This window comes from Molossus molossus, unplaced genomic scaffold (assembly GCF_014108415.1).
Source record: "Molossus molossus isolate mMolMol1 unplaced genomic scaffold, mMolMol1.p scaffold_m16_p_10, whole genome shotgun sequence".
NCBI classification, from domain to species: domain Eukaryota; kingdom Metazoa; phylum Chordata; class Mammalia; order Chiroptera; family Molossidae; genus Molossus; species Molossus molossus.
Genome location: NW_023425345.1, coordinates 45524866 through 45596954, shown reverse-complemented (window position 1 = coordinate 45596954; position 72089 = coordinate 45524866).

Here is a 72089-nt window from a genome sequence, read left to right as displayed (position 1 = left end):
TTTATCCAGCGTCAGATGTTCTCCAGTGTTCAACTGGAGAGCTTCTTTTTGCATTTTATGGGCTGGGGGCTGGCAAGTGAAATCAGGAGAGGAATCCACGTCCACCGCTGACACCACTAATCAACTTCCCAACCCCTAGCATAGGTTTTTGTCTCTTTTATTTTATTAAAAAAAAATTTTTTTTCTTTATTTAGAGAAAGAGGAAAGGAGAGGGAGAGACGGAAACATCGATGAGCGAGAACGGTCGGCCGCCTCCTGCATGCCCCGCACTGAGGATCGGCCCTGACCGGGAATCGAATGGGTGGCCTCTTGGTGATGGGTCGACGCTCCACCACCGAGCCCCACCGGCTGGGCCCTCATGAAGCTTTAGAATTACTTCTTTCTCTTCCAAGTCACAACTTAGGCTCTAAAAGGTTTGACAGATTGTAATTTTGAAAATACATGCTCTCTCTACTATTTTGGGGGGTCAGAATGGAGATTCTCTAGTCATTCTGTACTGACTCTAAAAGTCAGCAACTCCAGATCTGGTTTGTCTGTATTTTTCCTCTTTTTGTTTGTGCAAGTAAGACTTGAAAAATGCATGTGGGTTTCAAAACTCCTGCTGCGCCAGCCACGACTTCCCATAAAAAAGGGAACATTTATTTGTGTATATGAAGTCCTGGACAGCAGTGCTTGGTCAGACGTGAGACAGATGTATGTGTGCACAGCTGTTTGTGTTTAAGGACAGAATACAGACATAAATAAGGTTAGATATCCTTGGTTTGATGCTAGAATATTTTCATACACCATATTCAAAGGAATATCTGTCATAACTGAAAACAAGGGGAAATTTATCAGAAACAGAGCACAGACTCTTTCCCCAGAGCCAGGATAAACAAAACCAATATGGGCCTATCAAGCCATGGTCTTGTAAAATAAACTGTATTGTACGAAAGAAAACCACCTTATTTATTCATAAAAATATTGTCAGCTATTTCCCCAAAGTCAGATAGTACTGTCTTCTATGAAATTCAAGAGTAGAGGTAAGTTTTTCTGGCTTATCTGTCAGTATCAGAATTGCCATTATGTTTAAAGCTAGGAACACTGGAAAAGAATGCTTTTCATGAATCAGTGTGATTGCTGTCTTGGCCATTACACTCCCTTCCCTGCGTGAGGCATACCTGCAACCATTTCCTTCTCTATGAAAAAAAAGTTCATGTTGAAACAAAACCTCCACTTGTACACTACATTTCAATGGCAAAGTGATTCCCTGAAAGATCTTTTTTTCTGCATGATACCAAAAGCACAGAATAAGAAACGACAAATCTCAGCCCCAAGGTTGCAGAGATTTTCAGAGAGAGTCTCAGTATTTGTTTTATTGCTGTGATGACTCAAAAGTTTGAGAAGTGCCTCAGGAAAAAGGCTAACTGGAAGTTTTGCTAATTCCTTTATTTATTTATTTTTCTTCTAACTCTAGCCAAATCTAGTTAAGAAAAAATCATTTGCATTATGTGCTATCTGGATAGAATAATTGGTTTATAAAGGAAAATTCATTCAAATAAATTTTTCTAATAGATGGTATAAATAATACTCATTTTCACACTATCTCTGCCAAGATATTCACATCTTAAACCCTCCCTTTCTTCTCCCCAGGTCTTCCCTCCAAGAAAATCCCTTTAAAAGTTCAGAGGGGGCCTTCAAAGTAACTACATACTTTGTTTAGAAGGTACTCTTGTTTTGATGAAACTCCTAAAACAACTCCTTTAAAGGGTTTGTTTAAAAGGATTCAAGAAACAGAGATATCCATAAGACTGAAATGCTACACTTTATTTACATAAGTTTGGACTTTGAAGAAGTGTTTTGTTTTGTTTTCTTGTCAACCCAATAAATCATACTGAGAATCATGGGTGACTTACGATGCTCAAGACCTGAAGAAGACAACTTAGAGGAGTCTGTCCTTTTAACCTCTACTCTGGTAACTTGGCCATTATTAGTTTAAATCACATAATGAAAGCAGAGCACTACAAAATAGAATTGCTTGTGGGGATCTTTGCCTGTATAATTAAGTATTCCACACTGGGTCTAAAAGTGGATAGAACTGCTAAGATTATATAGGTCTTTAAAAATTGTAAAATCTCTTTGATAGTGTCTATTTCATGCAGCACTTATTTAACATAATTTTTAGAATTGCATATTTTGTATCATTATGTGTATGGAGAAATATAATAGTAAAAACAATGGAAAGAGAATAAAATTATGGAGTAATGAAAAGTCCTTTATATTATCTCACACATGAAATTAACACATAAAGTAGTGTCACAAAGAATTTTATACTATAAAATAAAATGTGTTTTTCATTGCCATAGATATATATGGTAGCATGATAATTTAGAAGGGGAAAAGTACTCTAAAGAGTTGTATATTTCCAAGAGGAAGCTTTTTAAATTAAATTATATTTTGTATAAACTTCTTCAGACTTTTCTGTTCATTTTCTAATTTGATTATTTTATTCTCAATTTATTTTCACTCAGAGGATTGTGTCAAGAATGAAGGATGAAAGCTGCTAGCAGAGAAGGAAAATTTGCAAATTTACGAGGTAAAACACTGTTGCAAGTCATAGAAAACATCATGCTGTCTAGTGTGATGCAAAGGTCTTCCTGACACCCGCTTAGTGCCATGCCCATGCCCGCCAGCACAACACCTATAACACTGGATGACAAGGGCTTATTTTCTTGTCTTTCCCACCCCACCTGCTTGGACAATGTTAGTTTTGTGAAAGAGCCAGTTGTCCCACATGGAAAAAAAATAACATGTCATGTTCCATCTGTTGGTGTCACCACACCCAAGGGAGTTCCATCTCTAACTCTTAAGCTCAGGCAGCCTCTAATGTTTCTTGGTATCAAGAGCATCATCATTCCGCCTGCTTCCACAAACATGTGTCACAAATAGAGTCTCTTCTTTGGTCCCGCCCCCTATTGCTTCACGCCAGCTCACACACACACACACACACCCCAGAAACTTTAAGGTTTCTAATTCACCGAGAATAACTAGATTAGGCACAGATTTCTCCCTCTGCACCTGAGCAGCCTCTCTGAAGCCCACCCCTTGGTAGAGACGAGGGTCTCTAGACTCCTATCAAGGGTCTGCTTTCCCTGTGGAGGAACTGGCTTGGTTATCCAGTTCCTGGTCAATGAGATGTGAGTCTGGTGGGAGAGGGTGATCAAGAGTTGTGCCCCCCTCATTTTAACGGTAATATTCAAAGCAGACAGAAAATTATAGATAATGATATAATGACTATATGTCTGTAGTGACTATATAGTGACTATATGACTATAGGTAATCACTACCTAGCCCTATTAAATCTCAATATTTTGCCATGTTTGCTTTAGATCTTTTTAAAAATGTAGGCTAGATAGGGTTAAGCTCATTATGTCACCCATTTTGAATCCATCCCACTCCCTTTCCCATGACATATGTGAAGGTCAACACTAATCTACATTGGGTGGGTGTTGTTCCCTTGTTTGGCTTTGTACCTTTGGGGGATCTGGATACATCCATAAACACTGTGTAATAATGACTTGCTTGTTTTACACACATATATTGGTCTTTTATATTTAATTCTATCATCATTTTCTTTCAACATCATCTGGTTGAGGTTCATAGGTATTGATTTTGAGTTACCTCAGTGTTTATACTCAGAAGTGTATAAATAAGTTAGAACCTAAAATGTGGTGTTTTTTTTTATGTTTATACCTTATAGAAGGAATTATTTCAGTATAAAAAAGTAAAATTTTTCCCCAAAATTTCAAAAGCACATCTTGTTGAAAAATTGCAAAATTAAACTCCATGTTTGCCCATTTTGCCAGCAGACAAGCAATTGCACTGTAGAAAATGTCTTCAAGAAACAACCAATTAGTTGACAAATGACCTGCGTGGTATATTTATTCCTACTTGTGAGATGCCTATATTCTGGACATCTGCAAACATTTATCCGAATAATTTATAAACAGAGTTTTTTTTCAATGAAAATAATATTGTTAAGAAAACAAGAAAAAAAAGAAGCTAAAAATAGGTATGCTATTTTATGCTACTAATATTTGGAATGAAAAATATTGACAATATTAATATTCATTATTGAAATGCTATCTGACAGTCACAGAAAAATATAATGAACTTACCTATTTGTGTGAAAGATTATGTCCAATATTATTATTATTTTTTAAAAATAAGGAATAAATTGCTTAGATTTCCTAAATCAATTGCAAAACTTATAACCACAAGAGGGAGCTTTGAGTGAAAAATCTATAGATTCACATGCTTTGCTTCTTAAACTAGTGATACAATGATAGTCAGGAACCAAACATAAGAAGGAAGTGGTGCAGGACTTACATGCATGTATGATTGACCGATGGACATAAACATCAAAGCTGGGGATGAGGCAGGGGAATGGGGAGGAGGGTGTCGATGGAGGAAAAAGGAGAAACATCTGTAACAAAAACAAATTAATAATAAATATAAATAAATACAGTAAGATAATGAAGACCTTTCTACTCAAGTTTACATTAAAAAAAAGAAAAAAGGAAGGAAGTGGTGGATAGAAGGTAGAATATTGAATCAGCGGTTTTATAATCTTCATGAAGGCACTGTCTAAAAATTTAAACATTGTCAGTTTTTCAACCAACAACAATATTTGTTAACTAGGCTCAGAAGCTCCCTTTAACTTGTAATGTATTTATTAGCAATGGCAATAACAATAAAAGCTACATCTTACTGAGCTTTTAATATATGTGAGACACTATACACAGTGTGTGTATAGTGTACTATACATAGGAAGATTACGTTACATACTAAATATTTGTATAATTTTCTTCATAACCCAGTAAGATAGGATTTTGTACTGCTTTTGTTTGTTTGATAGCTTTTTTATTTTGTTTGCTTTTGGTTATAGTTGACTCGATCTTATAATTTGGGAAATTAAAGTTTAGTGAGGTGAAGGAAACTTCCCGAGGTCACTTACCTAATAAGTGGCACATCCATACCCAGACCTACCTGATGCTAAAAAGGGCCGTCAGATTGAATAAATAGATACAGGGCAAAGAGTCATTTTAAGTTTCAGATAAACAACAGATAATTATTTAGTATATGTATGTTTCAAATTCTTGCATATGTATACTAAATAATTACTTGTTTATTAGAAATTCATATTGAGCCCTGGCCGGTTTGGCTCAGCCGTTAGAGCATCGACCTGCGGTCCCAAGAGACCTGGGTTCGGTTCCCGCTAAGGGCACGTACCTCGGTTGCAGTTTGTCCCCAGCCCTGGTTGGTCGTGCGGGTGGCAGCCACTCAATGTGTCCCTTTCACATAGATGTTTCTCTCTCTCTCTCTCTTCCTCTCTCTCCCTCCCACTCTACCTGAACAAAAAAATGGAAAAAATGTCCTCACGTGAGGATAAAAAAGAAATTCATATTGATACAGGCATCTTATGTTTAACTGGCAACCCTGCTCCACAGCTGATCCAGCATCTTACCTTGACGCTATTCTGGCTCTCGAGAGCTATCGAGCCTGCCCCGGGACAGAGAAGGGCACAGCCACCGCTGTGTTTCTGGACTAGTGGGGGCCAGGAATACGCATTTCAATGCCTCTTCGGCATTATCCAAAAGTTAGTTCAGTGGTTCTCATATTTTGCTGGGTATTAATTATCATCAAGGTGCTTACTGGACAGAGATACACATTTTCCACCAGAATCTTTGTATATTTTTAACAAGCACTCCAAATGTTTCTGATGTAGGCAGTCCTTGGCCTATTCTCTGAGAAGTAGTGTAATAGCTACTCACCCAACAAAGATGTAATAACATTGAAAAATACAGTAGAAAAAGTAAAAATTATTTTAGGGGCAATGTGGACTTCCCTATGAAGTCTGACTAAAATTATTAGAAATGCAGTCTGGAAAATATAAGCTGAGAAAAGATCCAGATGAACTTTAGGTTGTCCTGACACCCAGAGGTCAATAATATCATTTTAATGGGGTAACCAATTAAAGCCAATGCACATTTGATAGTCTACTACTGTTATGTTGGATACTGCCATGGGAATTAAGACTGAGTCCTTGAACATGCTATATACATCAAATTAATGTTTTTCTTTATTGATTTTAGAGAAAGAGGAAGGGAGAGGAAGAGATATATAAACATCAATGTGAGAGAACATTAATTGGCTGCCTCCTGCATGCCCCCCACTGGGGATTTGGCCCACAACCTGGGCATGTGCCCTGACCGAGAATTGAACCAGTGACCTCTTAGTGCATGGGTTGATGCTCAAGCACTGAGCCACACCACCGTGCTGCCATATACATGAAATGTTAACATCCCCCTTTCTTCACTGCTAATTACTCACTTCCATGCAAAGGTTACTCTAGGTAGTCAGGGTTGGCCGTTCAGAGAAGAGATGATTTCACCCACTCTGAACTTCTTCCAGATTTTGAAATTACTTACTGATCTTTAGAACCTTCATGCAGACTAAAATTTTAAAATAAAAATCAATTTAAGTAAATTGGTGCAACTACATGTTTTTCTGCTCAGTGTTATAAAGGAGCTCAAATCCCAAGAAATCTTAGAAAGATATAATTAAATTACTTTACATTTCACCTCTCCACATTCTTTTGAATGTTGCCTGTAGGCATTTCAGTGTCCACAATCTTTTTTTTTTTTTTTTTTATCCTCACCCGAGGACATTTTTCCATTTTTTTGTACAGATAGAGTGGGAGGGAGAGAGAGGAAGAGAGAGTGAGAGAAACATCGACGTGAAGGGACACATCGAGTGGTTGCCACCCGCATGACCAACCAGGGCCGGGGACAAACTGCAACCGAGGTACATGCCCTTAGCGGGAACCGAACCCGGGTCTCTCCAGACTGCAGGCGGACGCTCCAACCGCTGAGCCAAACCGGCCAGGGCTCAGTGTCCACATTCTTAACCATTACAATACACTTCCTTACTTAAAAAATACACAGTATTTTTTAAATCTTGTTATTTCAGTTATTTGATAACAAAGTTAATCCAGAATTCAGGAAGTGGTGTTAAACACGGCAAGGATGGAACAAACACCAAACACATTTTGACGGTAGAATCTGTTGCTTATCTAATTTAATCTTCACAAAAACACTATATGCTAATATAATTACCTTATTTTATAGATGAGGAAACTGAGGTTCAGAGAGTTAAAGTTACTGTCATAATGTTACATAGGTAATAAGTTAGAGACGTATAACTTGAACCTTTTGTGTTTGAACTATGAAGACTGAGTTTATGCCCTAACAATAATATTCTCATTAATTTTTCAAAAGCAAGATGAAAGAATAATTTTGCACAGAAACTGATACAGAACTACGCTGTAGAGAACTGAAATAACTTGGCTTACAAAGATATCATCAAGACAGCAGGAAAAATACATAGATTTTGTGAGAGAACCAAAACAAGCTCGTGGGGTATTTGGTAGATTTTATCCATGTATCTCAGATTGCCTTGCTCAATGGATAGATGGTTTAAGGATGCTGGAGGTAAGCATTAAAAGATCAACGTAGAGAAATAAGAATACCGTAGTGCAGACATGCAGTTTGTAGTAATGACATTAAAAATGTATACATTTTTGCCTGGCTGGTGTGGTTCAGTCAACTGAGCATTGTCCTGTGCAACAAGAGGGCACCAGTTCGATTCACGGTCAGGGCATGTGCCCGGGTTGCAGGCTTGATTCCCAGTGAGGGGCATGCAGGAGGTAGCCGATCTATGTTTTTTCTCACATGGATGTTTCTATCTCTCTCTCCCTTCTTCTCCCTCTAAAAAAAAATCAATAAAAACATATATTTTTAAAAAACATATGCATATTCCTTTAGCATTTAGATGCATTATTGAGGACCTTCTACAGTCACGTTATCACCATTAATCCTTACAGCCGTCTAAGGTAGTCATAATTATCACCAATGTTTACAGATGTAAGAAAAATTTAAAAGCTTTATTTTTAATATCTCATCTATTTAAAGTCTCTAGCTTTGTAAGTAGGGCAATAGAACCTATTTCTCAGAAGCTCACCGGAAAAACAAGGATGATAAACATTGGTTCAAATATTCAGAATGGTAATTTGGTAATGTGTATCAAAATGTAAAAGATGAATATCCATTTATGCAACAATTTCACTCTAAGGAATGTCCCTAAGAAGTTAAGTATTACAACAAACAAATGGATATTAGTGTGAAAATTAATTAACCCAAGGGACATAATCATACCAATTTTGAAAGTCATCTCCTATCCTTTAGAAAAGGGAACTGTCTTATAGAAAATACCATAACCATTTGTTCACAATGGGGTGGCTAGGCCACAATGCAAAAGCCATCGCATATGTACATTGGTAATCAACAGCAATTTGGGGATGACAAATCAAGTACAGGAGAACTGAAGGAGTAGCATGATGAGAAACTGGAACTAAGTTAAAGAATAACCAGGGCATTTTTAGCAAAATGAATATATAATGTAAAATGGGAACTTACTTACCTTGCTATGATAGTTTCCTTCATCTCTTCAGATCTTCAGGGACTCACACAAACGATCACTGTGTGTAGCAGATTGTTGGAGGATATTCAGGAAAGTGGAGTTCTGCTCTAAACAGAAGAGGGATAACATACGCAGAGATGAAATGATCATTAAACCAAATTAGTGGAATCAGAAATTCAACTGACCAGTAATGATAAAAATAAGCACCCCCATGAATACATAGAAATCTTTGGAGAGGCACTGCATTTTCTACAATTTGTGGACTGGAAATAGAATCAATTATGTCTAGATCTTAAGATGGAAGGTGATGATCTTATATATTAAAACAAAACATAAAAAATCACAAACAATGTCAAATTTTCATTTACCTGAGAAAACAATATCTGACTTTAAATATTAAATATTGAAATTATGAGAGACAAATTACTTAATATGCTGGAAAAAATAAAGGGAAGTATGAAAGTATGAGTTAGGTAGAAGGACTCAAACAAAAATGCCAAGAATATTTGAAAAGAATATTCTAGAAATCGAGAAAATATAATGGTGAGATAATATAATGTGAATGGCTAAGGAGTTAGTTAAATTTAGAGACAGAGGACTGGAAGTTTGCCTGAAGAAATCATTCATAAGACAAAATAGAAATGAAAATATAGAATTATAAGAGGTTAGGAGTCAAGGATGATAAAATAACAAGGTCAACCATACATCTAATTAAAGATCCAGAAGGAGATGAAAAAAAGAATGAAGAAGCAGCCACATTTAAAGAATGATTGAAGATTTTTCAGAATTCTTGAAAGTCAGCTACTCCTGGACACAAAGCCCAGTGAAGCTTGGGTAATAAAAAATAAAAATAAATTTACACTTAAAAATTATGATAAATCTGAAACAAAGAAAAAGGGAAGATCTTAACAAAATGGCAATTATATGATGACTGACTTCTTAACAGCACCAAAGGAAGCCAAATGAATCTCACTAAAGCAATTCTACACAAGACTTTGAAACACAGGAAAAAATGATCCCAGAATATTGGAAAGCAAAGAAAAGGGATTCTAAGGATATTGGTAAATATGAAGGTAAATCATAAAACTACAGTAATAATGCTTAATTAACAGATAATAAAACAGGATAAAAGATACTTTGGAAGATGGTGATATGAGCTAATTAGTGGGTTTTGCCTGTTAATTTTAAATATACATGGAATTTATTAAATTAATTGTATGCTTAGCCTTTAAGATAGCGTCTCCAAATTTTAAAGGATTAACATCACACAGACCTCATTTGTTAACCTTAATGAAATTCAGAAATCACTGACCACAGAAACAAAAACATAAAATTAGAAAATTCCTATACATTTGAACAAATTTAAAACATACTTATAATCAAGGGAAATTAAAATGCATTAAAACTAAATGAAAATGAAAGTTTTATGTATCAACCCATTAAAAATATTGATAAAAAAGATGTTTCTTTTTTATTTTCACCCACAACACTTAAGCCATTAAAAAAAAAAAAAAAATGACACAAGATGCTTTGTTTTCACCTAGATACACTTCAAAAACAGAAAAAACTAAATGTATATTGTATATATTAACAGGTTTGTACAAGTCTATAAAGAAAAGAAAGAGGATTATTGATACAAGAGTAGTGTATGGTTCCCTCTGTTAAGTATGAAAAAAGGATGCTTCTGGGAAGGGTTTATATGGACTTCTAATTCCTAGTGATTCTCTGTTCCTTAAAGTGGTAGATTTGTGGATATTCATGATACTGTTATTGTTCTTTAAATTATACATATATTTTGCATACTGTATGCAATATTTTACAACAGATTTTATAAACAGAAAAAACTCCATAGTAGTTTTATTTCTCTCTCTCACACACACACACATACACACACAGCCAAAGACACATTCCAAGTATATTAGAATCAGTGTCTATTTCCAGTGGTGCTGAGAATCAGAGACATAGAGAAGGAAACAAAATGAAATTAACCAAGAACAGTAGATGCAAGGACCATTAATGATATTCTGTCACAAAGGGAGGAACATGTATGATTTAATTCTCAATCGTCATGATTCTGAAAAACATAAAGAAATAGAAAATTCCAAAGACGTAAGATAGAAATAAGAACTTAAGAAATTTCCTTCTCAATGAGGCCTTGCTTGACTACCCTATTTACATTGCAATTTAAATCTTTTATTCATTTCATTTTTCATCGTTTTTCTTTTTGTAGGGTAAGAATTTCTGCTAGCTTTTCCCACCTTGTGCCTTCAATAGTGCCTGATACATAGAGAGTAAATAGTATCTGGTACAAAGCAGGTACTCAGTACAAGTATTTTGAGTGAATAAAAAAAAATGCCTTAAAATGTTGGTTATGAAGTAAATTAGGGTTAGAAGAAAATGATGGACCAGGACTGATTTTCAAAAAATAAATGTGCAAAACACTAATTCTTGTTTAAAAGCTCATGGAAAGGATCTTCTAGCAAGGGAGAACAGCAGTGGAGAGAGGTGCCCAAGAAGTCAGAGATGGTGGGATCTCACTCATGGGAAAGAATCGGCCTTGGAATATAAAGGAAACATTTCCTTTAATTTAAGAGAAGAAACACATTGTGTGAATACATATGGGTGTGTAGATTTAACTGGTATGATGATGAGGGTAGGGAAGGGAAGAAACAAATTATCATCCGTGTCCTGAAAATATAAAATTTACATGGCGAAGCTTAGATTTGGTGTCGAATTTTGTTCCTTGAGTGAATTTTGTCAACTGCTACAGGGAAAAAAAATAATAATAATAATATTTTCTTTGTGCAGTCTTTCCAACGGGAGAAAATAAGACACCTTTTCTCTAGAGTTGAGGAAAGAATAGCGTATGGGCTAATTCATGTGCCTGGCACTGAGCATTTGTTCTTTGGGGAACTCAAACTTAATTATATTGGTGCCAACCTAGAGCTGGTCTGGAATTCATTCTTCCCATGGCAGAGATGATGTGTCACACAGAAGCAGCAAGAACGCAGTTATAAATTGTGTAACTCAAATAGCTCAGGCTCAATAAACTCTGGATTTCTTCAATTACCACCCAACAAGACAAAACTCATAATGAATGTTAGAAAAATCTACTTTCATCTTTAATGATATATTTGAATGAGTTTGGAAATTTGAAGATTTTATCATCATAATGATCTTTCCATGCTAATCATTTCAATTTTTTTTTTTTAAAGATGGAATTTAGATTTTACCTGGCTAAAATCCAAGTTACGTCCTTGTTAGGAATTTCAAACATAATCATTTCGTTCTTAAAAAAATAAAAGAGGTAAATGAATGACCCAGTGAAACTCCTGGATTTCTTCTTGAAAAAAGATTACTGAAAGGAGCCCTTCATGAGACAGGTAGTTCCTCATGAATGTGCCTCCACAGCTTAGAGATCTCAGAGCCCCACCCCAACCTAAAAACACGTGGAACAGCCCTAAAAAGAAAGAATGGGAGGAAGGCAAAGAAGAGATGTCTACAAAAGCTTACTCCTAGGGAAAGGAACGATTCAAAGTAAAATCCATCCAAAAAGTCTAAAATTACTCTGTGCTTAATTTTTTTCCATTCCAGAGGTATTAAAACAGAACTCAGCAACATTTTGAAAATCTGTGTGCTGGTGGGCTTGGAGGATGAGTGTGGAACAAAGTTTCAAATGTGCACAAAGTATTTCATAAATTATCACTCTATGCAGGGAAAAAAAAACTTATAAATTACTGAATTGCATTTAAGGCAGAATGCAGTAATTATATGTTGTTCTTAGGTTCTCACACGCTATACTATTTATTTAAAAAAATTCTTGACTTTTCATTATAAACTAATTTTTGAGAAACAGAGTAGATAGAAGAAAAAAATTTTTTTGTTTTAAAAAACATTTTTTTGCTCCTGCTGAGTACAAAGTACCACATGTTCTCACCTTTTTGCCTCACCTTGTCAGTATAGAACTAGTAGGATTCCAGGGACCCTTACTTCCTGATGTTTTGAGTTTTTGAGTTGCTTAATATGAATAAAATTGTATATGTAAGCAAGGGTTAATTGTACTATGCTCATTTACATTTTATGTCAGTTGATTCATAGCTGTTATCTATTTTGATTTGTTCATGGTTTTAAAAAGGCATAGATGTGAGAGACTGAATATACAAACAGCCAGTGGCCAGATCACATACAAAAATTGAACTCTGACCCACAATTTCAGTAACCATTATTTACTGTAATCAGCCCAACTAACTCTATGTCAGACTTGTAGAAGGTCAGGTTGCTATCTATAGCTACTAGTCCAGGAAGCCAAACAATAACCCCTGTAACAATTGGCTCCAGGTGGCCAGAACTTGATTAATAATTTATCTTATTTTTGACCCCACTTCCAGCTTAGGACCAACCAGAGTGAGCCAAATATATACACGTAACCAATTACATAGGACACCCCATGTCTAGTTAGCTTCCCTTCAGCTTCCCCACGCCAGCAGCCTCTCTAATCAGGGCATACCTGAAGTCTTCCCTTTTTCCACTACACAGCTTTCTCACTCCTGTGGCTGCCTCTAGTCTCTGCCAGGACGTGGATGACAGTGGCTGACTCTCTTGCTATAGCAAGCTTGGAATAAATAGCCTTTGCTTGTTCTCATCTGACTGGTCTCCCTTTATTTCCATGTGTTCTCATTTCCACTCCAACCCGTTCTTACAGCATCTGCTCTTTTTCCAATAGGGCCTTTATACCTCAGTCTGTGTATGAGTCTCTCTCTTTCCTCCCCTCCATACCTAGTTACATACTACTCACACTTTAGATCTCAATTCCACGGCCCCTTCTACAGCGTTCCTACTAGGTCAAATCAACATAACTAGGTAAGCTTCTTCTAGTACCAAACAATTCTTCCTTTGAAGATGTTAAAGTTGTTTGAATCAAATTAATATCCATCTTCTCTACTATATTTTAAGGTTCACAAGGGCAGGAACTGTGCATTTTGCTCACCATTGAATTCTGAGATCCTAGCCTCCACCTAGAGTATACTCAATAAATATCTACTGACTTGACAAATAAAACAGAGATTCCTACATCACAACAATGTAAAAGAAATGTACCACTTAATAATAGGGTCTAGGAGTCATTAACCTCAGGAGGCTATAATCTTTCTAAACCATTCACCTTTTAAGTAAGGCCCATGAGTTTAACCCTCTTCATAGTGTTCCACTGGAAAATTTTCCAACTACCTCTCCTTGATACCCATGAGTATCTTCATTTTTTCTTAGGTGTTGGACAGACTCTTGGCTTTTCTTAAGACTTTGCTGTAAATGGTAGCGTCTCAAACATATTTGATGCCTCAAGGCTAATCGGGGTCCTCTGTGGCCCCCTTATTTGGTCCATACTTCTGTACGTATTGCTATAATTATTTGCATCTTATTCCCTTCAGTCCCTGAACTCCTCAAGATAAAAGCTTGTATTCTATTCATCTTTCACAAAAAGAAAGCACTGCATGGTTGAGTAAATTACTAAGTCACAACAATTGATTTCTTTTACTGTGTGCTAACCAGGCACCAACAGATCATAGTGTTATTTCACTTATCACAATGACCCTGTGAATTAGACGGCATTATTTTTCTTTTGTAGGTGAGAAAGAGGAGTCTGAGAGAGACAAAGTGTCTTGTTGAAGGCCACATATCAAGTGAATAGCAAAGGTGGACTTAAAATTTAGACATGTCGTACTCCACATTCTGTAATCTGAACTTCATGCTATATTAATATAGACCTCATATTCAATTCAGTTATCTCAGGTTTCAGTATTGTCTAACTTTCTCTTTGCCATATAATATAGTTCCCATTTATCCCTGAAATTACCATTGTTTATGGATACCACATTTAGAGAATACACATAAATTCATGGACTAAAATATTTAATCTTATCCATTCCTCCATATTATTGTTTATAATTATTGAAAAAGTTGCATTCTTTTTTTTTTCCATTTTTCTCCCAATTTTCTTTTTTTTTTAAATTTTTCATTTATTTTTTTGTTACAGATATTTCACCTTTTTTACCCCATTGGCACCCCCCTCCCCACCCCACCCCCGCCCCGTCCCCGGCTTAGTTGTCCATGTCCATTGGTCATGCATACATGCATAAGTTCTGTGGTTTATCTCTTCCCACCCCCCCACTCCCTCTTCTGAGGGATGTCAGTCTGTGCCCTACTTCCATGTTTCTGGGTCTACCGTATTCCTCAGACTGTTATGTTCATTATATTCCGTATATAAGTGAGATCATGTGGTATTTGTCTCTTTCTGCTTGGCTTATTTCACTTAGGATAATACTTTCCAGGTCCCACCATGTCGTCTCAAAGGATAAGAGATCTTTCTTTCTTACCGCTGCATAGTACTCCATTGTGTATATGTACCACTGCTTTTTTATCAATTCGTCTACTGATGGACACTTGGGCTGTTTCCAGATCTTAGCTATTGTAAATAGTGCTGCTATGAACATGGGGGTACATATATTCTTCCTGATTGGTGTTTCAGGCTTCTTAGGGTATATTCCCAGCAGTGGGATCACTGGGTCAAATGGAAGTTCAATTTTTAATTTTTTGAGGTAACACCATACTGTTTTCCATAGTGGCTGCACCAGTCTGCATTCCCACCAGCAGTGTATTAGAGTCCCCTTTTCTCGACACCCTCGCCAACACTTGTTGTTTGATGATTTGTTGATGGCGGCCATTCTGACAGGTATGAGGTGATATCTCATTGTTGTTTTAATTAGCATCTCCCTGATGATTAGTGATGCTGAGCATTTCTTCATATGTCTCTTGGCCATTTGTATGTCCTGTTTGGAGAGGTGTCTATTCAGCTCCTCTGCCCATTTTTTAATTGGGTTCTTTGTCTTCCTTTTGTTGAGTTGTATGAGCACTCTCTATATATTAACCCCTTATCTGATACATCATTGGCAATGATGTTCTCCCATACAGTGGGTTGCCTTTCCATTTTGATGATTGTTTCTTTTGCTGTGCAGAAGCTTTTTAGTTTGATGTAGTCCCATGTGTTCATTTTTTCCTTTGTTTCTGTTGCCTTAGGTGATGTATCAGTGAAAATTCTGCTCCGTATGATGTCCGAATTTTTGTTGCCTACATTTTCTTCTAGAATTTTTATAGATTCATGGGTCACATTTAAGTCTTTTATCCATTTTGAGTTTATTTTTGTGTATGGTGTATGTTGATGGTCTAGTTTCATTTTTTTTTAATGTAGCTGTCCAATTTTCCCAACACCATTTATTAAAGAGGCTGTCTTTACTCCACTGTATGCTCTTGCCACTTTTGTCAAATATTAATTGAGCGTATTGCTTTGGGTCCATTTCTGGGTTTTCAGTTCTGTTCCACTGGTCTATATGTCTGTTCTTGTGCCAGTACCAGGCTATTTTGGTTACAGTCGCTTTGTAGTATAACCTGATATCTGGTATTGTGATTCCACCTACTTTGTCCTTCTTTTTCAAGATTGCTGTGGCTATTCGGGGTCTTTTTTGGTTCCATATGAACTTTTGAAGTATTTGTTCTAGTTCTATGAAATATGTCGTTGGTATTTTGATGGGGATTGCATTGAATCTATAGATTGCTTTGGGTAGTATGGACATTTTAATGATGTTAATTCTTCCAATCCATGAACAGGGTATGTGCTTCCACTTTTTTATATCTTCCTCTATTTCTTTTTTCAATGACCTGTAGTTTTCTGCAAATAGGTCCTTTACTTCTTTGGTTAAGTTTATTCCTAGGTATCGTAATTTTTTTGGCGCGATGGTAAATGGGATTGTTTTTCCAGTTTCTTTTTCTGTGAGTTCATCATTGGTGTACAAGAATGCCGTTGATTTCTTGACGTTATTTGTGTATCCTGCTAATTTGCCAAATTCATTTATTAAGTCTAATAGATTTTTGATGGAGTCTTTAGGGTTTTCTATGTACAATATCATGTCATCTGCAAATAATGACAGTTTCACTTCCTCCTTTCCAATTTGGATCCCTTTTATTTTTTCTTCATGTCTGATTGCTGTGGCTAAGACTTCCAGTACAATGTTAAATAAGAGTGGCGAAAGTGGACATTCTTGTCTTGTTCCTGTTCTTAATGTAAATGTTTTTAGTTTCTGTCCATTGAGTATGATGTTGGCTGTAGGTCTTTAATATATGGCCTTTATTATGTCGAGATATGATCCCTCTATTCCCACATTGCTGAGCGTTTTTATCAGAAATGGATACTGGATTTTGTCAAATGCTTTTTCAGCATCTATTGATATGATCATGTGGTTTTTACTCTTCATCTTATTTATGTGGTGTATCACATTTATTGATTTGCGAATATTGTACCAGCCTTGCATCCCTGGAATGAATCCCACTTGGTCATGGTGAATAATTTTTTTGATATATTTCTGGATCCAATTTGCTAATATTTTGTTCAGGATTTTGGCATCTATGTTCATCAGGAATATTGGCCTGTAGTTTTCTTTCTTCGTAGTGTCTTTTTCTGGTTTTGGAATTAGAATTATGCTGGCCTCATAGAACGTATTTGGAAGTCTTCCTTCTTCTTGAATTTTTTAAAACAGCTTGAGGAGAATGGGTGTTAGTTCTTTTTTGAATGTTCGGTAAAACTCCCCCGTGAAGCCATCTGGGCCTGGGTTTTTGTTTGCTGGGAGAGTCTTAATTACCTCTTCAATTTCCTTAGTTGTTATTGGTCTGTTCAAGTTTTCTATCTCTTCCCGGTCCAGTTTTGGGAGACTGTGTGTTTCTAGAAATTTGTCCATTTCGCTTGGATTGTCAAATTTGTTGCCATATAGTTGTTCATAGTAGTTGTTAACGATCTTTTGTATTTCCGTGGTGTTGGTTGTTACTTCTCCTCTTTCATTTCTGATTTTGTGTATTTGGGTTCTCTCTCTTTGTTTCTTGATGAGTCTAGCTAAGGGTCCATCAACTTTGTTTATCTTTTCGAAAAACCAGGTCTTTGTTTCATTGATCCTTTGAATTGTTTTTTTGGTCTCTATGTCATTTATTTCTGCTCTGATCTTTACTATTTCCTTCCTTCTACTTGCTCTGGGGTTTTCTTTTTGTTTGCTTTCTAATTCTTTAAGTAGTGAGGTTAGACAGTCAATTAGAAATTTTTCTTGTTTTTTGAGGTAGGCCTGTAGTGCTATGAACTTCCCTCTCAGAACTGCTTTCGCTGCATCCCATAGATTTTGTGTTGTTGTGTGTTCATTTTCATTGGTTTCAAAGAAGATTTTAATTTCTTCCTTGATCTCCTCGGTGACCCATTCATTGTTTAATAACATGCTATTTAGTCTCCATGTGTTGAAATGTCTTTGTATGTTCTTGTTGCAATTGATTTCTAGTTTCATGCCATTGTGATCAGAGAAGATGCTTGATATGATTTCAATCTTCCTGAACTTGTAGAGATTTAGTTTGTGTCCTATCATGTGGTCTATCTTTGAGAATGTCCCATGTGCACTTGAGAAGAATGTGTATTCTGTAGTTTTGGGGTATAATTCTCTGTAGATCTATTAAATCCATTTGGTCTAGTGCTTCATTTAGAGTCTCTGTTTCCTTGCTAATTTTTTGCCTAGAGGATCTATCCAGTGCTGTCAACGGGGTGTTGAAATCCCCTGCTATGATTGTGTTGTTGTCGATTTCTCCTTGGAAGTCCTCCAGAAGATTTTTAATATATTTTGGTGCTCCTATGTTGGGTGCATATATGTTTATCAAGGTTATATCTTCCTGTTGGATAGATCCTTTCCATATTATGTAGTGGCCTTCTTTGTCTCTAGTTATGGCCTTCATTTTGAAATCTATTTTATCAGAAATGAGAATTGCTACCCCAGCTTTTTTTTGCTTTCCATTTGCTTGGAAAATTTTTTTCCATCCCTTCACTTTCAACCTATGTGAGTCTTTTGTTGAGAGGTGGGTCTCTTGTAAACAACATATAGATTAATCATGCTTTCTTATCCAATCAGCTACTCTGTGTCTTTTTATGGGAGCATTCAATCCATTTACATTTAAGGTGATTATTGATATGTACTTGTTTATTGCCATTTTTGTTTAGTGTGGTTATAGTTTTCTTCCTATTTCTCCTGCTAATTACAGCAGTCCTTTTAACATTTCTTGCAGTGCTGGTTTGGTGCTAATGTATTCCCTTAGCCTTTTTTTGTCTGGGAAGATCTTTGTTTGACCTTCTAATTTGAATGATAGCCTTGCTGGGTAGAGTAGTCTTGGATTCAGATTCTTGTTTTTTATGACTTTGATTACTTCATGCCATTCCCTTCTGGCCTGTAGTGTTTCTTGTGAGAAGTCAGCTGAGAGCCTTATGGGGTTCCCTTTGTAGGTAACCTGTTGCTTATCTCTTGCTGCTTTTAGGATTCTCTCTTTGTCTTTAATTTGTGGCATTTTAATTACTATGTGCCTTGGTGTGGGCCTGTTTGGGTTCTTCTTACTTGGGACTCTCTGTGCTTCTTGAACTTGAATGCCTTCTTCCTTCACCAAATTAGGGAAGTTTTCTGTCACTATTTTTTTGAATATATTCTCTATCCCTTGCTCATTTTCTTCTTCTTCGGGGACTCCTATAATGCGAATATTATTACATTTCCAGTTGTCCCACAGTTGTCTTAAGCTGTCTTCCTGTTTTTTAATAGTTTTTTTCCTTTTGTTTTACTGATTGGTTGATTTTTTCTACCCTGTCTTCTAATTCACTGATCCGGTCCTCAGCTTCCTCTACTCTGCTTTTTAAACCTTCCAATGTGTTTTTCATTTCGGATATGTCATTTTTTATCTCTTCTTGTTGGTTTTTAATTTCCAATTGGCTTATTTTCAGTGTCTCTATGTCCTTACTCATGCTGTTCAGCTTCCTCAAGATCATGGCTCTGAATTCTAGCTCTGTTAACATGCCTAATTGCTCCACATTGATCTCATCTTCGGTGGAGGTCTCTTGCTCTTTCATTTGGCTTCTGTTTCTGTGTTTCACCATTTTGGCTATCACTGTGGGCTTTGGAGTCTGTCAAGTTTTCCCTTGGGTGTTGGTGTTCTGCTTTTTGTGGCTCCCTCTCCTGGGTTTAGATGAGCGAGGGAGGACCCACGTTAAACACCACTGTCAAGTCTTACTTTCCTGGTTAAAGCCCAGGAAAGGTACTGTTATCCCCAACTTTTTGCCTGGAGGCTAGCAGTCGAGGTTACTTGATGAGTTTGGGGTTGTCAGTTGATTGAAAAAACTCCCTCAGGTGCTCAGCACAAGGGGATTTCCTGAGGGTGGGGCAGATTCTGGTTGTTAATCAGCCTCAATTAGCACTTCAATGGCCCACAGGGTGGGGTTGGATCTCCAAGTGAGGGGCTTCTGCCTCTCCTCAGAGCCCTGGGAAGGAGCAATATGGTCACCGTCCTGCGCCGCTGCACTCAGCAAAAGCTCTGAGTGCCCCCCAAATCCCGAGTGTCCCCACATAGCTCCAGTCCAATCTGCCCTCCTTCTGCCGAAGCCCAAGGTGAGTGGCTGTGGCTGTTTTAGCCTCTGTCCCGGCTGCGCTGTGGAGCCGCCTGGGAGTGTAACCCGAGGGCGCTGCTCCCAGCTAAGGCCGCTGCCAAGCTGCCGACCGTGGGCTGCCAGCCCCGTCTCGCACCTTCGCAAGCCTACCGGGATGGAGTCAGTGTCCCTTGTTATATGGTCCTCCAAGCTGCTTTTCTGTTGCTTTTTCCCGTCGATTTGTCTGTGTTATAGTTGTAATTCCAGTTTGGTTCTGGGAGATGGTCTGTGTAGCTCCGTTCACTCCGCCGCCATTTTTCTGGTCCCTCCGAGAATTCTTTACTGTACAAATAGACAGTCTATTTTAAAGAGACAACTGAAGACATTGAATAAAATTCAATGGTCTCACAATTTTCTCTAAATTCTATAGCATCGCTTAGTCTTTTAGTAACCATAGACTTTAAAAGTACTTTTTAAACCCTGGCCGGTTTGGCTAAAAAGTTGCATTCTTTTTTTTTAAACATAAAATGGCATTTCTTAAAATTCTAATTTCTAAAAAGACTATGTTTAAAATGTATACACTAAACACTGCTTTTGACCCTTACTTTTTATATTCTTTTGTATTTTATAATTTAGACATTAGAATATGCTTGCCAGTAAATTATTCTCTTACTTATTTGCCTGACTTCTATATATAAATGGGTTTCTAGATAGTTACCTGATAAGTTAAGGCCTTAGAGGTGATTTAGTATTACCGAACATCAAAGCTTATTGTTGAAAATGTGATTACATAAAAAGCAGTAACACTTGAACTGTTCTCAATGTGCTATTTGCAAAATGTAAAATACTCATTAAATGTAACCTAGAGTTTATAAATTGATTTATGTCAACACATGAACCAAACACTACCATTTATTGCTACATGCATTTTATTAAACACACCATGAGATCAAAATGGCAGTTAGAGTACTTTATTCTTTCATATTAAATGGAAATATGAAGCTGTTGCCTGTATTTAAGAAGGTAATAACAGGCATTTTGCATTTCTTTTCTAAGCACACTACATCATCTAGAGCTCAACTAGTATTTCCTACTAAAAATAGACCTCAGTATGAAAAGAGGCAAGAAAGAAACAACAGTTCTTTCCTCTTCCAAAAAATTACATATAGATTTTGTATCCTTCCCCTTAAATCTTGGAACATCTAAAGTACACTTGAACTCTTTCTCCCAATTACTCACTTTCTTAGCATAGAGGAACTTAAATTTTTAAAATTTATGTAGTTTTTAAACATCTGGTAAATACTATAAAGAGATAGTTTATATAATCCTCGAAGGGAAACAGACTGAGAATAAACGAGGATTGTATTCACCAGCCAAAGATGGGAATGCCAGACGGAGCCACGTTGGTGATCTTTTCCCTTTTTCTTCTTTTCTTTTCTTGTATTTTTTTTTTTCTATTTTTTATTTTATCCCCTTGATTAGAAATAAAGTCAGAGACCAAGCATCTGCATATGTGTAGTATAATATAGCACCTGACACACACTATATGCTGTCCAAGAGTGAACAGTAATGAGATGCTGTTTTGTTTTCTGTTTAATACTACCGGTAAGTAAACTGCCACTCTGCCCAGTGTCCATTTACATTGTTGGGAGGAATAAAGTAGAAAAACATTGGAGGAGGGAGGGATGCAAGGAAGGTGTTGTAAGAACGTTTCTGAGATCCTAACTGGGAACATTTAAATCAATCAACAGAGTGCTTTGTTTGATCGAATTGGTCTTGGTGATTTTCAAAACAGTAAATTTGACATCTCTAATTTCATTGAATTCAAGATACCAATCGTTTATGAGACCTACCCTGATTTCAGAGTTGTTAACATGTGAAAAAATATATTTTAGAAATATATAACATGTTAACATGTTAAATATCTGACTTTCTGGCCTTTTTCAGCAAGTTGACATATTGAACCACACTAGGGCTGTGAACCCATGTGTCAACAATAGTTTCTGTCAAGTAGTGGCTGCTTCATTTGGTTTCCTTTCCTTTTCTTGTTTCCCTCCCTCCCTCCTTTTCTTCCTTCCTTCCCTTTTCTGTCATTAATTCCACATGTTCATTTAGCTTCTGCTAAGAGTAAGGCATTATCCTAGGCTTCAGGGAGATGTTGGTTCATGAAACAGGCAACACTCCTGCCTTCAAAGGGCTTACCTTTCAGGTAGGAGACAGACTAACCACAGTATATCAATAATGTGGTCATTTCAAAAGTGGAGAGTGCTATGAAGATAATAAATCTAGGACTTGAAATAGAGAGTCACTTGGGAGGTATGTCTGTTATTTTTGATGATGTGATAAGACCAGGAAGAGAAGACTTGACCTAAGCCTTTAATGCTGAGAAGGAACCAATTCTGTAAAGATTTTCTCCTACCTTTCTGGTACATCTTTGTGTGTGTGTGTTTGGGAGGGGGGGAGGGGGTGTTTGTTTTTTGTATCCTTTGGAAGACCTTTTATTTGCACTTACTTGCTAATATCCCCAGTGTTTTCTATTGATCCTCTTCTCCTTTTCATTTATTTTTGAGGATTTTATCAAAGATTTAACTATAACTTAAATTTTAGGATTCCAGTGTTTTATCCTAAATTCAATCCTCTGTCCTGAGCTAAAACCATGTTTCTAGCTGCCAGGAAACAGCCATCTTCACCCAGAAAGTTTGCAAGAACTACACTTCATGAAGGCTCAAGTTGACTCAGTTATTTATCTCATCCTTAAGTTTCTCCTTCTTCTGAATTAGAATAATTTTATTGTATGCACTCTTTTATTTTAACAGATATTTTATTGTCCTTACTATGTTCCTGAAACTATTCCAAATGCTTTACAAATACTGAAAGCAATGGCAAATTCATTGAAACAAGGGCCTGTGTTTTTTAATCTCTTTATCTGCTGTTCTTAACAAAGACAGGACATTCAATAAATGCCAGGTGAAAAAAAACCAATGAATCAGAAAATGAATAAATGTACACAATAAATGTAACTATAAAAAGTTAATAATGATGAATGTAGCATTTGATGTATTGGGTTAAATAAAATGTGTTATCAAATTTTACTCTTTTAAATACATCTAGTAAAAATTCTTTAATTAAATATGCGACACATTATATTTCTTAGAGATGATACCATTCTAAGAATGTGTTTGTGTGTATGTGCTTATATACATTTCACATTTCTTTTATTCTCCTTAAAGGTATTATTTTTTGTTAATCCTCACTGGAGGATATGTTTTCCTATTGATTTTTAAAGCGAGTGGAAGGGAGAGAGAGAGAGAGAGAAACATTGGTGTGACAGAGACACTGCGATCGGTTGCCTCCCACACGTACCCTGACCTGGGATCAAACCCGCAACCGGCCAGGGCTCACATATCTAATTTTAAATTTTCTAGTAGTCACATTAAAAATGGTGAGAAGAAATAGGTAAAATTTAATAATATATTGTATTTAATCCAACACAGCCAAAATATTTCAACATATAATAAAAATGTAGTAATTTATACTGTGTGTGTGTGTGTGTGTGTGTGTATAGATATATATAGATATATATATGGATATAGATGAGGCATTTTACATTCATTTTTTTTTATACTAAGTCTTTGCAATCAGGAGTGTATTTTACACGTAGCACGTTACAGTTAGAGCCAGTCACGTTTCCAATGCTCAACAGCCGCATGTGACTCGCGGCTACCACATCAGACAGAGCAGATCTAGAACTAAACAGGTCAGGGAATAGTGAGGCTGGAGCAGGAGATATGTTCACATGGCTGCTAAAATCTCCTTGGATCTTGCTGGAACTCGGGTATCACAGAAGACTGAATCAGATACCAAAGATGTGATGACCCGGAGGAAGGAAGAGCAGAACAATCAGGTATGCCTCTGGTCATTTCAGGGGTTACTGAAAAAGAACATTGCTCCTCCCTGTACAGTTTTTCTTCATGCTTTTTATACCAGTGAAAGAGTGTGAGTACATATAGGGAATGTTTTACAGATTTTTCAAAGTGTTCCTTTGGGAACTAAAGACTACTACTGTCCTTTCATCTAGATCTAATCACTTCAAAGTTACACATTTAACTTTTGCTATAAGGAGAACATTGCAGGAAAACTTCAGATTCTAAACGTTTCCATGTATCTGGAGTGTTGTACCACGGCTGTCGACACAAAAGCTTCATGGAAAGTGTGTGAAAACACACATGTCTAGTGAAGAAGACCAACGGCTTCCTCTTCTCTGCCTGTCTACCATCTATCAGTGTGTTACCTTTTTTTTTTTTTCCAAAAGAAAAAGTAACATTAAATGGCCAAGTGTATTTAAAATTGGTTTTTAATATAAGATTACATCCACTTATTATCTTCTTTTAAAAAAGGAATAACCTAAGTTTTTTTCAGTACAGAATTTCAAGTGACTCTGGAAAATGATCATGAGTTCCTGCCTCCTCCAAAGTACAATGATGCTGCTGTATTTTTTAAATGTCTTGATCATGCTATCAAGTGAGGGTCACCTCCAAAACAGACTTCTGGCTATTTGACTGGATGCTGCATATATGGGTTTTCACATCTTCACTGCATCTCTGATGCCAGTACTCAGTGCTTGATTACGTGGTCAAAAAGTGGACTGAAAGTTTCCAAACCGTTTTTAGACGACTGCATCCCTGCATTAAGCCTATTCCATAAGGTGTACTGACTCCAAAACTAAAAATAGGCCCACTAAAATCCTACCATCTCTTTCTCATCTAAATCCAGTTATTGCTGAACCACTTCAACGCTGACTGACACCAGAAAGAAGACAGCAAAGCAAAGCAGCAAAAACAATAAACATTAAGACAGGTTTTGGGGACGTTAAGCAATTACTGGCTTCTGGCTCTGTGCTATTACATTATGATAAATATAAACTATTATTTCTTGCTTCTGGTATTGTACCTTATGGTGTTGCATCTGTGTTTAGCCAAAAAAAAAAAAAAAAGGCCAGATGGCATTGAGAAACCGGTTGCTCACTATGCAAGAACAATGACATGTACGTCACACATAAACAGACGAAGTTCCAGCAGTCCCAAGGGAGCCCAAAATTCTCATAACCACTTTTGTCAGGCTTTACAATTAATAGAGTACAGACCCCTTGGAATACTTTTTAACGATTTCTTCCTAAAGATAAGCATACACCCTTAATTATGTAGCCATAGATGTGGCTTTGAACTTTTCGGCCACCCACCCTCAAGCTTTGGAAGACTGTAATTTCAAAAGCTTCTTCTTTAGGTCACAGCTGTTGTGTTCTGATTACATGTCCTTCTCCCATCATATGGTAAAAGATAACCTTTTCACACCCACTTCGTGATGATGAGGGACCAGCAGAACAGCTACCCGAGGAATCAAGCCCATGATAATTTTTCAACTTGGCTTTTCCACTCATAATTGACTCCTGTTTCCAGGGAAACCCTTTTCTGTTGTTATAAGAGATGATTTTTATGTTAGCTTGGATATATTCAAACATCATATCTAGAAACTCTTTGCATTAAAGCATGATTAAGAATTAAGTCTGGTGACATGGAATAAATGATATTAAAAGTAATTTAAATGTTTATAGTATATGCCATATAAAGACCCTCAATATAAAAATATTGATCAACAACTTTCAATTTTCTTAGACTGTTTGAAAGGAAATACATTTATTATTATTGCAGATATCATCTATCATCCACTGTAAATCTGAGAGCAATAATCACAGGTTCAATCAATTATATACAGCACTTGGATTATCAAACAATTCTCTTTTGAGGGAATAGTCTTGCATTTACTTCATTGAGTTTAAATGCTTCTTCAGAGATTTCTGGTCATGGTAGTACTATAAATTTATATTTTAAAATCCCTTCATACCAATCCAAACATATAGCAATAAAAATAAAAGACTAGATAAAAATATACAGCTATATTTTAAATTAAAATCTCTGTGAACCAGAAACAAGCTCCATGGAGGATGAATCCATGGCCCTGCTAAATGCTGAGACCAAAAGATACTGGGAGTTGAATTCCTACAGCATAACAAAGACAGAAAGCACCATATACAGGCTGAAGAACTAGATTCAAGTTCATCAAAGGAAAGCTGGGCCTAGGGTAGGACTTTTCCACCCTTGAAAAGACATCAAAGAATTCTGTGACCGCTGTCCGGGGCTATGGCTTTTAAAAGCTTCTAGAGAGAGCAGAAGGAGCTAAATAATCAGCACCTGGCCCAAACCACCTGCTGATCCAGTGACTAAATTTGCAGTTTCCCTAATGTCAGCATGGGACAGAAGTCCACTAGGAGTACAAAGGGGGATGGGGAAGAAGAGAATGGTAAGTAATTTCCACCTATTATGAGCCCAAGTGTGAATCTTCTAATCACATAAATAAAATGTAGCATTGAGAAAAAAGAAGCAAAAAAAATCAATAAAAGGAGTTATATTCACTCTTGGCAAAATGCAAATCATATAGAATATTAAAATGACTTAAACATATGTTAACAATCCTCAAACCGGTTTAAAAAAAAAAAAAGAAAGAAAAAGAACCCTAAAAATAAATTATAAGACACAGGTAGATAACTGTAAATTAAGGTAAAAAGAATATGAAAAATGACCAGTTAGCAGTCCTTGAAATGAAAAATATGGCCATTGGATTGAAGAGCTCAATAAGTAGGAATTCTAGACTGGACCTAATCACAGAAAAATAAAGTGATAGTGCTTAAAATTCAGCCAAAATAAAGCACAAAGAGATAAGACAAGGAAGAAAGAAAACGGGAGAAATGATGGTTAGATGGAAAGGCTCCAGGATAGTTCTAATAAGTTTCAGAAGTAGGGAATAAAGGAAATTGTGACGAAACTGTCAAAGAGATAATGTCTGAGAAGATCCAGAACTTGAAGAAGAAAGAAAAAAAAAACACAAACAACCAATAACTTCTTAAGCTAAAACAGTACTTTAAGAACAGGGCAGAATGAATAAAATCTATACCCAGGTACATCGTAATGAAATGGCAGGACATCAAGTATGAAGAGACAACCATGAAAGCTACCCGAGAGAATAGACAGGTAGCCTGTAAAGGGGTCAAACTAGACTGACAGCAGATTTCTCATCAGCCAAAATATATTTCAAATGTAGTCTGAAGTCAAGTTTTTTAATATTTTTATTAGTGACTTCATTTTTTTAGAGCAGTTTAGGTTTCCAAAAAAATTGAAAAGGAAATACAAAGATATCCCATGTACTCCTGCCCCACACATGCATAGCTGCCACCCTTATCAACATTGTTCACCAGAATGATACATTCTTTTTAAATAAGTGATATCATACTGACACAGCATCATCACCCAATGCCCATAGTTTAATTTAGGGTTCACTGTTGGTGGTTTATTTCAATTAGTAGTATGCTTTTAAGGTTACTCCATGCCTTTTCGTGGCTCAATAGTTCATTTCTTTTTAGTACTAAGTAACAATCCACTGTCTGGCTGTACCACAGTCTGTTTATCTATTCACCTACTGAAAGATATCTTGGTTATTTCCAAATTTTGGTAATAATGAATGAAACTGATAAAAACATCCATGTGTAGTTTTTTGTGTGGACATAAGTTTTCAATTTCTTTGGGCAAATATCAAGGAATGTGATTGCTGGATCATATGGTAAGAATATGTCTAGTTTTGTAAGAAACTGTCAAACTGTCTTTCAAAGTGGCTGTACCATTTTGCATTTTTGCCAGCAATAGAGGGGAGAGAATTCCTATTGTCCCACATCCCCACCCGCATTTGGTGTTGTCAGTGTTTAGGACTTAGACTACTCTAATAGGTGCACAGAGGTATCTCGTTTTGATTTGCATTTCTCTGATTACCCGTGATCATTTCATATGTTTATTTGCCAGTTGTATATCTCCTTTGGTGATGCATCTGTTAAGGTCTTTGGTCTACTCTGCAAATTGAATTGTTTTCTTATCGTTGAGTTTCAAGAGTTCTTTGTATATTTTGAATAAAAGTTCAAACAAAAGTGCCTTTTGCAAATATTTTCTCCTGTCTCTGACATGTCCTTTCATTCTGCTGACAATGTCCTACACCAAGCAGAGTTTTGAATTTTAGCAAGTCTAGCTCATCAATATTTTTTTTCATGTTTCACATCTTTGGTGTTGTATCTTAAAAGGTATCACCATACCCAAAGCAGTCTAGTTTTTTTTCTATGCTATCTTCCAGATTTTTTATAGTTTTCCATTTAGGTCTATGTTCAGTTTACAGTTAATTTTCAATTTTTGTGAAGGGTGTTAGGTTTGTGTCCAGATGGCTTTGTGCCCCTGAATCTTAATGTTCAGCTGTTCCAGCACCATTTGTTAAAGAGACTCTGGTTGTTCTATTGTATTGCCTTTGGTCCTATTTTTAAAAACTTGATTATATTTTGGGGATCTATTTATGGGCTCTCTATTCTGTTTCATTGATTTATCTGTCTATTCTTTTGCAAATTCCACACTATTTTGATTACTGTAGTTTATAGTAAGTCTTAAAGCCAAATAGCTACAGTGGTCTAATTTTGTTCTTTTCCTTCAATATTATGTTGGCTATTCTGGGTCTTTTACCTTTCCTTATAAACTTTAGAATTAGTTTGTTAATATCCATAAGATAACCTGCCTGGATTTTTATTGAGATTGCATTGAATTTATAGATTACGTTGAAAAAGACTGACATCTGGACAATATTGAGACTTCCCATCCATGGACATGAACCATGTCTTCACTCATTTAGTTTTTCTCTGATTGTGTTCATCAGAGCTTTCTAGTTTTCCTCACCTAGATCCTGTACATATTTTGTTAACTTTATACCTAAGTGTTTAATTTATTTTAATGCTAAAGTAAATGATATTGTGGGGGCATTTTCCAGCTTTATGGAGATGTAATTGTCATACAACATATTTAAAGTATACATTGTGTTGATTTGATACAAATTTCAAAATGATTACCACCCTAGCATTAGATAACACCTCCATCCCATCACATAATCACCATTTCTATTTTTGTGGTGAGAACACTTAATATATGTTCTCTTAGCAACTTTCAAGTATATAATACATTTATAATACATTATTATTAGCTATATATACCATGCTGTAGATTAGATCCCAAGAGCTTATTAATCTTATAATTGGAAGTTTGCACCCTTTGACCATTATCTACCCATTTTCCTCACCTCTTAGTCCCTAGTAATGACCACACTATTCTCTGTTTTTCTTTTTGGCTTTTATAAGTGATATCATACAGTATTTGTCTTTCTTTGTCTGACTTATTTCACTTAGCACAATGCCCTTAAGGTTCACCCAAGTTGTTGCAAATGGCAGGATTTCCTTCTGTCTCATGGATGAATAATATATACATCTCTGAATGCATTACTATATATTACATTTTATTTATAACATGAAATCATATATTATATATTATTCATATATAAATAATATATCTATCTATATCTATCTACCTAAATCAATCACTTCTTCTTTATTATCTGTTGATGGACTTCTAGGTTGTTTCTAGTCTTGGCTACTGTGAATAATGCTGTGATGAACTTGGGGTACAAATATCACTTCAAGACCCTGGTTTTATTTCCTTTGGATACATACACAGAGGTGGGATTGCTGGATCACATAGTAATTCTATGTATGTGTGTTTTAATTTCACTTGTTCATTTTGGTATACAGAAGAGTGATTAACTATCTATTATATGTTAACCTTGTATTCTGTAACCTTGCTACGATTGTTGATTAGTTACATGAGGGTTTTATGTAGATATTTTTAAATTTTCTACATAGATAATCATGTCATCTGTGAACAAAGATAATTTTATGTCTTCCTTCCTAATTTATATACGTTTGATACTTTTTTCTTGCCTTACATTTGTGAGGGTTTTTAATACAATGTGGAGAAGAAGTGGGGAGAGGAGACATCTTTGTCTTGTGCTTGATCTTAGTGGGAAAACTTCAAGTTTCCCATATTCAAGTATGATGTTCACTGTAGACTTTTTACAGATAGTCTTTATAAAGTTGAGAAAGTTTCTCTCTATTCCTAGTTTACTGAGAGGTATTTTTTTTTTATCATGAATAGATGTTGGATTTTATCAAATACTTTTCTGCATCTGTCAATATTATCATCTGATTATTCTCTTTTAGTCTGTTGATTTTTTAAATTTAGTTTTTATTGTTGAACCAGCCTTGCATAGTGGGATGAATCCCACTTGATTGTGGTGTATCCTTCCTTTTATACTTATTTTGGATACAATTTGCTAATATGTTGTTGAAGATATTTTACATCTATATTCTTGAGAATTATTGGTCTGTGATTTTCTTTCCTAGCAATGTCTTTGCCTGGTTTTGATAATAGGATATTTCTGGCTTTATTGAATGAGTTAGAAAGTATCCTTTCTGCTTCTATCTTTTAAAAAGATTATAGAGAAATGATATAATTTCTTCCTAGAATGTTTGGGAGAACTCACCAGTGAACACATCTAGGCCAGGTACTTTCCCTTTTGGAAGTTTATTCATTACTAATTTAATTTTTAATACATATAGGCCTATTCAGATCATCTCTTTGTTCTTGTGTGAGTTTTGTCTTTCAAGGACTGTGTATTTTAAGAAACTTCTTCATTTCATCTAGGTTATCAAATTTATGGGCATAAAATTTTTTGCAGTATTCCCTTATTATTGTTTTGGCATCCATTGGTCTATAGTGGTGTCACTTCTTTCATTTCTGATATTAATGATGTGTGTCCCCTTTCTATTTTTTTTTTTTTTCTTAGTTAGCCAGGCTAAAGGCTTATCAATTTTACTGATCTTTTCAAAGAATGTTTTTGTTTCATTGATTTTCTTTACTGGTTTCCTGTTTTCAATTTCATTGATTTCTGCCCAAATTCTTATTGTATTTTTTCTTCTGCTTACTTTGAATTTGCTCTTATATTTAGCTTCCTAAATTGGAAGCTTACATTATTGGTTTTAGATCATCCTTCTTTTCTAATATATGCATTAAATGCTATAAATTTCCCTCTATGCACACATCCATTGTGTCCTACAAATTTTGATATGTTGTTTCATTTTTATCTAGTTCAAAATATTTTTACATTTTTCTTGAGATTTCCTCTTTAACCCATGTGTTTTTTAGACATGTGTTATTTAATCTCTATATATTTTGGGATTTTCTACTTACCTTTTTGTTATTGACTTATAGTTTAATTCCATCATGTTCTGAAAGCAGACACTGTATGACTTGTATTCTTTTAAATTTGTTCAGGTGTGTTTCTTTGGCTCAGAATGTAGCCTATCCTGGTAAATGTTCCATGTGAGCTTAAGAAGAATGTGTATCTGCTATTGTTGGATGAAGTAGTCTATAGATGTCAATTATATTCCATTGATTAATATTTCTGTTTAGCTCAACAATGTCCTTGCTAATTTTGTTACTGTTGGATCTGGCTATTCCTAAGAGAGGGGTGTTGAAGTCCCCAATAATGATAGTAAATTCATCTATTTCTCCTTGCAGTTCTACTAGTTTTTGTGTCACATAGTTTGATGCTCTGTTGCTAGGCACACATATGTTAAAGATTGTTATATCTTCTTTGAAAATTAACTGCTTTTTCAATATACAATGGCCTTCTTTATCCCTGATAACTCTCCTTAGTTTGAGAATTGCTCTGTCTAGAGTTAATATAGCTGCACTAATATAGTTAACTAGTGTCCCCTGAAGGCAGGCCTGGTTGAGAACGAGTACTCTGGCATATTTCAAATGATTTCTTTTCTCCTCTCCCCATCAGAGGCAAGAGGATTTTGCTCTAATATTTACTCTAGGGATCTGGTCGAACTTCTGAAAGTAAATCTCACCATATTGCCACCCGTCCTCCCCACTGACCAGGTCCCCTGTAGATTTTAATTGAGATTTGTCCACACTGAGCCTCCAGCAGCCTGTCAAGGTACGGGTCAGGAAATACGTCCATTACAGTTACAGCACCGGTTCCCGGGAAGGTTCCCGCTCCTGGTCTCTGCCCTGTCAGCCTTGATTCCATCTGCCTGCCTGACTCTAACCTCGCCGCCAGGAATTTCTTGTGCCCTCCCTTCTCTTCATGATCCAAGAAGAGTTCATTTTTCAGACTGCTCGACTTTTTACTTCTTAGGACGGAGTGGGCATGTGCGAGTTGTTTACCTGCAGACTGGAAACCAGAAGACTGAAGTTGCTTGCGGCCCCCAGAGGGCTGAGCGAAGTGGGCATCTAGGCGCAAAGCCAACGGGCCGGGCATGGAGCGCAGCCGCGGAAAGGAGGCAGGATTGACGTGGTCAATGAGTCTGGAATCATTTCTGATCTGAAGGGCAGGCAGTGAAGGCAGATTTAATTCATCTCCTGCTGCCGTGAACATTGGTGTTCCATAAGAAGAATTAAAGGGGAATTCTGGAAGCTCATTTCTAGAGCAGCAGTTTCCAAAGCAATTCCAGGGAGCATTCATGAGTGAATAAAAATCTTCGTCCAATCAACGAAAAAGTTCCACTGTCAAGCCTGATTGGAAACTGCTGGGTGAAACAAAATTCGTTTTCTTCATAATAGAATTTATCAGACCCATAGCAATATGCCCTGTAAATCTCCAAGATGGGTGTTTAGAATGGAGGGTATTTAGATTTTCAAACTTCTTTGAATTTAGGTCACTGTTTCCTTAGAAGGGTTAATGGGGTAATCCACAGCACATGCTTTGGAAGAAAAGCCTCTTTAGATTTATCTAGTCTTAAGTTTTTCACTCTATTTTTTGACAAGTCTCTGGAGACACAGTAAAGTAAGCAAACAAAATTATTCTTCAGTCACTATAAAACACACCACAAACTGCCCACCCCCGATGATTAAAGACCATGCTGGTTAAAGTGGAGCCTTACATTTGCCAGATCGCCCTGCAGTTCAATCATACTTTTGTCCGTTTTGCCTTCCAGTCTCTTTGCCTTCACTGATGCAGGGTGGAGTCGATTTTGCTGCTGTGAAGGTCACTTGTTAAAGGCTTGGTCATTCTCTCTGTGTTTTATTGCTTCAGGAACCTACTAAGAGTGTGAGTTAAAGCAATCCCAGAATCATGTGTTAAGCTATACATAACTGGATTGTTTAATAACATTTTGTGTCATTAATGCACAGAGTCCACAGACGATAAATAATTCATCTGGCCCTCTGTTTTAGGGCCTAAGAGGTACTTACCTTGAATAAACAAAGAAATGCCTCTTAGAAAGAGTATTGCTGAAAGAAACAGAACTTCTGAATTGTTGTCATCTTAATGGAAAATTTGATCTTCCCAATCTGCTCCCTAGAATGATAACTACAAAAGTCAGATGGATATGCCAATCTAAATATCCTCATATAACTTAGTCCTGGAGGGTCTTTTAATATAAGATTTCATATAGAAAAAAAGGGTTCTACAACAACTCTTAAAACCACACTAAAGAGTCAAAACTAAGTTCAGTGTTCTATGTAAACAGCAATGATAACATCTGGCACTTACGTGCTCACCACGGTCTAGATGGCTAAGCACTTTCCACACCTGAACCCATTTACTTCTTGCAAAATCCCTAGGAGTCAGAGAAGGTAGCCTTAATGTCTGGAAACACTGACAACAGACATTATGAATGACTAACGTATCTTCCATTACAGTCGATGATATGTTCAATGTGCTGTGCAAAGTTGCCTTGAATGTGGTGCCTTAATTTATTCCCATCAATCCCTGCACGTGCATCTGTGATGTGTTGCCTCAGACGGTCTCTGCTCTTCCACTGAATAAACCTGTACTTGTAGCAAACCTCAGGAGAGGTAAATCAGAGGAGTTTGAAATATGAAAAATAAAATTCAATAATATGAGAGCAAATATGCTTCTGGGTTTTATAGCTACTATGTATTATCTTTCTTTTAAAGATGAGGCAATGGAGGCTCAAGGAAAGTAAGTCATTTGCCCAAGGTCATTGAGCTGGGAGTAATGGAGAAATGATTTAAATCAAGGCCATCTGACTCTAGGTTCCATGCTCTTATTGGAACCAAAAATAAATAAAACAACCTATAAATAATATATAATATAAATTTTGATATAGATTTGCATTCTTTCTGCTTGGTCCAATTTTTTTCTTTTTACTTTCCAAATTACTTCTTTATTTCCTTGTGTCCCACTCTCTTGTATGGTAGGGAGTCATTTATCTTTATCAACGCCTTTGTTTTTTGTAATTGCAAAACTTCTTAGCCTTTCTCAGTGCCAGTCCTGAGAGTGTTTTTGGTGCAAAATGACTACTGCAAATTACTCCTGAGCAACAGGACAGGCCTCTCCTGCTGCTTTGTACGCTGATACAACACTCTTCAATGTGTCTGGTGTGGAAAGAATAACTTCCAGTAGGGTCCATGCAGAACAAGAACTGAGTGAACGTGCCACTACCATTGTACTTCCTGTTAGACTCTACTAAGTGGCCACCACATTTTAGTTATTTTAGATCGCTAATTCCATTCCATGAATGCAGTTCACTCTACATTCATTATATTTATGGATATATACACATACATCTGCGGCAAAGTGGAAAGCATTTCAAAGAGAACAGTTTCCAGTTGTTTACATGACTTCCTAACTCTATTTTTTCCTTAAATGGCAAATCTCTGAATACTCTCCCTCTCAAGAATGATACCCCCGACCAGAAATAAATGTTGATGGCTCATAACCTTCAGGGTGAAAAGTCAGTTTTTTAGGAATCTGCTTTTTTTCTGTTCTTTTTTTATTAATTTATTTTGTTACAGATGTTTCTCTTTCCCCTCCATTGACACAGGAATCTGCTTTTTAATAGAGGATTTCTTATACATTTCCATGTACAACCAGCTGTATAATTACTGGTGAACAGTCTCCACAGAAAGTTGTCATAAAGAGTGAAAATCTAAAGGAAATATGGTTTGATACAAGGGAGAGAACAAGGAAGGAAGAAGAAAAAGAGGGAGGTGGGAAGGAGCAAAAAAAGAGGAGGGAGGAGGGAAATATTGAAGATTTAGAGAGGAATTGATGTCTGTCTGTCCATCTGAGCATTGGGTTTAGGGGACAAAGGGAGTGCCGGCTACCAAAAAACACATGTGGTTAGAAAAACAGACATTGAAGGTATTGTTTTGAATACATCTATATTTTTTATTGGGTTTTGAAATTTAATATATGTGTCCAGAGAAAATTCACTACTTTGAACCAGAAGGATTGAGGGTGCCAAGTCATCTGTGCCGGAGACTTGACAGACATATTCCTAATGGCCAGGAATGAGTTATAAAAATAGCCAGATCTGGAACAGAAGGAGAGGGAATGTATTCAAGGGAAGTTACTGTTCATCAGATAGCCTGTTCCCATAGCCTAGTCTTGGATAACAAACAATCTTAATTTGATTGAACCTATTATACTTAATGTTTTTGGTTTTTTTGACTCACATATTTGGACTTCAGAGTTTAGTAACTGAACATTTTGGAAGCTAAAAATCAGTCGATTTCTAGAGCAAATACATTCTGTTACAGAGGGGACAGCTAGACAGGGTTATGTTATATGTCTCTGAATAAGAAAACCCTGAGTCTCAGGTATCTGTCAAATGCCTAAAATTATTTTACCTGGAAAATTTTACTCTGCAGTTTTAAAATAATGAACTATGTCTCAGGCATTAATGTAGCAGCTTAAATCCATTTGCTTTTTTTTCCACTAAGGTGAAAAACTCTACAGAATATCCTATGGAAATATGCAATATTAGAACTACAAGGAGCAGCAGAATATATATATATATATATATATATATATATATATATATATAATCCTCACTTGAGGATATGTTATTATTATTGATTTGAGAGAGAGAGATCAACATGAAAGAGAAATGTCAATCAGTTGCCTCCTATACGCATCCCAACTGGGAATCGAACCCACAACCTAGGTATGTGCCCAGACAGGAATCACACCCACAACCTTTCTGGTGTATAGTAAGATGCTCCAACCAATGGAGCCATCCAGCCAGATGGAGCAGTATAATATTTTAAGAAATGAGCATATTGCCTCTCAGAGTTCACTGTGCTAGGTGAGATAGGTAATTAAAAGATGAAAAGGATTTAAGCTAGAAATCATAGCAGTAGCATAGTAACTGCCCCTCTGGGTTTTGTCATTGTTGTTTTTGCTGCTGCTGTTACTTTTACTTTGCATCCATGCCCCATGCTTCTGTGATATTACATATAACTTGTAATTTTTAATGTATAGACATTCAGTGGTATACTCTTAGTTCATCAGACTTACCATTAAAATACTGGAGAGGGCCATTTTCTGGGCGTACACAAAATGATTTGGTTTTACATGTGTGGTGTTAGGGAAATCATTTGAGATCTTCTTACCGACTGATTCACTTTCCTTAATTTCTTCTGAAAATCAGACAGAGTACTAACTAACATTCAAAATCTTTAGGTTGATACTGATGATATCTAATCAATATTAGGTCATTCCTATTTTCCATGATTACTACAGCAACTTTAAGCAAATTTCTTTGAATCTCCCAATCCCTGTGTCCTACACAAAGCAGTGGTCTGTGCTCAACTGTCCTCTCTCTTATCCTTAATCCTACAACAAATGAAACAATTACATTAAAAGATACAAAATTATTCTTGTGCGCTCTTTGCCACATCACAGTTTCTGTTTTAGGAATGGAGCCAGGGAGATGTGTCTGCTTTACCCAGCAGTGCCTCAGATATCACCATATGCTTGTGGACTCTTAATACATGCTACTTGATGATTGATTTATACACTCCATTTACAAGGTGTTAATGTACAAAATGGCTGAATTCAGTCTCATGTCTCAAATTAAAATACATTTTACATTTTTTCAGCACTGTCTTTTTGTAAACAATACTAAATAGCACTCCAAATTCGTCAACAGTTCTTTATGATGAGTTGATACTCTGTGACAACCAAATGTATGTGAAATGTACAAATAAATATGTTCTGTGTTAGATGAACAATGCACAGATGGTTTTACATTTTTATACTGGATTTATGGCCTGTATATTTTGTAAGGCTTATTCATGACAACAAGTCTGCAGAGTTATTCTGAGATATAGAATATTGCAAGCAAAATTTAATAAAACTTTAGGAAGTATAGGGAGAAGCAGAAACACTTTGTTTTATCAATACAGCAAAATGCAGTTACTTTTGTCTATTACCCATGTCCAGTATTCATTGTGTTATAATGTATCAGTGAGATAACCAGAGACACACAGCCAAACTGTAAAGGAGCGCTTTATTCTTGCCAGTGGGCTGCGGGGGGGCATGGTCTCCCCTCAGATCAGCAGCCACAATTCCTCTTGCTCGTTGGATTTTAAAGATAGAAGCCCCATCCTCTTTTTGCACCCCTCCCCCCAGAGGACTGGTACAATAGTGGGTGCGACAGCATTATAGAAGTCAAAATTAGCATTGTTCACCAGGCTCATGAGTACCTGCAACACGTGGGGCAACTATGATCTTGGGCAAAGTTCCTTTACTTCTAGGAGTAATTAACCTATTATTTGAAAAATATCAAGGAAGGTCCATTGATGATAAAAATGGAGTTATTTAGTTGCCTTAGCCAAGAGGCCTACATAAGAACAGAATCTAGTCGCCTCAGCCTCGGGGCCCAGGTCAATTGCATGCACTAGAAAATGCCTTCTATTCTGTCAATTGTTTGCTATACAAACAAGTATTTGAGAGCTAAACAGTAATAAAGCAAATGCTAGGCTTAGCATCATGGGACCTGAAAATAACACATACTTTTGAATCCATCACACTAATAAACCTGCTTCCATCTCAGGTATTCAGATTTAAAATCTATAAAACGGAGAAAATATTATCTATCTCGCAGGGTTAAAAAAAAAAGAGTGAAATGAGATAAATTATTACACACAAATGGTGAGATTTCAATATGTTAAATGAGATATAAGTAGGTTCTCAGTAATGGCAATTGTTATAATTTTTATTATGTCAGTTTCTCTTCTTCTAAGAGGGTAGAACCAGCAAGAAAAGTCATGGAAAACAGGAAATTCAAGAAGTCAAATGCCATAGTAAGAACTTTGGAATTTTATTCAATAGTTAGTAGAGACCACTAAAAATGTTTTGGGAAGAAAAATTAACCTGATAGAACTCTGTCTGATAATAGTAGTTCTCAAATTTAAGGGTGTACAAGAACTATTAGGGTGATTGATAAAATGCAGATATAGTGATCTAACTCTGAGAGGTTATGGTTTATCAGGGCTGATATGGGATCCAACTGATTCTGTTACTGAAAGTCCTGGGGTCACATTTTATGAAATACCACTTGAGAGAAAAGATTCCAAATGCAATATTCAGGGTCTTCTGGAATTAGAGAAACTAGATATGAGAGGTCACTTAGAAGCTTTCGTCTCAGTGTGGTTGGCCAGCCAACAGCATGGAGAGACCTGGGAACTTGGTAAAAATGTAGAACCTTGGACCAAATGTAAAACCTACTGATTCAGAATCTGTATTTTTTCAGCTTTATCAGGGTATAATTGATTAAAAATTATACATATTTAAGGCATACTTAATGTTTTGATGTTATACATTGCGAAATAATCATCACAATTAAGCTAATGAGCACATCCATCTATTTATCAACTCACATGGTTACTCCTTTCTTCCTCCTCCTCCTTTGAAAATTTAAGTATCCAATACAGTATTGTTAATTATAGTCACATTTGCATTTTAATAAGATTCACAGGTAATTCTCTACATATTAAAATGAGATGACTGACCTATACTGATAATACAATGAAAGCCAATAAAGCCTGGAACTGGGCAGTGGCAGAGGGAGAAGAATGGAAGAATTAAAACAGAGGGGGATATACTAGCTGACTTCATAAATTGTCAGCCTGCAAATTCAGGTTAGAGAGGCCCTTCCTCTCCATAACTCCAGTGGTCAGGTTTTGTTCATAATAGAGGTCATTTTTCACAACACAATCTGGAACTCACCCCATGCTTTGCAGGCAGAACGAAGTGGATTAGTTAGAAGGAGTAAGTGCTCACCTTGGATCCTCTTCTGCTGTCCCTGCACAGAGCAGATATGAAGTTAAATGGTTTCCCTAGCAGCTTTAGGAACACATTTCAGAACAGCTGTAAAGCAGGCTGAGACACTTTCAAATAACCATCTGGCCTCATGTCCCACTCTTGTGTAGCTAAACATAGAGATGACGGGGATGGGGGGCAGGTATTACCAGATTGAATTTAGAAAAGCAAGACTGGACATTTGAGGGTAAATGAGATTTTGGTAAAATTTGGGCATTAGGGTTGGGCCCCTTTAAAAATGCCTTCTTGACACAATAGCTTTGCAGACAGTGACAAAGGCACTCATCTCTTCTTTTGACTCCTTTGAGCAATTCTCATTCTCCAAATTGAATAAGGTTGCTGAAGTGCTAGGATGTTGTTTCTATGACGATGAAATATATTAGTGCCCACTGAGTTGAGCCCAGAAGTTTGTAGCTACACAGCTGCCTCACTAATTACTCTCCTAATGTGATAGAGGGGAAAGTACACTGTAATTTGATGTATAGTAGTTTCATGAACATAGCATCAGTGCAGAACTTCAGGGGTGCCTGTATTAGCTGGAGAGTGTGGCTGAATTAAATATGGAGTAACTACCAGCTAGCAGAGGTGTTCTATTAACTGAATGGCAGAGCGTGCAATTTAGAAGCTGTAGGCTCTGCGTTTTCGCTCAGCAGCGATGTCTAAACATAATTAATCAGCTGTTTCTCACAGTAAGTGACACTAATTGGTTGCACTCTAATAGCTATGTATGGAGTAATGTTACTCCATTCTAAGTGCTCTGTAGAGTAGCTACATGAGATCTTTAATAAATTATCATGAATTTCCATGTAATTACAATCCTTTCCAATGGAGCAAAAGGAAAATATTGTAGACTATTTCACCAGGAATCAATAAATAACTTATGTTACCACTACTAAAGACAAAGAGTGATTGAGCCCCTTCCTTGTTATTGGCATGTATGTGATTAGAACTGTGTATAGTTATAAGTGCCAGATTATGAAACTAAAAATATGCCTATTGTTAACATGTTCTAGCTAGACAGACAATTTTCTCTCTCAGGGGAAATTAGTCTCATTTGTTCTGAGTTTTATGACTTTCCAGAATCAGACACAAGAATTGATAAAATTTGGTAAGTGGAGAAAAAGGAAATCTTAACTTTAAAAAAAATATATATTTTTTCTCTATTGATTTGAGAGAGAGAGAGAAATAGAAACATCAATGAGAGAAAACATCAAATGGCCGCCTCCTGCATGCCCCCCACTGGGGATTTGGCCCACAACCTGGGCATGTGCCTTGACCAGGAATTGAACTAGTGAACTCTTGATGCATGGGTCAACGCTCAGCCAGTGAGCCACACCAGCCGGAAAGGAAATGTTAAACTTCTAATCTGACTTCAAATTGAGCTTCTTTGTCTTTATCTGATTGTATTCCTTATCCTTGGTACTGTATTTTCCTCCTTTGCAGAAGTTTAATTTATTATTTTATATATTTCGCATTGTTCTTTATGCTTAAGTATTTGCATTGCCTAAGCAATGCTTGAGCTTCTTTTTAGAAGCTTTTCCAAGCATTCATTATTCTAGAAAATTCCTCTTTATTAATCATTTTAAACTATCGCTGAAAGGAAATGTGTTCTTGGGTTCCCCTTGAGTTTCTTTATTGGGCATATTTATTTTTCTTTCTTCATTAGAAATATAAATGACTGAAGAAACTTGTAAATGAAATTATATTTTTAAAAATTATTTTATCTTTTGAAAAAGAAAAAAATTTTGAAATTATATACAGAAAAGATAGTCTTCTGTTCCTATTGCTAATGAATATATATAAACAAAAATTAATTTTAATTTTCTGTTCTAAGATATAATACTATTTCCAAATTTGCCCATCGTTTCTTGATTTCAGGAATCTGTTTTCAGATGTTCATATTTCTATGGTTGATGGAATATATTTACACCAAAGTTAATTTTGTATCCTTTTCTAATCATATCAGTATTGTGTGTGTTTCTGTCACTTCTTTACCTAGAATGCCCTATTTTCTCTCATTCTTCTAACCTGCCCCCATCCCCAACCACCTGTCCCATGCACCATCACAATGGAAACAGTGTGGTGCACTTTAGAAAGGACAATATCACTACTCTAGCCAGTCCCCACGAGGAGGAAAAATCTGGCCTGAGGTCCTTATTGTATCCATGCATGTCACTTAATTTCAGTTTCTTTATCTGAAATATGGAAATAAAATCTAACTAACGTAGATAATTTTCTAAGATAATAATTTACTAAAACTAACTCCAGGAAAGAGAAAAAAAAAAAAAGGAAACAGACTCATTTTAATAGAAAAACAAAAGATAACGTTTTCATGCAGCAGATATCTCAATGCTAATTTAACTGTTCCAGAGTGTAGAAAGGAAGGAAAATGCCCTCAAGTTCAGTAAAGTCTGGATTAAACAGAAATTTTCAAATCAATTTCATTTTTGAATAGAAATACAAATATCCCAAATAAGCACAGAATCTACGAGCATAGCAAAAGAATAACACATTGGGATCATGAAAAATTTATTACAGAAAAGTAAGGATTGTTTAATACTAAGAGCTCTATTAACAAATCTGCCACATTACACTAAGAAAAAAATAACATGATACTAAAAAAAAAACTCAACATTTTTCTTAATTAAAAAATGTTTAAACCCTCAATAAAATAAGGCTAAACTAAATATAACAAACATGATAAAAATACATCTTTCCTTAATGAATTTTTCACTAAAGTCAGGAATAAGATAAAAATGTCTACTATCACCTCTGTTATTTAACATTTTACTGGAGAAAACAGCAAAGGCAAAGACAAGAAAAAACAATAAAAGGTAAACAAATTTTAATAGAGGAGATAAAAGTCTGACTATTTGTAGATATGATATGTATAGAAAGCCAACGACAATCCATTTCAAACCATTAAAAACAATAAAAGAGTTTAGAAAGCTCGTGAAACAAAATTCAGATACTAATGGTCCATACATACAAATAGCATAAAAATTTATAATATAATGGAAGATAATGGGTATAACATTTTTGGACATAAATTGGTACCTTGGGGAAAAAAATCGCATCTATGTACAAAAATAACTTTAAAATGCTATTAAGGACTCAAGTCTTGGGAAATGGAAAATGATGCTTGGATATCATATAACTGTCATTTCTCTATATATTACTTTATACATTTAAATAATCATTACAATTATTGATTTCCTTCTTCCAGCTTTATTGAAGTATAATTGACAAAATTGCATATATTAAAAATGTACAATGTGATGATTAGATATATGTTGTGAAATTATTATTATAATTAAGTTAATTAACAAATCCATTACCTCACATAGTTACCACTCTTTTGTGGTTAGAACACTAAAAGTCTGCCTTCTTAGCTATTTTCAAATGTATAATATAGTATTATCATGCTATATATTAGAACCCCAAACTTTCTCTATAACTGAAGTTTGTACCCTTTGACCAACACTTTATCATTTCCCCCACCACCCAGCCCCTGGTAACTACTATTCTGCTCTGTGTTTCTATAAAATCTACTTTATTTTTGGATTCTATATATGAGTGAGATCATACAGTATTTGTCTTTCTCTGATTTTTTTTTTTTAATCCTCACCCGAGGACATTCTTACATTTTTTGTTCAGATAGAGTGGGAAGGAGAGAGAGGAAGAGAGAGAGAGAGAGAGAGAGACATTGATATGAAAAGGACACATCAAGTGGCTGCCTCCCACAGGGCTCAACCAGGGCTGGGGACAAACTGCAACTGAAGTACGTGCCCTTAGCAGGAACCAAACCCGGATCTCTCTGGACCCCAGGCTGACATCCTAGCAGCTGAGCCAAACCGGCCGGGGCGATTTTTTTTCATATAGCATAATGTTCTCCAGATTAATTCATGTTGTTGCAAATGGCAGTATTTTTTTTTTTCATTTTATGGTTGAATAATATTATATTACATATTAGATATATACCCCATATTCTCCGTCCCTTCATCTGTCAAGAGACACATTGTTTTCATATCTTGGCTATTCTGATAATGCCACAAGGAACATGGGAGTGCTACATAGCTGTCTCACTATGATCTTATATAAAGAAAACCCTGAAGATTCTACCAAAAAAATGTTAGAATAAATAAATTTAGTAAAGTTGCTAGATACAAAATCAATATACAAAAATTAGTTGCATTTCTATGCACTAACAATGAACTATCAGAAAGAGAAATCAGGAAAACAATTCTATTTGCAATAGTATCAAAAATAATAAAATACTTAGGAATACATTTAACCAAGGAAGTGAAAGACCTGTACACTGAAAAGTATAAAATGTTAATCAAAGAAATTGATGGTGACATAAATAAATGGAAAAATATCCTGTGTTCATGGATTGATTCATTAATATTGTCTATAGTACCCAAAGAAATGTACAGATTCCATGAAATCCCTATCAAAAATCCAATGACATTTTTAAAAATTTCACTTTATTTTTTACATTTAAAGACATCCATACTGAATTTTATAAATTACTTTTATCCATTTAAACTTTTAAGATGTTTCTTACTTTTATGACATAGGTCTTCTCACTTTATTATTTTTTTAAATTTTTTTTACAAGTTTTTATGTAATTTTATTTTATTTTATTTTTTAATTTTTTTTGTTTCGTTTTGTTACAGATGTTTCTCCTTTTTTACTCCATTGGCACCTCCCTCCCCACCCCACCTCCGCCCTGTCCCCAGCTTTGTTGTCCATGTCCATTGGTCATGCATACATGCATATAAGTTCTGTGGTTTAGCTCCTCCCACCACCCCCTACCCCCTCTTCTGAGGGATGTCAGTCTGTGAAGATCTCTTATCCTTTGAGATGACATGGAGGGGCCTGGAAAGTATTATCCTAAGTGAAATAAGCCAAGCAGAAAAAGACAAATACCACATGATCTCACTTATATATGGAATATAATGAACATAACAGTCTGAGGAATACGGTAGACCCAGAAACATGGAAATCCAATGGCATTTTTAATAGAAATAATAAAAACAATTCTAACATTTCTATGGAACCACAAAAGACCCCAAATAACAAAAGAAATCTTGTGAAGAAAGAATAAAGATGGTGGCATCACCCTTCTGATTTCAGACTACATTACAAAGCTATAGTAATCAAAACAGTATAGTCCAAGCATGAAAACAAATACATAGTTCAATGAAACAAAACTGAGAGCCCAGTAATAAATGCACACATATAGGCAGTCAACAAATCTTTGATAAGGGCATCAAGAACACATAATTGGGAAAGAATAGTCTTTAGTAAATAGTATTGGGAAAATTGCATATTCACATGCAAGACACATTGATTTTTTTTTATTATTTTGTTTGTTTGGAATGGTAAAATCTGACTCTAAGGATTATCTGAAAAGATAAACAAATAGCCAGGAAAACTCTTTAAAAAAAGGGAGTGATGAACGTGGACTAGCCCTACCAGATATTAAAATATATTATGAAACATGACTAGACAGACAATGGGAAAAAATTAAAAGTCCAAAAATAAACTGATATTTATATGAGAATCCAGCATTACAAAATGAATCAATGGATAGAACCAAATAAAGTTAGATGCATATCTCATATTACACTTTATTAAAAAAGTCTAAATAAAATTATAAAAAGAGTATTAGAAACATCTGAGAATTCCTTTATAACCCTGTAATAGAGATATACTTACTATCTTTAAATCAAAATCCAGATATCATAATGTAAAGACTGAAAAACTTAAAAACATAAAAATAAAATGAAAATAAAAATCATGGGGAAAAAACACATCAGAAGCAAATAATACGCAGCTGAGAAATAATACGCAAACCATATTAGTGATAAAAAAGATAATTTCCATAGTATTTAAAGTACTCTAAAAATCCATAAGGAAAAATATTAACTCTTCCTCCAAAAGGACAAAAATTAAAAACAAAATAAAACAACAAACCATATGAACAGACATCCAAACAACTAACATTTCAACTTAAAAAAGAAAATTCAACCTTACTTATAATGAGAGACATGGAAATTAAAATTCTAATAAAATATATTAAAACATTTTTTCAAATTTAAAAAAATCCAAAAGTTGACAACACATTCTGATGGTGAGGTATGGGGGGAAAGTAATTCTGTTACATAATCAATGAGAGTGTAAATTAGTTTAACTCTGATGAAGGACAATTTGACAATATTAATAGGTTACAAATACATATATTTTTTAGCCTAAAATTCTACTTTTAATATCTGGGATATCAATGTAACTAAACAGCTGCAGAATTCCAAAATGGCAGCAGAGTTAATGGAAGCTACACAGACCGTCTCCCAGGACCAAACTGGAATTACAACTAAAATAAAGACAAATTGTTGGGAAAAAGCAAAAATAAAGCAGCTTGCGAGGATCATATAACCAGGGACACTGACTCCTGGTAGGATTGCAGAGGTGTGAGAGGGGGGCTGGGTGCCCACAGACAGCAGAGGCCTTAGCCGTGAGCAGCGCCCTTGGGTTAAACTCCCAAGCAGCTCCACAGCCCAGAGCTAGGACAGATGCTAAAATAGCCACAACCACTCACCTTGGGCTCTGGCAGAGGGAGGGCAGACTGGACTGGAACTGTGTGGGGACACTCGGGATTTGGAGGGTGCTCAGAGCTTTTGCTGACTTGCAGCCACGCAGGATGGTGGCCATCTTACTCCTTCCCAGGGCTCTGGGGAGAGTCAGTGGACCCTCCCTCAGAGATTCAACCCCACCCAGGAGAGCCATTGAAATGCAAATCAAGGCTCATTAACAACCAGCATCTGCCCCACCCTCAGGAAATCCCCTTATGCTGAGCACCTGAGGGAGTTTTTCATTTAACTGAGAGGCCAAGGCTCTTCAGGTAACTGCTACTGATAGCTTCCAGGCAAAAAGCTAGAGTATAACTGAACCATTTCTGGGCTAGCAACTATAACCAGGAAAGTAAGACTTGACAGTGGTGTTTAACGTGGGTCCTCCCTCATTCATGAAAACCCAGGAGAGGGAGCCACAAAAGCAGAACACCAAGACCCACAGGGAAAATTTAGCAGGCGCCAAAGCCCACTGTGATAGCCAAAATGGTGAAACAAAGAAACAAAAGCGCAATGAAAGAATAAGAGACCTCTACTGAAGATGATGTAAATGTGGAGCAGTTAAGCAAGTTAACAGAGCTAGAATTCAGAGTCCTAATCTTGAGGAAGCTCAACAGCATGAGTAAGGACATCAACACCATCAACCAGTTGGAAATTAAACCACCAAGAAGAAATCAACAATGACATATTTGAAATAAAGAGCACATTGGAAGGTTTAAACAGCAGAGTAGAGAAAGCTGAGGACCAGATCAGTGAATTAGAAGACAGTGTAAAAAAAATCAACCAATAAGAAAACCAAAAGGAAAAAACAATTTAAAAACAGGAAAACAGCTTAAGACACTGTGGGACAACTGGAAACGCAATAATATTCACATCATAGGAGTCCCCAAAGAAGAAGAAAATGAGCAAAGGTTAGAGAATATATTTGAAGAAATAGCGACAGAAAACTTTCCTAATTTGGTGAAGGAAGAAGGCATTCAAGTTCAAGAAGCACAGAGAGCCCCAAGTAAAAAGAACCCATAGTAATTAAAATGCCAAAAATTAAAGACAGAGAATCTTAAAAGCAGCAAGAGATAAGCAACAGGTCACCTACAAAGGAAACCCCATAAGGCTCTCAGCTGACTTCTCAACAGAAACACTACAGGCCAGAAGGGAATGGCATGAAGCAATCAAGGTCATGAAAAGCAAGGATCTGAATCCAAGACTACTCTACCCAGTAAGACTATCATTCAAAATAGAAGGTCAAATAAGGAGCTTTCCAGACCAAAAAAAAAAAGCTAAGGGAATACATTAGCACCAAACCAACACTGCAAGAAAATTGAAAAGCAAACAAACAAACAAAAAAAAACCCAGAGCAAGTAGAAGGAAGGAAGGAAATAGTAAAGGTCAGAGGAGAAATAAATGACATAGAGACCAAAAAAACAATTCAAAGGATCAATGAAACAAAGAGCTGGTTTTTTGAAAAGATAAACAAGATTGATGGACCCTTAGCTAGATTCACCATGAAACAAAGAGAGAGAACCCAAATACACAAAATGAGAAATGAATGAGGGGAAGTAACAACTGACACCATAGAAATACAAAACATCATTAACAGCTACTATGAACAATTATATGGCAACAAATCTGACAATCTAAGCAAAATGGACAAATTTCTAGAAACACATAGTCTCCCAAAACTGGACCAGGAAGAAATAGAAAACTTGAACACACCAATAACAAATAAGGAAGTTGAAGATGTAATCAAGATTCTTCCAGCAAACAAAAGTCCAGGCCTGGATGGCTTCACAGGGGAGTTTTACCGAACATTCAAAAAAGAACTAACACCCATTCTCCTCAAACTGTTTCAAAAAATTCAAGAAGAAGGAAAACTCCCCAACTCGTTTTATGAGACCAGCATAATTCTGATTCCAAAACCAGAAAAAGACACTACAAAGAATGGAAACTACAGGCCAATATCCCTGATGAACATAGACGCCAAAATCCTGAACAAAATACTAGCAAATCGGATCCAGCAATACATCAAAAAAATTATTCACCATGACCAAGTGGGATTCATTCCAGGGATGCAAGGCTGGTACAATATTCACAAATCAATAAATGTGATACACCACATAAATAAAATGAAGAATAAAACCACATGAACATATCAATAGATGCTGAAAAAGCATTTTACAAAATTCAGCATCCACTTCTGATAAAAATGCTCAGCAACATGGGAATAGAGGGATCATAGCTCAATATAATAAAGGCCATATATAAAAAACCTACAGCCAACATCATACTCAATGGGCAGAAACTAAAAGTATTTCCCTTAAGAACAGGGACAAGACAGGGATGCCCACTTTTGCCACTCTTATTTAACATAGTACTGGAAGTCTTAGTCACAGCAATCAGACATGAAGAAAAAATAAAAGAAATCCAAATTGAAATGGAGGAAGTGAAACTGTCATTACTTGCAGATGACATGATATTATAAATAGAAAACCCTAAAGACTCCATCAAAAATCTACTAGACTTCATAAATGAATTTGGCAAAGTTGCAGGATACAAAATTAATGTCAAGAAATTGACAGCATTTTTATACACCAATGATGAACTCACAGAAAGAGAACCTGAAAAAAGTCCCATTTACCATCATGGCAAAAAATTAAGATACCTAGGAATAAACTTAACCAATGAAGTAAAAGACCTATTTGCAGAAAACTACAGGACATTGAAAAAAGAAATAGTGGAAGATATAAAAAAGTGGAAGCACATACCTTGTTCATGGATTAGAAGAATTAACATCATTAAAATGTCCATATTACCCAAAGCAATCTATAGATCCAATGCAATCCCCATCAAAATACCAATGACATATTTCACAGAACTAGAACAAATACTTCAAAAGTTCATATGGAACCAAAAAACACCCTGAATGGCCACAGCAATCTTGAAAAAGAAGGACAAAGTTGGAGGGATCACATTACCAGATTTCAGGTTATATTACAAAGCCACTCTAATCAAAACAGCCTGGTACTGGCACAAGAACAGGCATATAGACCAGTGGAACAGAACAGAGAACCCAGAAATGGACCCAAGGCAATATGCTCAATTAATATTTGACAAAAGTGGCAAGAGCATACAGTGGAGTAATGATAGCCTCTTTAATAAATGGTGTTGGGAAAATTGGACAGCTACATGCAAAAAAATGAAACTAGACCATCAACACACACCATTCACAAAAACAAACTCAAAATGGATAAAAGACTTAAATGTGACCCATGAATCCATAAAAATTCTAGAAGAAAATGTAGGCAACAAAATTTCAAACATCATACGGAGCAGAATTTTCACTGATACATCACCTAAGGCAACAGAAAGAAAGAAAAAAATGAACACATGGAACTATATCACACTAAAAAGCTTCTGCACAGCAGAAGAAACAACCATCAAAATGGAAAGGCAACCCACTGTATGGGAGAGCATCATTGCCAATGATACATCAGATAAGGGGTTAATTTCCAAAATATATAGAGTACTCATACAACTCAACAAAAGGAAGACAAAGAACCCAATTAAAAAATGGGCAGAGGAGCTGAATAGACACCTCTCCAAACAGGACATACAAATGGCCAAGAGACATATGAAGAAATGCTCAGCATCACTAATCATCAGGGAGATGCTAATTAAAACTACAATGAGGTATCACTTCACACCTGTCAGAATGGCCACCATCAACAATCATCAAACAACAAGTGTTGGCGAGGGTGTGGAGAAAAGGGGACTCTAGTACACTGCTGGTGGGAATGCAGACTGGTGCAGCCACTATGGAAAACAATATGGTGCTACCTCAAAAAATTAAAAATTGAACTTCCATTTGACCCAGTGATCCCACTTCTAGGAATATACCCTAAGAAGCCTGAAACACCAATCAGAAAGAATATATGTACCCCATGTTCATAGCAGCATGATTTACAATAGCTACGATCTGGAAACAGCCCAAGTGTCCATCAGTAGACGAATGGATAAAAAAGCAGTGGTACATATACACAATGGAGTACTATGCAGCTGTAAGAAAGAGAGATCTCTTATCCTTTGAGACGACATGGAGGGACCTGGAAAGTATTATCCTAAGGGAAATAAGCCAAGCAGAAAAAGACAAATACCACATGATCTCACTTATTTGTGGAATATAACAAACATAACAGTCTGAGGAATAGGGTGGATCCAGAGACATGCAAGTAGGGTACAGACTGACAACCCTCAGAAGAGGGATGTTGGGGGGAGGGAAGAGATAAACCACAGAACTTATATGCATGTACGCATAACCAATGCACATGGACAACAAAGCCAGCGATGGGGTATGAGGGATGGGGCGGGTGTCAATGGGGTAAAAAAGGTGAAACATCTGTAACAAAAATAAAAAAAACTGCAAAATAGTGTATATGCAGAACTATTCATTGCAAGAACATTTAAGACTGGAATCCATCTTAATGTCCCTGTCTAGGTGACTAATAAGATGGCACACCCATTGTAATAGAGGTGCAATGGAGCTGCAAAAGATAGAGGGAATTCCCTATAATTTAATATGAGAAGTATCTAATTCACATCTTTATATTTATAAACCAAGATATACTATATATAAATTGTCTATCTTTTGGATAAAATAATAAATATTTATATTTACTGTGTAGTGACACTCTGTATGGACATGGAAGAAGCTGTAGAAGTTACTTGGATGGGAGTGCTGGAGGGGTATGAACTAGGCAGAACTGAGTCTGAGATAGGAGTGAGAATTTTTTTCTTTATTGATTTTAGAGAGAGAGGAAGGGAGAGGAAGAGAGATAGAAACATCGATGAGAGAGAACATCAATTGGCTTCCTCCTGCATGCCCCTCACTGTGGATTTGGTCCACAACCTGGGCATGTACCCTGACTGGGAATCAAACCAGTGACCTCTTGGTGCATGGGTAGATGCTCAACCACTGAGCCACCCCAGCCGGGTGAGAATTTTTACTATAGACTCTTTAGTTTGTTTTTACTTTTGAACCATGTGACTTTATTAACTATTAAAATTAAAAATTAATAAACATTACAAAATATTTATCATAAGGAAAGAACATTTTAACTCAGCTGTACAATATAATAATAGCAAGACCCTTTGGATGAGTCTGAGCGGTTTCACCAAGGAGCTGGCCTGTGACAGTTAGTACTAGAATCTCCTTGGCCATGGTTTCCTGTTGGAGCCCAGGATGGAGATGCAGTCTGTGAACAGAGCCAGAGCCTATGCTGAGAAAGAAGTGTCATGGGATTGGAATACCTGTAAGAAAGGAGTAAGACGGTCTCCACTCCCAGAAAGAGCAAGGGGAGCTGCTTTGTGTGTTTGTTTTGTTTTACTGAGCTACGAGATACTTCCCAGTAACTGCTAAATTAGTTGGTTTGGGGTAGGACTAGACAAAAAACAAATTTGTTGACAATTATGGTGACACCTGTTTTTATTTTCGTGCTCACATCTCCTGGTTAAGTGTGGATTTCCAGGTACTGACATGATCTGTGGCAGCACAGAGGAGAGAAAAAACTAATTTCAGACTGTGACAGGTCTGAGGAGCAGAAAAAGTCCAAGGATCAGAGTCTGAAGCTACTCAGAGATTTTTGTTTTCTGTACAAGATGAAGATCTATTTACCAAGAAGATGCAGATGGTTCAGTTGAAACAATCTGCTCATTTCTATTTGACTAAACAAGCATATGGAGGGAGGGGTGTCTTGTTTTTCTCTCTTTTTTCCTTTAAATGATCATTTTCTCCCTTCCATGAAACATATATCCAGATCTTAGCATTATATCTTTCCTTGAGTCTTCTCATCTCTTATTAATCCTTTTCCAACTACTTGATTTGGACCTGGTCTTCTTATTGAAGATGTGTGGGAGTCTTCAAGTTTTCTAGCTATACTCTCCCAAAAGGATAGCAATGTTATCATCACCAACCTCATAAATGAGGAATAATAATTTATATGTACATATGCATCTTCAGTGCATATTATTGGCTCTCGATAAAAGGCAAATAGTAATGATAAACCCTGAAATAAGCCTTTCGAAGATACCAGGCGGCAAACTGCATGAGCCATTTTGAAAGCAGATTCAAAGGAAGATGTCCTGAACTTTCATTTCCCGTCTGCTGGGTTTCTTTGAAGTGGGAATTAACCCTGACATGAAACAGCTCCAGAAACTGAGCCATGCCCAGTTGTTTTTGGCCTGATAATTCTACCCCCAGTGATGACTCCCACACACAACTGGGTGTCTTTGATGACTCACTCTTCTCTTAGAGATAGGCCTCCAGACGTTTGTGCATTTCTTAACACTCTACATAACAGCATCGGTGGAAGAAAAGAATAGCTTAATTTAACAAACAAAATCAAATTAATTATCTGCTCCCTCTCTAACTCCAGCCTTTTTTTTTTTAACAGGCCCTGCCCTCCCTCCTGTGTTCTTGCTCGTAGTGGAGCTCTGCTAATTCAGAGTCTGCTCTTCAACTGCAACTGAGAACTTCTCTCCTGGGTAGCAGAAAGGCGAAGATGTGCGAGTAACCTAGAAAGGGAGATTCAAAGCTGTTTTTCTTTCTTTCTTTCTTTTTGAAGACAAAAATAAGGAGAAATTTTTTTGTTTGTAAAAAAAACAACAATGGAATTTGGTAAAATGACTTTAACGTTACGTCTGAACCCTATTTTTATTCATCCTTGTTAAAGGCTGGGGTACGGGGGTGGGCATAGAGTGCTCATTATAGAAGAATGCCAACTACACCCTTTCTTGTGTACCACAAATATTGCTCTCTAAAAATTCTAATTACTTCCTGCTTGGAACAGACTCATCCTCAAAAGGCAAAACATGATTTTTCAGGGACCCATGTTCTGTAAATTATTTTAAATCAAGGTAAAAATCATTTCCTTTCAGAGAACTAAATTACTCCCTTTTGAAATTATTTTTTATTTTTGTCAATTATTAAAGAGTGAATTTTTAATACAAAAAGTCAATCAATGTGAAGCTTATATATTAAAGTTATATTTCTACCATGTATACCATGAGCTCTACCTTCCCATTTAGTCTTCTCTCAAAATGCATAAAATAAATATATTAGTATTAGTATTATTATTTTTAATCCTCACCTGAGGATATTTTTCCATTGATTTTTAGATAAAGTGGGAGGGAGGAAGGGAGGGTGAGATAAACAATTATGTGAGAGAGACACAGTAATTGGTTGCCTCCTGCAGAACCTTGACCAGGGCTGGGGATCGAACCCACAACCGAGCTATGTGTCCTTGACTGGGAATTGAACCCATGACGCTTTGGTCCACGGGCCGATGCTCTAACTGCTGAGCCAAACTGGCCAGAGCTAGATATATTATTTTTAAAGTATGCTTATTTCTGTCTCTCTCTCTCTCTCTCTCTCTCTTTTTTTACTACTATGCTGATTTTATGAAGCTTTTTTTTTTTATGTGTGTGTGTTTTATTTTATTTGGCAATAGTCAAGAAACTATTACTTACATTTTTATAAGTAAAGAAATGAAATTTCTCAATATACAGGTCCATAGTCAAATAAATAGAGTCCAGAGATCCTGTAAAATCCCTACAAATGTTCCAATTCTGTATTGTTCTGTGTCTTTGGCCACTGAGCCTGAATAAATATTTAAGATTATTCTCCTAAAAGAAATACTGGATTTAATATGGCAGGTTGTTATATACCTTTCCATATGAACATATTTTTATATACTTATTAATACATGTTTATTTGATGCACACACTTAACATATTCTCTAATCATTTTATATATTTTATGTTTGTCTCCCCAATAAGATGGTCTTATGCTTCTGTTTCTTAGAGAACCTGATTTACTATTGAAGAGCAGAAACTGAATAAATGCAGAATCACAATAGCTCTGTTTGACCCTCAGTTCTGCCCCTTAACTACCATTCAGGCTCCTTGCCTATGAAATGCGAATGCATCTCTGTTGCCCAGGGTTGGTGAGACAACGTATGTGAAAGTTCTATACAAATATTTGGTTGACCCTTGAAGGGTGAGTAGTGTCAGCTGGATGAAAGCTTCGGAGAAGAAGAGGGGAATCTGGGCAGCACGTGAGAGAGAGCGAAGTGGCCAACCTCAGCTCTCAGCCCTAACTGTTTCCTGGTCAGTTCTTTCAGAGCGAAGTCACTGTCTGTTCATGCTGCTCCTCTGGCCTCTGCTCGAAGTAACAACCCTGTGTCTCTATGGGCCAAAACTACCCACAGGTTACTGTCGGTCAGTCTCCTCCCCCCATAAAGTTGTCAGGCTAAATACTCTGTGACCATCTATGTCTCCTTCTTGCCTCTTCTTCATCCTCATGCATAAGCAGTTCTGATCCTCGTTTGAGTATTGTTCATAGTAACCATTCCTTCCTTTCTATGCTCACAGTTAATATCATAGTTCAAGCTCATATAGAGAATGGGAGACGTTCCAGCTCCCAAATGTAGAAAGATTCATAAACAGTTTGGTGATTTTAATGTCACCTCTACTCCCAAAGTTCTACAATTTATTTCAAAAATTAGTTAGTAACCTAAGAAGATGTGATCGCACGTCCAGATTAACACCACTGGGCTGGCAATGTATGAAATGTTGTAGGCACTTCGTGTGTGAACTCGGCATGCAACATAACTCATTCTCTTAATCATGTCAATTAAGCACTTGCCATGTGGTTTGGAGATAGAGAGGTCAATACATTATTTGTGCTTAATAGGCTCATTGTCTAATGAAAGTGAGATCTATAATGCGTAACATGGTACAGATGAGCATAATATGATAGTTTCAAGAAAGGTGTACGGTATTATAGGCACCCAGGAGAAAAGCAGTTTATAATGCCGGGCCCAAGGGATCAGGGAAGGTTTTCCGGTAGAGGGAATGCCTAAAGAAAAGTAAGTTTGTCAGAAGAATGGATGTTGATGGAGAAGGGTATTCCAGCCAGAGAGGGAAGTATGACCAAAGGCAAGGTGGCAGGAGACATCCTGGTGTGTGCAGGTGAACTATAAGCAACTGAGCATTCTGTGAGTCCAGAGTTTCCCACGGGATGTGAGATGTCTTGGTGGCTGGAAAAAGCTTATTTTTTTCACAATACCCTGAAATCAAAATGGAAAGACGTAGGCTACATGTGAGGAAAAGAGAATGGATTAGTAACCTGCAGAAAATAAGGTGCTGATTAATAGCACAGAAAAGGAATTATGTGGGGACTCACAAGAGGACATTGTAGAGCTCTGTTGATCCAGACATTGAATCAACCATCATTTACTAAGCATCTAACATGTACTAGAGCCTGAGATTAAAATGGTGTTGAAGAAATAATTCTTGCCCTCAAGGATTTTTTAGTCTAGTGAGAAGCCTATTCAATACAGTTTTGTCAGTGATTTAAATTGAACTAATGAATACAGGTGGAACCGGATGAAGTAATTTATATGGCACAGCAGAACCAGTGTCCTAAAATGCCCTGATGGGTGGCACTAAAAGGCTGACTCTAGTCAGGCAGTTAATAGTATTAATGTGTTGACAATTTCTGACCAATGGAGTACTGACTTCAATCTGAAAGGTGCTCTTTTCACCACCATGTTAGGGCCCAGAGAACTCCCCTGTTCTTATAGCAAGAGACAAACACAGGAACATCTTTCCTATAGCACTCAGAGAAGAACTAAAGAGAAAGAAACCAGACTGGTTGGTGTGGCTCACTGGTCGAGCATCGACCCATGCACCTAGAGGTCACTGGTTTGATTCCCAATCAGGGCACATGCCCAGGTTGTGGGCCCAATCCCCAGTGGGGAGCATGCAGGAGGCGGCCAATTGATGTTCTCTCTCATCAATGTTCGTATCTCTCTCTCCCTCTCCCTGCCTGTCTCTCTAAAATCAATAAAGAAAAAAAGATTATTTTTAAAAAAGAGAAAGAAACCATTCTAGGGTAGTATTCTTATTGATTTACATCATTACATTACACGTGATTTTCCTGAAATTTGACAGTTTCATCCAGAATGTTGAGTTTATTGACATAAATTTTTCATAATATTTTCTAATACTTTATTTTGGGTAGCACCAGCAATGCTATCCTCTTTTTCACTTCTAATGTTGGTCCATTGTTTCTTCATCAGTCTTGATAGAGGTTTATCAATTGTATTTATAGTTCTAAAAAGCAATTTTGAGCTTTATTGATTTCCATTCTGATGTTTACAGGGTGGGGCAAAAGTAGGTTTACAGTTGTCCATATGGAAAATACGACCATTAATTAATACATAATAATACAAGAATAAACTCAGTGCTTCATGTACTCACAACTGAAAACCTACTTTCCCTCCCACACTGTATTTTCTTTCCTCTATGTACTTGGGATTATTTTGCTTTTCTTTTTTAGTTTCCCAGAGGTTCTTACATTGTTCACAATGTTTAAAATGGAAGCTTAGAGAGAAACATTTTCTCTAAGCACTAATTAGGTACACTTCAAAAATTCTTATACATCATTCAGTTCAAAACACCTTCAATTTGCCTCCCAATTTCTTTTGTAATCCATGGTTCTTTAGAAGCTCATTACTAAATTTTCAACATTTGAGAATTTTCTACATTTCTTACGTATGATTACTGGTTTCTAATTAAAATTCATTGAGAAGCATAATCTGTATAATTTCAAGCTTTTGAAATGCATTGTGACTTGTTTAATGGCCTATCATATGGTCTCTCTTGGTGAATGTTCCATGTGCACTTGAAAGGAAGTGTATTCCGTGATTGTTGGATATAGTAGCCTATAAATGTCAAGTAGGCCATGTTGGTTCACAGGGTTAAAATAGTCTATATCCTTACTTATTTTTGTCCACTTTTCTATCAGATATTGAGAGAACATGAAAAACCCCAGCCATTATTGTGGATTTGTCTGTATATGCTTTTACTTTTTTTTCATCCCACAATTTGATCTGTTTTTAGGTGTGTACATATTTAAAATTGTTAGAGAATAATTCTAGAGAACACTTAAGGAATCAACTTTCTATAGTCGTGAGGTATTCCCATTTAAACAGTAATAAAAGGTAATATCTAACAATACATCTTGAATTCTATTCTGTCCAATATGTTTTCCCATGTTTATTGTCTGCATATATATCTTTCCCATAATTTTTCCTCCATCATGTCAGTGTCTGTATAATTAAAGTGCATTTCTTGTAGACAATTTATAGCTGGGTCTTACTTTTTGTATGCAGTCTAAAAATCTCTTCCTTTTAAATGAACACTGAGGTCATTTTATTTGATGTAATTCTTTATATGGTTGAATTTAAGTCTTACAAATTTATTACTTTTTTTCTATTTGTCCCTTCTGTTGTTTCTCTGTTCTTCTTTCCTGTTTTGCTTTTGATCAATTAAATATTTTTATTCCATTTTATCTTTGACTTTTTAACTATACCTATTGAACTTTTGCTAGCATTTTAGAGCTTAAAATATGCATGCATATCAATCCCAGTTTACTTGCCAACAGTATCCTGCTTTGTGAACAGTGTAATAACCTACTAATGATACAATTTCATTGATCTCTTCTCCTGGTCGTTTGTGCTTATTTTTTATTGTTTTATATCTACATATGTTATAAACCCCATAATATACAATTATTATTGTTTCTTTCAAGAGTCTCAAGTTTTTAAAAGCAATCAAGTATACACAAACATATATAATAAAGATAATAAAAATGGTCTTCTAAATTTACCCCCACACTTAACTTTCTGGTACTTTTTGTTTCTTCCTGCAGATCCCGTCTTGTAACTGCTATCATTTTCCTTTTGCCTAAAGCCTTTCTTTCCATGCAGGGATGCTGGAGATAGGCCCAGCCTTTGCATGCCAGAAAGTGTCCTTTCTTTCGAAGGATTTTTTACTGGCTATTGAATTCTAACTTGACAGACTTTTGTTCAGCACATTAAATATTTCATTCCATTGTTGTGTAGTCTTTATTATTTTTGATGAAAAGCTAGGCATTGTTCTTATTTTTATTCCCTTACATGTAATGAATCATTCTTCTCTGGATGCTTTTAAGATTTTCTACCTATCTATCATTATCAGTAGTTTGATTAGGAATCTCTGGGCATGATTTTGATTGTGTTTATACCTTTTAGGCTGAACTTTATGAATCCCTAGGTTGATACGTTTTATTAATTTTGAAAAATCTCAGGCTTCTCCTTTTTAAATAATTATTCTGCACCATTCACTCTCTCTTTTCCTTGTTGGTCTCCAATTATACATTGTTAAAGTGTTTGATATGGTCCCAGAGGACTTAGATAATCTTTTATATTTTTTTCTTATTTTTTCCCTTTTAGCTTCAATTTAGATACTTTTCATTGACCTGCTTTCAAATTCACTAATTTATTCTTCTATTGTAGTCAGGCTTCTGTGGAGCAATTCCAGTGAACTAGTCAATTCTGGTATTGCACTTTTTCAGTGCTAGAATTTCTATTTGGTTTTCTTTTCATAGACTCCAATTCTTTGCTGAAAGTCCCAACTTGTTCACACATGTTGCCCATCTTTTTATTAGACCTTATCATATATTCACTGTAGTTACTGTCTGTTAGTTCCAACATCTGGGTCATCTGTGGTTAGCTTCTGCTGATTTTTTTTTTTTTTTTTTTTGAGTGACATTTTCCTGTTACTTTTGATGTCATAATTTTTTCATTGTATCCCAGATTTTATGTGAAAAAATGAACATTGGAGTCTGAAATATGTAATATTACCTCTAGAAAATGGCATGTCCCTTCTTTTGACAGGTGTTATCAAGGGAGTGTCATGCAATCTAATCATAGTTATGTTGGTCCTGGTTTTGTTAAGGCTTTACTTTGATTCAGTTTATCTCTGGGTTCAAAAGTTTTGAGGATGGAGTCTGCAGGGCTTGAGATCCATGAGCCAGCAAGACTCCAAAGACCTACCTACATTTTACAGTCCAATTGTCATCTTTCTGACCTGTGAGAGGTTTCTTTTTGCTTTATAATGTAGAAGATAGCTTTGCTGTTTCCAGTTAGTTTTCTTTGTACCTCACTCCTCCCCCAAACCCTTGCCATTTACTTTCTGTATCTAAGGAGATATCCCTACACCCATCTGTGCTTTGCTATGTTGCTGTTGGTAAAGGCTCAGGGAAAGGTGGGACCTATCTCATTTCTCCTGCCTGCCCTAGCAGGTAGCAGACCCCTGTACCAAGTGAAGGTACTATGTGCCTATAAAGGAATTTGTATTAGCTTTCCTGCCCTGCCTTTATCTTTTGATGGGCTGCTGCTAAGCAACCAGTAATAGCTTTGTGCATTTGGGGGAATTTATCTAAGCTCTAATTCCCTGCTCCCAGACTTTGTCAGAATACTGTCCGTCACTGGTACAGGTTCTGTACAAAGTGGAGGTATTTCCTCAGTCCTCCTGGCCTGCCCCTAGCCTTGATATGCTGCCATCAAGCACTGGGTAAAGGCACTGTGGGAAAGACAGGATAGACGGGTACAGATTCACTCTGTGCCTTTGATTCAAATCTATCATGCCAGTACACATGTGGCCATGAGAAGGTTAAAATTTGCCTGGATTTTCTTTCCCCAAAATTATGCTGGGTTTGCTCCTCCTTCTGCCACACACAAGGGAGGTCTCGTCTTTCCTGTTATAAGGAACTCATCCTTTTCTTAGCTCTCTGGTGAGTTTTAAAAAATTATGTTACAATAACTTATCTGGGTTTGTTGTTGTTGTTGTTGTTGCTAGTGTTGGAGCAACAGTCTGTTGTGATTTTTCTACAACCTAACTGCAAATGAAACCTAGCAGCTTGAATTTAAGGCAGGTCTATGGGACGTGGCTCCAAGTGCTTTGGAAATCTAAGGCAATTGCCTAGAGCAGTTTCCAAGTCCTTTATGAGAGACCGTGTAAGTTTCAGCTGCTTGAATCAGTAAACTACCCCCCAAAAGTCCACCATTTCAGCCCTGGCTGGTTTTGCTCAGTGGTTAGAGTGTCAGCCCACAGACCAAAGGGTCACAGGTTTGAATCCTGGTCAAGGGCTCATACCCGGGTTGCAGGTTCAATCCCTGGCCCTGGACTGGGCAATTGCTAAGATGCTGCATAAAAATATATTATTGACTGATACCTATTGTATTCATTGACTAAATATTTATCATAAACTAGTACATGTGATGCTGTATGCTAGAAACAACAGCATCATATTGAACAAAGCACAGTTATACCCTCAAGGACTTGACTCTCTGGCAGGGACACAAACGATTAAGCCAGTTATTAAAATATGTTGGATTGTACCAAAAGGACTCAATACAATTTATTAAATTAATTTGACTTTTTAAAACTGAAGCTTGACTTAAACTGCATGATTAAACTGGGAAACTGCTTACATTTAGCTGCTGTATAAATGTAGCCACGCTCCAGTCAAATCTTAATGAGGCAGGCCATGCAGATAAAAATTTCTAAACTGTTTTATTTCATTTACTAAGTTCCACCCCCTCCTCCGAGCACTCTAACGAGCACTGCTATAAAGTAACTTCTGATTTTTATTTCATCTGCTCTCCCTTTGATTATGCTTTACTTGGACACTTTAATAAGCATTTAAAAACTCAGAAAAGTGCAACAGCAGAAAGAACAGCCACGAGAATATTGCTCCTCTAGGGCTGTCCCAAATGAATACACCAGTGCAGCAGCAAACACCTACTTAGAGCATCCCGTGTGAAAGACAGGTAAAATATATTCATAAATTTATTTTAATTGACTTAGCAATCCTAAGAAGAAGGCACTATTATTATCTCCATTTAGGGGTGAGGAAACTGAGGCACAGAGAAGTTAAATAATATACACAAAGATAGTAAGTGGCAAAGTTGGGATTCAAAACAAGAATAAAGGTATTTGCTCTTAACCATAGACCATTTTACTTCAAACAGCCAACAGGGAGATGATTTTCAGTTAGGTCAAATAGAGCTATAGTGTGAAACACTCCTTTTGTCTTAAAACATTCTAATCTAGATTCTGTTCTATTTGATACTGTCCCTTTTTTATTATCAATATTGTTCATTTCTGTGTCCACCCTTTGTTTGTTTGTTCCTTTTTTTTCTGGCTTGAAAACCATTTATTATCTCACCATTTCTGTGGGTTAAAACTCAAGGACAGCTTAGCTGAGCAGTTCTGGCTCAGGTCTCTCATGATGTTATAGTAAGATGTGTGCGGGGTTTATAGTCATCTACCTGGGTCTTGGACGTTCTGCTTCCAAAGTGGCTCACTTACCTTCCTGGCAAGTGATGCTAATCATCGGCAGAAGGTCTCATTTTCTCCCCGTGTCCTCATGACATAGCAGCTGCCTTCCCCCACAGTGAGTCATTTAGGAGAAAGCAAGGCAGAACCCATAATGTCTTTTATGACCTAGCCTCAGAGGTCATACTCTGTCATTGTCCACAATACCCTACTGGTTGCACAGATCAGCCCTAGTCAGTGTGGGAGGGGACTACCCCGAGGCATGCAGATCAGAAGGGGACAGTCACTTAGGAGTCCTCTTAGAGATTGGCTACCATGAGGGTAGGGTGGTATGGGGTGTCTCAACACTGTTAATATATTTTTTTAGTCGTTTTTAGCAAGGTATTATTATCTTCAGCTATACTCAATGTCTTCAGTTCAAGGACCCTGCATTTTGTCCTCTTTACAGAATAAATTTCCCATCTTCTGCAAAATGGAAGAACCGCAGCCTCCTGGCAGCCCTGAGTGGGGAATAGGGCAACCTTTGTTTGTTAATAACACTTGAGTCTTGCACATTTTAGTGGTCTTTTCAGATGACTCATTTTTATATTTGCTAATCTTCTGCATTATATTTTGTTTTCTGTTTAATTAATTCCTTCTCTTGTTAATTTTCTTTGTACCACTTTTTTTGGGTTTACTCTGTTTTTCTTGTTCTAATTGCTTATGTTGAACATTTAGCTCCTCAACATTCAGCTTTTCGGAAGAAACAAATGTGTGATTTGGCAACGATTTCCGGTCAATGACACCAAAGGCACAAACAATAAGCAAGTAGAACTATATGAAACTAAAAAGCTTCTTTTTAGTGAAAGGAACAATCAACAACATAAAAAGGCAACCTATGGAATGGGAGAATATATTTTCAAACCGTATCTTCTAAGGGGTTAATATATAAGGAACTCATGTAACTCAATAATAAAAGAATAATAATCTGATCAAAAATAGGCACAGAGACTGAATATACATTTTTTCAAAGAAGATATACAAATGGACAACAGGCACATGAAAAGAGGCTTTACATTAGTAATCATCAGAGAAATACATGTCAAATGACAATGACAATAAAATACTTCACACCTGTAAGGGTGGCTAAATAAAACAGAAAATAACAAGTGTTGGTGGGGATATGGAGAAATCGGAACCTTTGTGCATTGTTGGTGGGATTGTAAAATGGTGCAGCCACTGTGGAAAGAAGTGTGGAGGTCTCATAAATTAGAAATAGAGCTACTGACTCATCTAGAAATCTCACTTCTGGGTATCTATCCAAATGATTGGAAGAGATATCTGTATTCCCATGTTTGCAGCAGTACGATGCACAATAGCCAAGATGTGGAAGCAACCCAGATGTCCATCTATAGCTGAGTAGTAACCAAAATGTGGTATATACATAAAATGGAATATTATTCAGCCTATAAAATGGATAAACCTCGAGGACTTTATGTTAGTTAAAATAAGCCAGTCAAAAAAGACAAATACTGTATAATTCCACTTGCATGAGGTATCTAACCTAGTCAAATTCATGAAAACAGAGCATAGTATGGCAGTTGCCAAAGGATTGGGGAAGAGAGAAAAGAAGAGTTGTTGATTAAAGAGGACAGACTTTGTCCCGCCGGTGTGGCTCAGTGGTTGAGCATTGATCCATGCACCAAGAGGTTGCTGGTTCGATTCCTGGTCAGGACACATGCCCAGGTTGTGGGCCAAATCCCCAGTGGGGGGCATGCAGGAGGCAGCCAATCGATGTTCTCTCCCATCGATGTTTCTATCTCTCCTTCTCACTTCCTCTCTCTCAAAACTCAATAAACGAAAAAAAAAAATTTTTAATAAAGAGGATAGACTTTTAGTTTTCTAAGATGAAAAAGTTCTGGAGATCTATTGCAAGATAATGTGAATGTACTTAACATCCCTAAACTGTATACTTAAAACAGGTTAAAATGACAGTGTTTTATTCCGTGTGTGTGTGTGTGTGTGTGTGTGTTTTACTACAATTTTAGAAAACCATACACTTAAACTATTATGTTTCCTTTAAGTACTTTAGCTGAATTTATAACATATATATTGCTGTTATCATTCAGATTCTCAGTTGTAAAATGTAGATGAGGACAATAACATAACCTGTCTCCTAGGAGTATAGAGCTGTTGTGAGAAACAACTGAGTAAACTGCTGATAAGTGTGCTGAACATGTATGTATTTAGCTATGAGAATATTTATTTAAATATGTCTTTGTACTCTCCCCTCCCCTCCCCTCCCCTCTCCCCTCCCCCCTCCCCTCCCCTCCCCTTTCTTCTCCTCCTTTCCTCTCTTCTCTCTTTCCCCTCTTTCTTTCTCTCTTTTCCTTTATTTAAATAGATTGAGGCTATTTTTCTTTCTTGCTTTTACTCATTTTAGGAGTGCCTACTCATTTAAAAGGTAAGCCCTCTTTTTCTCTACCTCTAATCCTCATAGCAGAAATGTTGACATGCATACTTTTAACAAAGACTTAAGTTAATCTACTTACCCTCATTCTGAATAATATAAGGTCTCTAGAATACTTTAGTTATAATCACTTCCTGACTGGTTTAATGCAGTTAGTATCTAATGTTTGCTTAATTTTAATGCCATTTAAATTAGATGCCATTATTATTGCTTTATATATCCATTTTGTGTGTTTAGATTTACCCATATGTTTAACATTTTCTTTAGTTAATTCTAAGACATTTCTTCTGTGAAAGAAGAAATCATCCAGGTCTGCATTTTTGGTCTCAGACATTTCTTGCTTTTTTTTTGTATATTTGAAAATGTCTTTCTATTTCACTTTCTACTGAAAAATAGTGGTGCTAAGCATTGAATGCTGGGTTTTTAATTTTTATTCAAGAATTTTAGATATCATTCCAGTGCCTTCTGTCTTCCATTTTTGCTATTGAGAAATTAGCTGCCACTCTAACTAGTGATTGTTTTTTAAGAAACCTTTTCTGTCTTCTTTTGAGTGATCTCATTTGTTTTTGATGTCTTGTAATTTAAATACTATATTTCCAGGTGTGAATGTTTATCTATCAATCTTGTTTGAAATTCTTTGGCCTTCTTGTCTAGGGATAAATGCCTTTAGTTAATTATGAACAAAATCTCCACCATTTTCCTTTAAATACTTCCCTTTCCATCATCTCTTGTATTTGTTTTTGGATTCCAATAGTCCTTCTTCCACGATGATAAATTTTTCTTCCATATTTCCATATTTTACTTCTTTGTGCTGCATTCTTAGTGATTTCTTGTGATTTATGATACAGTTTATTAATTTTCTCTTTAGTTATGCTTAACCTTTCAGTTGTGTTTTTTACTTTAGTTAATTACATACTTTATTTCTATAATTTTTATTTGGTTTCTTTACAAAATTATCGGTTTATATTTATAATCTCTCATTGTTCATATTTTTATTTTCATCCTTTCTTTCATTAAATGTATTATGCACATTTATTTTGTATTGTATAACTGATGATTTCAACGGGAAGATCTGTTTCTGAAGCTGTTTTTTTGTTGTTGTTCTTTTTTTGTAAGAAAGTTTTGAGACATAAATTGAATAATACTTCCTCAAGGGACAAACTGCATTGACTTGTGCTGTATACCGAAGGAAACTATAGACCTGGATTTACTTTTTTTTTGGGGGGGGGGGGGTACGTGCCCCAAGCGAGAACCGAACCCGGGACTCTCTGGTCCGCAGGCCGACGCTCCAACCGCTGAGCCAAACCAGCCAGGGCGACCTGGATTTACTTTAAATGATATTTTTTTAGATTCAAATATTTTAAATTATGCAGATTGTATTAGTTCAGGCACCATAACCCTGTAAGGACAGCTAGTGGTCCTCTACTAGATAAAGAGGCATTTTTAAATCTCTTCCTAAAGTCAAGGATGGGAGAAACAATTTCCTGGCAGTTGGTGTTTCAGCTCACTTCACTGAAGGTGCAGCATCCTCGGCAAGGCCAGTTCCATGGCCCCTGACACTGCTAAGTCCATGGCTTTACCCCCAGAATGCTTTGCTCTGAGACCTGTATGTCCAGAGGCTTCAGGGCCTCCTTATCTCTCTGCAGTTCTGCCCTTGTTTGCTCCTGGCACTGGCACATTCTATTGTTATTCACTTGAAAGTACATGTTTTATCAGACACTTTTACATGTTTATACCAAGAGGCTTCAGGGTCTCTGGTTTGCCAGAAGTCTATAATTAAAGGATACTTTCTATATTTTAGATACAATATGTTGTATCTATAATTAAAGAATACTTTAATTAAAAGTAATTAAAGAATATGATTAAAGAATACTTTCTATATTTTAGATACAATGTATTGGTAAGTTATAAGTATTTTGTTTAGTTTATCTTCAAGACCATCATTTTTCTTTATTTATAATATAATTTTTAATACAGAACATTTTAATTTAATGTATTTTTATTACTTGAGCTTTTTGCTCATAATTAAAAAGTAATTCCCTATCTTAATTTTATAAAGATATTTTCTATATTTTTATAAAAATGTTTCAAGTTTTCTTTATTTAGATCTTTATTCCAATTGGAATCGACTTCTGTGTGTGAAGTGAGGTAGGGTTATGATATTTCCATATAAATAACCACTTACCAAACATCATTTCCTCATTCATCATGTAAGTTTTTCTATGTAAGTGACTCTTTATTAGAGACTTTTGATTGGGGACTAAATGTATTTAATGATTATCTTTCCAGGTTTTAAAATTTATTTTTACACTAATTTTGTTTTTAATTTTATTGGAAAATTGTCTATCTCTTTGAAGGATACATTAGCATAAAGCTTATAGTAATTTATTGTGACCTGAAAATTTTTGTATTGTTTCTACAGAAACATGGGTTTATTTTTTTTGAACCCTGATATGTCTTCTCCTTTTCTCTCTTCAGATTTAATTTAACGCTCTATGTTTGGAACCACATTGCTCTACGTCAAGTTTAAACTTAGTGGCCATTTTGACCCGAACTTATTACTTATAAAACAAATTATACATCTTTACTTTTGGTAGGAAACTATTTTTTTCTTAATACTATAATTTGCATTTCTTTTATTATTAGTGAAGGTGAATATTATCTTTCATATATGTATCACTTCCTTGAATTACCTGCTCATGTTCTTTGTCTCCTCTCCCCATCATATTTTCTTTTTTTTTTTTTTTTTTTTATCCTCACCCGAGGATATTTTTCCACTTTTTGTACAGAGAATAGGAGGAAGAGAGAGGAAGGGAGAGAGAGAGAAACATCGACGTGAAGGGACACATCGAGTGGCTGCCACCCGCACGACCAACCAGGGCCGGGGACAAACTGCAACCGAAGTACGTGCCCTTAGCAGGAACCGAACCCGGGTCTCTCCGGACCGCAGGCCGACGCTCTAACCGCTGAGCCAAACTGGCCAGGGCTCCCCATCATATTTTCTTATTAGCATCTTGATGTTTTTCTCATGAATTCATATAAACTAATTATATATAAAATATATCTATTATATTTATTTGAATCATTACTTCCCCCAGACATTTGCTTTTTAATTGTGCTTTTAATTATATTTTATAATTTTTAATTTGTATTCTTTCTTTGCCTGTATTACATCCTCCATGTCCAAAGAATTTTATAATCTTTATTACATATGTTTACATATGTGTGTGTGTCTGTGTGTTTGTATTAATCCTCACCCAAGGATATTTTTCCATTAATTTTTAGATAAAGTGGAAGGGGTAGGGAGAGAGAGAAAAACATTGATGTGAGAGAGAGACATATTGATTGCTTGCCTCCCGCATGACCCCAACTGGGGTGGGGATCAAACCTGTAATCCAGGTACATGCCCTTAACCAAAAATCAAACCCACAGCCCTTTGGTTCACGGGCTGATGCTCTAACTCCTGAGCCAAACCGGCCAGAGCTTTTTTTAAAAAAAAATATGTTTTTATTGATTTAGAGAGAGAGGAAGGGATAGGGAGAGAGAGATAGAAACATCAATGACAGTGAAACATTGATCAGCTGCCTCCTGCACAACCCCCACTGGGGATCAAGCCCACAACCTGGGCATGTACCCTGACCAAGAATTTAACTGGGGACCTCCTGTTGCATGGGTTGATGTTCAACCACTGAGCTACACCAGCCTGGCGAACATAGGCTGTTTTGAAAGGATTTTAGTGTCCTGAAAACTGAACTAAGATTTTTACTCTAAATTTCTGTGAGAGGGTGTTAAGAAAGAATGATAACATTAAGGGTGTGTATATATATATATATATATATATATATATATAGAGAGAGAGAGAGAGAGAGAGAGAGAGAGAGAGTGTTGATATGCCAATTATTTTGCTGAAGCTATTACAATAATTAAGGGTATTTTAAACATAAAAATGTTTTCTAATTGGGAAGCAAAAGTGCTCACTTTCTAGTTATTACATATATTTTAAATGACAAATGTAAGAGAAACTGGCACAAATGCCCTGAAGGAAAGAACAGGGTTGGAGGAAAGAACAGAACAAGGTCTAGACTGCAGAGGGAGGGGGGTGTCTGGTGGAGTGACCCTTGAACTGCAGTCACGTGGGAGAGGAGGAGGAGGAGGAAGGAAGAGCACTCCAGACACCAGCTGGTGCACTAAGGCCGTTTGTCCAGAAGAAGCCCAGAGCCATTCCTCTGCTCCTCCCTCCAAGCCCCGGGCTGGTGGACTACCCCGGGAAGAGCTGCCTGTGCTCTGCTGCTCAGGGCTTAAGGCTGAATCCAGGACGAGGAATTTCTGGTGGAAGCGAGACAAGCGGGGTTGCCCTGTGCCTGAGACTCGGCCTGGCTCCTGCCTTCACCAAGAGGGACTCGAGCTCCGGCCCTTCTCTGACAAGAACGAATCTTACTTAAACAGTAACAACTAAACAGCATGTGAACTCCGAAGCAGAATTACTGAAACAAATAAAACATTTTAAATCAGTATAATACATAAACCCATACATGACATTAGTAATCTGAAGGAGACCTTGGATCCTGTATGCTTTAAAACAAAATTTTTTTTTATTGATTTTTTAGAGAGAGAGAGGAAGGGAGAGAGGGAGAGAGAGAGAAACATCGATGAGAGAGAACATTGATTGGCCGCCTCCTGCATGCCCCCCACTGGGGTTTGGCCTATAACCTGGCAGGTGCCCTGACTGGGAATCGAACCAGTGACCTCTTGGTGAATGGGTTGACACTCAACCACTGAGCCACACAGGCCGGGCCTGTATGGTTTTTCAAGATTTTCTCACCTTTATAAGGTCTTCCTCTTTCGCAGCCTTCCCCCACCATTCATATCACCCTTCTCTACCTTGAGACCACCGGGACTAATCTCATTATGCCTTTTATCTTGTTTGTGTTGGCCCCTAGGAAAGCCTAAGACTTCCAGGTCATTCCCTACTTCCTATAGTGTGTCTCTGTAGGCCACCTTCTCTAGTGCATCTTGACCCCTTCCTAAGTCTTGTAACCTTTCCACAGGGCCCTCCATATGTCACAATCAGTCATCAGCAAATTGATCCTATCCTTGCCTTTTTTGCTATATTTTCCTTCACTTTTGGGCTCTAAAACCTAGATTTCCTGTGAGCATACGGCTTCCTCGCTGTCTTCTCAAGTGCTGATTCTTCTCTCCATATCTACCTCTCACTTCAGAACCTGGAGACGCAAGAAATGTCTTTTTAGCATTTTATTGTCGTTTCTCATCTAGTCCCTGACCCATTTCCCAAATATTTCCAGGTTTAAATATGAAGGAGAAACTACTGTTGTACAATGCATGTAGACAGAACAATACAGTATTTCTAAAGTGAGAAATACATTTTGATCCGTTGTCTTTCAAAGCAGAAACCATCAAGAGAGGGAAAATAAGAGCAGTATCTGATTTCTTTTATTTATTTTTTTCCTTAAAACTTTGTACTTATGACTATTTATGGCTGGCTGCTTAGACACCTGGCCCTCCTCCAGTAAGAAGCACCAATAATTCTACATCCGCACTTGTCAATGAGCATTTTCATAATCAGTTCAATCCTTGTGAGGGGCTTTGCAGACTGCAGGGCCTTAGTGTTGGGTTGCACCATCCTCCGATGCCCCACACAGCTGCTTTATTTTCAAGTTAAAAGGGAATGAGTCATAGGCCAGTCAGGAGGAGAACGGGGACAGTTTCCTTTTAATTCACGGCTTCCCTGGTGTCCGTTCACTCCCAGCTCTGGACCGTCAAGAGCCATGCAGAGGTGCAGGGCGGGCACCGGGGTGACCTGGGTCCTGGAGTCCTGATCACACCACTCCTGCCTTTTCCCCTGAGAGCCCATTTGCATCCACCTTGACACAGCAGAAATATTTTCTCCCTGAAAAGTTAGAGTAACAATAGGCGCAATTTTGTGTAAACCTTCTCTGTACTCAGCCCAGTGCTAGGTACTCTGCTTATGTGAATTCCCCTCACAATTTTCCTGTGATTTTTGCAGATGAAGATACTGAGGCTCAGAGAATTTATCCAAGGCCGTGCAATTAAGAACTGAGGTTAAAAGGGGGGGGGGGGGACATCTGTAATACTTTCAGCAATAAAGATAAAAAAAAAAAAATTAAAAAAGGGCTGAGGTCTGATTCCAGAGACCCAGTTCTTTCAGCTAGAGGGTCCTGCCTCAGATAAACAAATGGCAGAAACCAGATTTAAAGTCTGGCCTAGACCCCCACATTTTGGTTTTCAAAACTCAGTGAAGAGTTGTTGAGCTTATGAAAGGGGAGTGAAGTGATTAATCAGTGTTGTTTAGTTTAAAGTGACATACACTTGATTAATTTTGAGAGTGAATGTTAAGAAATATGCTAACATGCCCTGGCCAGTTTGGCTCAGCAGTTGGAACGTCGGCCTGCAGATCAGACAGTCCCGGGTTCGGTTCCCGCTAGGGGCATATACCAAAAAAAAAAAAAAAAAAAGAAATATGCTATGCTAACATCACACATTTTTATTAGATTTGAGTAATAGGAGTTACTTTTTCCAGGGGTTAAAGCAGCATTGAGTCTTAGAATAACTGATTCAGAACAAGTTTTGAAATCAGCAGGTTACAACCCGAGGCAGGGACTGAGAGCAGGCTACCAGAGACAGGTTACAACATAATCCTTCCATACAACTGCTCTGTGCCAGGAAATATCTTCGCTGACGTTACAAAGATAAATAAGAATACTCTAATATTAGATATTCATGCTGTGCCTCAGTTTTCTTATCTATTCTATGGAAATAATAAGAGTACCTATCTCACGGTGGCTTTTTTTGGTGAAGATTAAATGAGATAATACCCATAAAGTGCTTGGAACAGTGTCAGCACATAGTATGCACTTCACAAACCATAGCTATACTTATTATTACTAACAGTATCATTGTCTCAGTTCCTGCTGTTAAGAAACCAAGCTGTATGGAGTCAGGGAGCTACATCAGCCAATAGTGCTCCCTGAACAGCCCTGGGTGAGATGCATCAAATTAAGAAAAGAAAGATCAGGAACAAGACAGGATATCTGCTTTCACCACTCTTATTCAACATAGTACTGGAAGTCTTAGCCGCAGCAATCAGAAGGAAGAAATAAAAGGGATCCAAATTGGAAAGGAAGATGTAAAATTGTCATTATTTGCAGATGACATGATATTGTATATAGAAAACTCTAAAGACCCCACCAAAAAACTATATCTAATAAATGAATTTGGCAAAGTAGCAGGATACAAAAATCAATATCCAGAAATCAATGGCACTCTATACACCAACAATGAACTATCAGAAAGAAAAATTAAGAAAACAATCTCATTTACATTGCAACAACAACAAAAATAAGGTACCTAGAAATAAATTTAACCAAGGAGGTAGAAGACCTGTACTCAGAAAACTATAGGACATAGAAAAAAGAAACTGAAGAAGATACAAATAAGTAGAAACATATGCCATGTTCATGGATAGGAAGATTAACGTCATTAAAATGTCCATACAACCCAAAGCAAATTATAGATTCAATGCAGTCCTTATTGAAAAACCAATAGCATATTTCACAGATCTAGAAAAATATATTCCCAAACTTTATATGGAACCCAAAAAGGCCCAGAATAGCCTCAGCAATCTTGAAAAAGAAAAAGAAAGTTGGAGGGATCACAATACCTAATATCAAACAGTACTACAAGGGTATTGTAATAAAAATGGCCTAGTAGTGGCATGAGAACAAGCATATAAATCAATGGAACAGAACGGTGAGCCCAGAAATCAACCCACACCTCTATGGTCAATTAATATTTGACAAAGTGGCAAGAACATACCTTGGGTAAGGACAGTCTATTTAATAAATGGTGCTGGGGCCTGGCCAGTGTGGCTCAGTTGAGTGTCGACCCATGCACTAAGAGGTTGCTGGTTCAATTCCTGGTCAGGGCATATGCCCAGGTTGTGAGTCCAGTTCCCAGTGGGGGGGCATGCAGGAGGCAGCCAATCAATGTTCTTTCTCATCGATGTTTCTCTCTCCCTCTCTAAAATCAATAAAGAAAAAAAATGTTTTAAATAAATAAATGGTGTTGGGAAAATTGGACAGGTATATGCAAAAAAAAAAAGAATCTAGACCACCAACTTACACCACACACAAAAATAAACTCAAAGTGGACAGAAGACCTAAATATAAGTTGGGGAACCATAAAAATCCTAAAAGAAGACATAAGTAGTTAAATCTCAGACATCTCTCATAGCAATATTTTTACTGATATATCTCCTAGGGCAAGGGAAACAAAGGAAAATAAATAAATAAATAAATGAGACTACATCAAACTGAAAAGCTTCTGCACAGCAAAAGAAACCATCAAAAAAAATAAAAAGGTAACATACTCTATGGGGGAACAAATTTGCCAATGATGCATTGATAAGGGGTTAATTTCCGAAATATATAAAGAACTTATACAACCCAACACCAGAAAGACAAATAATCCAATTAAAAAGGCAAAGGACCTAAATAAACACTTCTCCAAAGAGGACATATAGATGGCCGATAGACATATGAAAAAGTGCTCAATGCCACTAATCATTAGAGAGATACAAATTAAAACCACAATGAGATACCACCTCACGCCTGCCAGAATGGCTACCATCAATAAA